This window comes from Dendrobates tinctorius, unplaced genomic scaffold (assembly GCF_039654945.1).
Source record: "Dendrobates tinctorius isolate UK_male_01 unplaced genomic scaffold, ASM3965494v1 ptg000063l, whole genome shotgun sequence".
NCBI classification, from domain to species: Eukaryota; Metazoa; Chordata; class Amphibia; order Anura; family Dendrobatidae; genus Dendrobates; species Dendrobates tinctorius.
In genome coordinates, this window is record NW_027361731.1 from 11714742 (window position 1) to 11786830 (window position 72089).

The 72089-nt window shown below is 45.7% G+C and overlaps 1 protein-coding gene across 1 annotated transcript; it reads left to right on the plus strand.

The window, feature by feature from the left end:
* Positions 1-12452: 12452 nt before the first annotated feature.
* On the plus strand, positions 12453-49392 carry LOC141093959 (uncharacterized). The gene is made up of 11 exons (XM_073579635.1): positions 12453-12467; positions 15002-15151; positions 15281-15460; positions 15544-15667; positions 15751-15848; positions 25179-25328; positions 25458-25637; positions 25711-25834; positions 25918-26015; positions 26214-26304; positions 44972-49392. The coding sequence occupies exons 1-11, from the start codon at positions 12453-12455 to the stop codon at positions 47083-47085; spliced, it is 3324 nt and encodes a 1107-aa protein (XP_073435736.1). The 3' UTR covers positions 47086-49392.
* The last annotated feature ends 22697 nt before the right edge of the window (positions 49393-72089 follow it).

A 72089-nucleotide genomic window follows, 5' to 3' on the forward strand; every position in this document is an offset into this window, starting at 1 on the left:
TGCTGTTGCTGCACAAGGGCCTTGATATCTTTATTGAGGGCATGCTGTTCTTTGTATGGGGCCGACTTGGCTATGTCTTTCAAAATGGTGATGACCTCACTTAAACAATTTTCAATCACATTTGTGCCTAATGTTATGATAGGTTGACACTCTGCTCTGTGCACCTCTACCACCACAAAACCTTGAGCTTTGAGCTCCACCTTCCCCACTTTAATAACAGCCTCCTTGTATCCCACCTGTGTCAGAGGTTGACCATTACTTGCTATTAATAACAAGTCACCATCAGGAAGTTGGGTAAAATTAGCATCAGTCCAATATCTCTGGTACAGTGTGTGAGGCATTGTGGTTACCTGTGATCCAGTGTCCATGAGGGCGGTGAAGGGGATATCATCCACTACCACAGGTATAAGTGGACATCCTCCAACTTACCTGTTTCTCCAGTTAGTTGGACCAGATTGTCTTACTCCTGGGGGTTGGTCCTCGGCCCCAGGGGTCACCCATTTAAAGGGAATCTGTCACCCATATTTAGTGATATCATGTAAAGATATCACCCATTTGTGTGTCCCATAAGGATTCTATTAGGATTTTTTATTCCCCCTGACCCCGGACCTTTGAGGCATAAATACCTTTTTTATCTTGTTGGGGACGTATTCAAATCGCCGCAGCCCAATCCGATGGGCGTGGCTTAGTCACCTTCTCCCCACCTCCTTGGCTTGCTGCACGTAATCTTCATCAGTGAATATCACAGATAACGTTGGTGTCTGCACTTGCGCATTGTAAAGGCCTCCGGCGCCTGCGCAGTATGCTTTGTGCGACTGTGGGCGAACCATATAATCGCTAACGCAGTCTTTGCCCCGGAAGTGTGTCCTGCATGTGAAGAATTCCGGGGCATAGACCGCACTGGAAAATACCGGCGCATGCGCAGTAGCGATTATATGCTTCGCCCACAGTTGGGCAAAGCATACTGCGCAGGCGCCAGAGACCTTTACAATGCGCAACCGTGGAAACCAACGTTATCTGTGATATTCACAGATGAAGATTACGTGCAGCAAGCCAAGGAGGGGGGGAGAAGGCTACTAAGCCACGCCCATCGGACCGGACCACAGCGATTTGCATGCATCCCCAACAAGATAAAAAAGGTATTTATGCCTCAAAGGTGCGGGGTCAGGGGGAATAAAAAATCCTAATAGAATCCTTATGGGATGCATAATTGGGTGATATCTTTACATGATATCAGTAAATGTGGGTGACAGTTTCCCTTTAAAGAACATTCCCTTTCAATATGATCAACCTTATGGCACCGTCTGCAGATGGGTCTCCCAGAAGAGTCAAATCGGTCCGTTGTTTTCCTGCCGGCGCGAGTCAGTCGTCACTGATGTTGCGGCACTCTTTAGCCGTCGCCATGGGAGATCATCTGGGCTTGATGCTAGTTTTCTATCCTCTCTGTGGTGCAACAAGTCTGGAGAGTCTGAACAGTTTTACATAGAGCAGCCATATTTTTAGTCAGTTCCTGTACTTGAAGTCGTAAATCTTCTGTAGAATCATCAACTGGAATCTGCACATGCTGTACTGCAGGCAACTGGGGTGAGGATACTGCCCCCTGGTGGTATGTAACTGCTGGATGTTTAACTGGCTCAGTGCAGACATAGGTAGATTCTATTAAGATACGGATGGATCTGTCTTTAAACTGAACAAAGTCCATGTCAGGGTTCTGCAATGACATCATGCGCAGTTGTGCCTTACTGGAATCAGACAAAAGACCTTCAATGAACTGCTCTTTCAGCATTTTGTTCTCATCTCTTACACTGTCTGGATCAATTTGTTTAATGGCCTGCAGCGCCTCCTGCAGGTTAAGAGCATAGTCTCTGACAGTGTCCTGTGATTTCTGTCTGCAGCTGAAAAATCACATCTTTATTTCTGAAGCAGTATGGGTGTCACAAGTATCCCTTAATTTAGCAAAAATGTCTTTTACAGTCTTTTTATCAGTCGCTGGCCAAGATTTAACTTCTCTCTGAGCAGCACCACTGAGCAGACTTGTAAGTATACTGACTTTGTGCTCCTCTGACATAGGGTAAATTTCAAACATGCTGCGCAGCTTCGCTTTGAAGTCACTTAAGGTGTGCGATTCGCCATTGTACTGTGGCAGCCATGTCGCACCCGGTAAATAAGGCATGGTGAGAGGCAATATGGGAGCTGCAGCTGCTGCACCCTAAGCATCACCGGGATTAGACATCTCCCCCCCCCTAGTTTGCTGGGGTGCGACTCACCGCTTCTGTTGCTGCAGGTCATTGCTCCTGTAGGAATTTAGGCACGCACGGTATCCTGTTCTTGATGCCAAAATGATGCGCCCCAGAGGCTGTGGGATACTCTGTACCGTGCCGGTCGTCTTAAAGGGATGTGTCACAGTGGCAGTGACCCGGTCCATGGCCCAAGGCGGTCATGTAAAAGGGGAGTATTGATTAGGGATAAAGTTTATGTAATGATTCGTGACGCCAGTTGGACTGTTCGACTGTAGTATAGCCGGCACTGCAGTTGATCCCTGGGGGAGTAGATGGTGATGGCAGTGCAGATGTTTAACCCTCTCCAACCAGGGCTGACCCCCAGAGATTGTGATGGAAGTAAAAGGCATGGAGTAATAAGGCAGGAGACAAGGAAAGTCACTTTATCATTTACTGTAGTTCAGACGCAGTTCAGAGGAGATATTATAACTCTCACCAGGTTACAGTCTGCGCTGCAGAATGGGAGTTATCCTTCTCTCTGCTGTGACTCGGTGTAAGCTTCCTGCTATTCTAATCCCTTCAGGAACCAAGGCTTATCTTTGTTTGATGGACTTTCTCAGGAATTTTGACATATCGTGCTTTGTTTGGTGTTTTTTTTCTTTTTCAAAAAGACTGCATATAAAACGTTTGAAACTTGGCATGTTTATCCGCTATCAGGTTTTATCCTGAGGAAGAGGTCCTGCATGACTTTGAAATTAGTTGACTTTGAAAACCTATTTAAATAAACATTTTTAAGGAAAATCTCCATATCTGATAGTCTTCATCAGCAGAGCAGGTACAAAGACATTATACGGTACCTGGATCAACTATTCTGTGTCCTGCAGCAGCTCTTTTATGGTTTGGACATGTTGCAACTCCATCAGATGAGCATTATGCTCCCCTATTTTCATTATATCTTGTTATCGGTTAAGACCCTGTTTTGCGCTTGTTTTTCCCCAGTATCTCGACCACAAGAAATCTCTGTAACGCTTTCAGGTTATTTGGTTAAAAACAATCAAGGACTGTTGGGACCTTAACGGGTCCATCTGAAACCCGAATGCAGAAGCCAAATGTCCTGAGAACTGGAGATGCTGTACCACAAATTGACATTTCTCCAGGTTAGCAAACAAATGGGTCACCCTCACACCCAGGGCAGTGGGGTACTCGGTACCAGGCCCGATGGTCCTCAATGGGAGATGTCACGGTAGCTGGAACCCGGCCCGTGGCCCTGGGCGCCCATTGTAAATGCTCAGTGTCAATGTGTAAGTCGTGACGCCACCTGTGGTGTTTGGCAAGGTAGATGTTAAGCCGACGCTGCAGAAAGGTCCTCTGGGACGGATGGTGTGGTGCAGCAGTGATGGTAAAGCCCTTCACAGGCAGGGCTGTAGTCCCAGGGCAGAGTGAATGAAGCGACCCTTAGATGGTGTCGGGCGCAAGGGATGTAGCAGTGCTGGGCAGTTGACGCAGGAATAAGTAGAGGACACCAGGGCATGTAGTTCCAAAGCTTTACTCACAGTCTGTGGTGGCTCAAGAGCCCGCATCGGTGCCGTGTCCTTCAGGTCAGGAGCTCAGTCAACCTCCAGGCAAGATGAAGCACTCCTTTCCAACACCCCGCCAACATATGTGCCTTTGCTGAACGTCTCCCTCTTAGCGCCTTGGAATGAAGTACTCCTAGTACTGAGTTACACTGGAGTTCCTCCTGTCAGATGTTCCTATGAACTCTACTTGTACGGCAGACAGCTGTAGCCTGCTTCGGGGACTCTCTGTTACCAAGTCCCGGCTCTTTCTCGTTGCTGTTGTGCCCCCAAGTCTGATGTGGGAATAAAGAGATCACAAACTTCTATTGTTCCGGTGTCTGTTGCGGGACCATAAGTATCCAAACAACCTCAGGGACCGGACCCCGGCCTTGCGCCCAGAACTTGAGAGGGGTTCTCTTCCAACCCTCAATCCTCTGTTCTCTTTCTCTCCTCATGTTTCATACTAATCCTTTCCTTCTTATGGAGAGTCAGGCTTTCTTTCAGTGTTCCTTTCCTGTGCCAGCGGACCCTGATCACTGAGGTCGGCTGCAGCACTGCAGCACTTTCCTCCATCCCTCTCAGGGGATCTTCTTACACAGGTACGACCGCGTCAGACTCCTGTGACCAACTCGCTATATCCTATCCTCTTCCCGCTCTTTAGTGCAAACTAAACTCCACCCGCCTCCCAGCATGCTTCGTGTTCCAAGCAGGGAGCCACCAAAGGGTGCTTTGCTACACTACTGTGTTGTGTGGGATACAGGTGTTGTAGCGTGGTCAGGGGTCTCCACCTTACCTGAATGGTGGGGTACCACACCTCAGGAGGAGGTGCAGTACCTCTGTGGCGACTGAACCCTCAGGTGCGCCACATAAATAGTTGTCATGTAGAACCTGGAGAACCTGTCTGACATTCTCACCATGCTCCTCCATAGTACGTGAGTATCTTAATATGTTGTCCAGGTCAATTACCATAAATCTACCCACCAGTGAGAAAAAAATACAATTTATGACATTTTCAAAGACTGCCGGAGCATTGCTTAATCCCGAATGGCGTCACCAAATTATATCTATGACCATTTACCTCCAGATAATTGGTCAAACAGGTCAGGTATAAGGGGTAAAGGATAGGGACTGTGAAACGTGATTTTATTAAAGGGAATCTGTCATCTATTTTTTGGCATATAAGATGCGGCCACAGCCATCAGGGGCTTATCTACAGCATTCTGTAATGCTGTAGATAAGCCCCCGATGTAACCTGAAGGAAAAGAAAAATGAGTTACTGTAGGTTATACACACCCAGGGGCGGTCTGGATCTGATGGGTGTCGCGGTCGTGTCCGGCGCCTCCCATCTTCTAGCGATGACGTCCTCTTCTTTGCTTCCCGTCACGGCTCCGGCGTACTGCTCTGCCCTGTTGAGGGCAGAGCAGAGTACTGCAGTGCGCAAGTGATGGACCTCTCTGATCTTTCCCAACAGGGCAGAGCAGTATGCCCGGGCCAGAGCCGCGACGGGAAGCAAAGATGACGTCATGGCTAGAAGATGGGAGGCACCGGACCGCGACACCCATCGGACCCGGACCGCCCCTGGATGAGTGTAATATTTCTCATTTTTCTTATCTTTCAGGTTACATCGGGGCTTATCTACAGCATTACAGAATGCATTACAGAATGCTGTAGATAAGCCCCTGATGGCGGTGGCCGCAGCTTATAGGGCTAAAAATAGGTGACAGATTCCCTTTAATCTCTTTAAAATCCAAGAACAGACGCAGCCCTCCATCCTTTTACCAAAAACCCCCTCGGTGACTGGAGAGGTGGATGGCCGAATATGAGCCTCAGCCGGACTCTGGAAGGGGTTAAATAAACGAGATTTTGTCATTTTCGCTCCTGGAATGAAGTCGATAGCACAATCATATGCCGCCATATAGTAGCCGTCCGGTCACTGGTGATAATTCCCTCATGTGTGGGGTCTATTTGTCTCCAGAGAAATCACACGTTACATTCCACACACAACACTGTGTAGAAAAGGCGGCGCGGGGTAATTGTGCCAGTAGTGAGGGGAAATAATGGCGGGAAGGTCACTGACAGAGGAGAAGTCTCCATGTAGCATCTGCACTCCGGAGATCATGTGACCCCTGACTCCTCCCCTCCTGTGACCTCATCACAGGTCCTGTGCGCACAGAGCAGCCATATATGTGGAGTGCGGCTCTGCGGGTGGAGGTCGGTGCTGGAGATTCCCCATTACTGGGGGGGGGGGCACATTAACCCCTTCAGCACAGAGACTTTTTTGGGGGGTTTTGTTGCCACTTTATAAGAATCACTAGCTGAAGAGCCCGGCGTTGCCCGGACATAGTAACTTACTGTGGTTAGTTATAACAAATTATAACAATTATCCTCCATCCCATAGTCCAGTGCCCATATACCCATCATACATATCCTCCATCCCAGTAGCGTAGCTACCAGGGGGGCAGAGGGTGCAGTTTCCCCGGCCCCTTGCTGTAGGGGTCCACCCAGAGCTACTGCCACTGGCTGTACCACCTGAGTTGTAATCAGGGTTACCAGTTATGTGCCCGCTCAGATTTTTGCCCCTCTCCCTGAGCTGAACCCCTAGCTATGCCTCTGCTCCATCCCATAGTCTTGTGCCCATATACCCACCACACATCCTCCATCCTATAGTCCAGTGCCCATATACCTATCACACATCCTCCTCCCCATAGTCCCGTGCCCACATACCCACCACACATCCTCCATCCCATAGTCCTGTGCCATATACCCATGATACATATCCTCCATCCAATAGTCCCGTGCCCATATACCCATCACACATCCTCCATCCCATAGTCCAGTGTCCATATACCATCATACATTTCCTCCATCATATAGTCCAGTGTCCATATACCATCATACATATCCGCCATCTCATAGTCCCGTGCCCATATACCCATCATACATATCCTCCATCCCATAGTCCCATGCCCATATACCCATCACACCTCCTCCATCCCTTAGTCCTGTGCCCATATACCCATCATACATATCCTCCATCCCATAGTCCAGTGCCCATATACCCATCACACATCCTCCATCCCTTAGTCCTGTGCCCATATACCCATCACACATATCCTCTATCCCATAGTCCAGTGCCCATATACCCATCACACATATCCTCTATCCCATAGTCCAGTGCCCATATACCATTATACATATCCTCCATCCCATAGTCCCGTGCCTACATACCCATCATACATATCCTCCATCCCATAGTCCAGTGTCCATATACCCATCACACATCCTTCATCCCATAATCCTCATCTGGGTGGCGCTAAGCAGGGAGTTCCTGGAGATGTGCTGTAATGTAACCTGGCAGTGCGGCTCTGTGTGCGGCCGCTGATGATGCGATTTTTCTATGCTGGTAACAATAGAGCGTGGCAAGAATAGAGGAGGGGGTGATTCATTTCTATCATGTGCTCTCTGCTCCTTTCTGGGGGGCAGACAATGGCTGGGAGCTTATGTTCCCGGGAATGCTAGATTTCTCTCACCCGGTCAGTGTCTGCTGAGGTGCTGTGGAGTGGGAAAACTGTTGTTCATAGCAACCAATCACATAAACATGCCAAGTACGGCAGACAGCTGTAGCCTGCTTCGGGGACTCTCTGTTACCAAGTCCCGGCTCTTTCTCGTTGCTGTTGTGCCCCCAAGTCTGATGTGGGAATAAAGAGATCACAAACTTCTATTGTTCCGGTGTCTGTTGCGGGACCATAAGTATCCAAACAACCTCAGGGACCGGACCCCGGCCTTGCGCCCAGAACTTGAGGGGTTCTCTTCCAACCCTCAATCCTCTGTTCTCTTTCTCTCCTCATGTTTCGTACTAATCCTTTCCTTCTTATGGAGAGTCAGGCTTTCTTTCAGTGTTCCTTTCCTGTGCCAGCGGACCCTGATCACTGAGGTCGGCTGCAGCACTGCAGCACTTTCCTCCATCCCTCTCAGGGGATCTTCTTGCACAGGTACGACCGCGTCAGACTCCTGTGACCAACTCGCTATATCCTATCCTCTTCCCGCTCTTTAGTGCAAACTAAACTCCACCCGCCTCCCAGCATGCTTCGTGTTCCAAGCAGGGAGCCACCAAAGGGTGCTTTGCTACACTACTGTGTTGTGTGGGATACAGGTGTTGTAGCGTGGTCAGGGGTCTCCACCTTACCTGAATGGTGGGGTACCACACCTCAGGAGGAGGTGCAGTACCTCTGTGGCGACTGAACCCTCAGGTGCGCCACATAAATAGTTGTCATGTAGAACCTGGAGAACCTGTCTGACATTCTCACCATGCTCCTCCATAGTACGTGAGTATCTTAATATGTTGTCCAGGTCAATTACCATAAATCTACTCACCAGTGAGAAAAAATATAATTTATAACATTTTCAAAGACTGCCGGAGCATTGCTTAATCCCGAATGGCGTCACCAAATTATATCTATGACCATTTACCTCCAGATAATTGGTGAAACAGGTCAGGTATAAGGGGTAAAGGATAGGGACTGTGAAACGTGATTTTATTAAAGGGAATCTGTCATCTATTTTTTGGCATATAAGATGCGGCCACAGCCATCAGGGGGTTATCTACAGCATTCTGTAATGCTGTAGATAAGCCCCCGATGTAACCTGAAGGAAAAGAAAAATGAGTTACTGTAGGTTATACACACCCAGGGGCGGTCTGGATCTGATGGGTGTCGCGGTCGTGTCCGGCGCCTCCCATCTTCTAGCGATGACGTCCTCTTCTTTGATTCCTGTCACGGCTCCGGCGTACTGCTCTGCCCTGTTGAGGGCAGAGCAGAGTACTGCAGTGCGCAAGTGATGGACCTCTCTGATCTTTCCCAACAGGGCAGAGCAGTATGCCCGGGCCAGAGCCGCGACGGGAAGCAAAGAAGATGACGTCATGGCTAGAAGATGGGAGGCACCGGACCGCGACACCCATCGGACCCGGACAGCCCCTGGATGAGTGTAATATTTCTCGTTTTTCTTATCTTTCAGGTTACATCGGGGCTTATCTACAGCATTACAGAATGCATTTACAGAATGCTGTAGATAAGCCCCTGATGGCGGTGGCCGCAGCTTATAGGGCTACAAATAGGTGACAGATTCCCTTTAATCTCTTTAAAATCCAAGAACAGATGCAGCCCTCCATCCTTTTACCAAAAACCCCCTCGGTGACTGGAGAGGTGGATGGCCGAATATGAGCCTCAGCCGGACTCTGGAAGGGGTTAAATAAACGAGATTTTGTCATTTTCGCTCCTGGAATGAAGTCGATAGCACAATCATATGCCGCCATATAGTAGCCGTCCGGTAACTGGTGATAATTCCCTCATGTGTGGGGTCTATTTGTCTCCAGAGAAATCACACGTTACATTCCACACACAACACTGTGTAGAAAAGGCGGCGCGGGGTAATTGTGCCAGTAGTGAGGGGGATAATGGCGGGAAGGTCACTGACTGAGGAGAAGTCTCCATGTAGCATCTGCACTCCGGAGATCATGTGACCCCTGACTCCTCCCCTCCTGTGACCTCATCACAGGTCCTGTGCGCACAGAGCAGCCATATATGTGGAGTGCGGCTCTGCGGGTGGAGGTAGGTCCTGGAGATTCCCCATTACTGGGGGGGGGCACATTAACCCCTTCAGCACAGAGACTTTTTTGGGGGGTTTTGTTGCCACTTTATAAGAATCACTAGCTGAAGAGCCCGGCGTTGCCCGGACATAGTAACTTACTGTGGTTAGTTATAACAAATTATAACAATTATCCTCCATCCCATAGTCCAGTGCCCATATACCCATCATACATATCCTCCATCCCATAGTCCAGTGCCCATATACCCATCATACATATCCTCCATCCCAGTAGCGTAGCTACCAGGGGGGCAGAGGGTGCAGTTTCCCCGGCCCCTTGCTGTAGGGGTCCACCCAGAGCTACTGCCACTGGGTGTACCACCTGAGTTGTAATCAGGGTTACCAGTTATGTGCCCGCTCAGATTTTTGCCCCTCTCCCTGAGCTGAACCCCTAGCTATGCCTCTGCTCCATCCCATAGTCTTGTGCCCATATACCCACCACACATCCTCCATCCTATAGTCCAGTGCCCATATACCTATCACACATCCTCCTCCCCATAGTCCCGTGCCCACATACCCACCACACATCCTCCATCCCATAGTCCTGTGCCATATACCCATGATACATATCCTCCATCCAATAGTCCCGTGCCCATATACCCATCACACATCCTCCATCCCATAGTCCAGTGTCCATATACCATCATACATTTCCTCCATCATATAGTCCAGTGTCCATATACCATCATACATATCCGCCATCTCATAGTCCCGTGCCCATATACCCATCATACATATCCTCCATCCCATAGTCCCATGCCCATATACCCATCACACCTCCTCCATCCCTTAGTCCTGTGCCCATATACCCATCATACATATCCTCCATCCCATAGTCCAGTGCCCATATACCCATCACACATCCTCCATCCCTTAGTCCTGTGCCCATATACCCATCACACATATCCTCTATCCCATAGTCCAGTGCCCATATACCATTATACATATCCTCTATCCCATAGTCCCGTGCCCATATACCCATCACACATATCCTCTATCCCATAGTCCAGTGCCCATATACCCATCACACATATCCTCTATCCCATAGTCCAGTGCCCATATACCATTATACATATCCTCCATCCCATAGTCCCGTGCCTACATACCCATCATACATATCCTCCATCCCATAGTCCAGTGTCCATATACCCATCACACATCCTTCATCCCATAATCCTCATCTGGGTGGCGCTAAGCAGGGAGTTCCTGGAGATGTGCTGTAATGTAACCTGGCAGTGCGGCTCTGTGTGCGGCCGCTGATGATGCGATTTTCTATGCTGGTAACAATAGAGCGTGGCAAGAATAGAGGAGGGGGGATTCATTTCTATCATGTTCTCTCTGCTCCTTTCTGGGGGGCAGACAATGGCTGGGAGCTTATGTTCCCGGGAATGCTAGATTTCTCTCACCCGGTCAGTGTCTGCTGAGGTGCTGTGGAGTGGGAAAACTGTTGTTCATAGCAACCAATCACAGCTCAGCTTCTTTTAAACAGCTCTGGTGAAATGAAAGATGCTTAGAGATTAGGTGGGGCTATGTGGAGTGGGCGTGGCTGATAAACACATACATTCATATAGATATATATACACACGTTTTTGTTTGTTCTGTAATAGATACATACGACCCAACTATGGAAGACAGGAAGTGAAGAAACTGATTGCTCTTATAGTACAGGGCCCCTTTCTTGGACCCCACACAGTGTAATGCCCTCACTTTGTCCCTGTAAGCAGGGTTCTGCTGCCACAACCAGCTGCCTTGGGCACTTTTCCATGGCTTGGTACTGCAGATTTTTATCTGTCACCCCATACCTTTGCTTGGCACCAAATCTGTTCTGCCTTTGGGGCTATGGTCTTTATAATATTAGGAAACTGCATCATCACGGTCATCTGACCTGGTGTACCATCTATACTCTTCCCATTGGTTCCACAGGGTCCCATGTAGACGGCATATGGCAGTCTTTTTGTAAAAATGTAGCACAGCCCTGAGGATTCTTTTTTATGACACACCTTTTTACACCCCTTGTGCAGTATATATGATGCCCCTCACAGAGTATAAAGTTTCCACAGTATTGGCATCTCTCACACAAAAGATATCTCCACAGTATCGCGATGCCCCCCACACATAGTATAATCTTCTCACAGTACCACCATCCCACCACACATAGTATAATCTTCTCACAGTACCACCATCCCACCACACACAGTATAATGTTCCCACAGTACCACCATCTCTCCACACACAGTATAATGTTCCCACAGTACCACCATCCCCCCACACACAGTATAATCTTCTCACAGTACCACCATCCCACCACACACAGTATAATGTTCCCACAGTACCACCATCTCACCACACACAGTATAATGTTCCCACAGTACCACCATCCCCCCACACACTGTATAATCTTCTCACAGTACCACCATCCCACCACACACTATAATGTTCCCATAGTACCACCAGTTCACCAAACACAGTATAATCTTCTTATAGTATCGCCATACCCCCACACGCAGTACAAAGTTTCCACAGTACCATCCCACCACACACAGTGTAATCTCATACTACCGTCATTCCCTCCACACTATAATGTTCCCACAATATCAGCTTCCCACACACACAGGATAATGTTTCCACAGTACTACAATCCCCCACTTTCTAATGTTCCCACAGTACTGCTCCCTACATACACAATATTGTACCGACCACCAACAATTAATAAATACTCAGCCTCATTCTTGATGCAAATACTAATGAACCCAAGATCTATTGGAGCACCCCCAGGGTAGTGGGTTTACTCGGTCCCGGGCTGGTGTCTTAAAAGGATGTGTCACGGTGACAGTGACCCGGTCCGTGGCCCTGAGTGTCCATGTAAAATAAGAGGATAGATGCTGAAGTTTATGTGCAGATAAGTTTGTGATGCCACCTGTGGTATCTGGTCAGAGGTGACCAGCGCTGCAGTGCAGATCCTCTGGGACAGATGGTATGATGCAGTAGAGGTGTAATAGCTCTCCACAGGCAGAGCTGTAGTCCCAGGGCAGTGATGGTAGATGTTGAGGTAGATGGTGCAGAAAGAAGGCAGTTCCAAAGCTTTTCTCATTGTTTTCTGATGCTCATAGATGCCCGCTTCAGTGCTATGTCCTCCAGGTGAGGGGCTCAGCCAACTCCCAGGCAAGTAAAGTACACCTTTCCAGCACTCCTGTCCGTATGTGCCTTTTCTAGACGTCTCCTTACTAGCGCTAATCTGAAGTACTTTTAGTTATGAATTACACTCTAGTTCCTCTTTCTTGCTGTTACTTAGAACTCCCTCGCATGACAGGTAGCTGTAGCCTACTTCAGGGACTCCTTACAATCATGTCCTGGCTCACACATGTTGCTACAGTGTCATCGAGTCTTAGTTGGGAATAAAGCGTTCACAGCTTCTATTCCTCCGGCTTCTGCTGTAGGATCATTAGCATCCACGCAGCCTCGGATTCCGGCACCCGGCCTTTGGCGCATAAGCTTGGAGAAGGGCTCCGGAGAAGCTTGGAGAAGGGCTCTGATCTAGCCCCAGTCCCCAGCTCTCCTCCACACATCCCATTCTTTCCTTTCCTTCTGGAGAACGCTTTCTGCTCCTTTCCTTCCCAGCAGCTCCAGCTCACAGGGAGCTGCTGCATATATGTCCTCTCACTCCATCCCTCTCTGGGGAACTGATCCTGACTTCCTATCAGTTCTCCCGCTCTCTAGTGCAACCTAAGCTCCACCCACCTCCCAGCACCCTTCATGAACCAAGCAGGGGTCATAGAGGGTGCTCTGCTGTTCTAAGGTGTATGTGCTGGATGCAGGTGCTGGAGTCTGGTCAGGTGTCTCCATCTTACCTGGGTAGTGGGATACTACACCTCAGGAGGAGGTGCAGTACCTCTGTGGTGACTGAACCCTCAGGGGCGTCACACTAAGAGATATTTACCACATGATAGTTGGATAGGCAGGAGTGTAGAATCCAAAACAGAAGCCCACTTGGTTGCTATGGTGCCTATGAATTGATAGGGCTCAGTGGGGTTTGGTATTAGTCACCCTCTTCTTCCCATCATCACAATTTCAGGGATATCCACACTCTCATGACGGTGATACCACTGAATAGAATAGTGAATCAGGGAGTCAGAAGCTCTTGATCCACCATTCAGCCCTTCGCTTGTGAGTCTGAGACTTCGTGCACTGCAGGTACAATGGCGTCACTACATCAGACCTGTAGTATGGAGCCTCAGTACTCACAGTGCACAGACTGGAGCAGTTCTCCTTGGGAACCTACATCTAACTATCTACCTCCTGATGATCCTGTTAGGAGAAACGCGTTGAGGTTTTGCCTATCCATCCTCAAAACAATCTTTGATTATATTTTGTTGATTTTGTCATGAATTATGCCTTCCAGATATATTATTATGTCACCCTTATGTTTTACTATCAGTTATATCAGGGCCTATTGAGGGTGAGCCGTCGTGGAGCGGGGGCACCATTCCGCTGACCAGTAGGGTGCCAACCTCCGCTGATAGGAAGGTACACAGTTACAGGGAACAGGTAGTTAGGCACTCATTTGTTCTGCACACGTCACTTTATTGTCTTTGTCAATTGCACTGTTTCTGCAATTTTTTTCTATTGTTGCCTACCCAACTACTACTTTTTTGGCAATTCCTACACATTCCTTTCCTGGTTATTTGAGTGACCGCGTGCTGCACTTATCCAGGGTCATCTAGGAGATTTAGGGTACAGCTGTCGTTGAGCGGGGGCGCCAATCTCGATTATGTTTAGGGTGCCAACCCCTGCTGGTAGGCAGTTTGATATCAGGACCCCCCATTAGGGTTCAGTAGGTGACACGGTTGTTTGTGTTTTTGTGTGGTTGTTTTGTCTGTGTGGTTGTTTTGTCTTTTATCTAGACTGTAATAAAGGTTGTTTTTTATATTCTATATCTATACTTTTGTAAGGCTCCTTGTAAATACAATTGAAGTTTTTTTACCTTACCGGTTCATATACTTACGCAAGCCGCATGCAGAAATAGGTGGAGCTGACCGGAGGGGGCGGGGCTTCACGAGGGAAGTCTGCAGCCCTCCGTCCGCAAATGCGAAACAAGCCTAAATGAGACGAGAATTAGCGTTATGGAAGATGAGTCTATGAGAAAAATATTCAGCTGCTGATTCCGAGGGAGAAACTGCTTGTTGTCTGTGGCCTAAAATATAATAATAATCTTTAATTTTTATATAGCACTAACATATTCCGCAGCACTCTACAGTTTGCACACATTATCATCACTGTTCCCGATGGGGCTCACAATCTAAATCCCCTATCAGTATGTCTTTGGAGTGTGGGAGGAAACTGGAGAACCCGGAGCAAACCCACGCAAACACAGGGAGAACATACACCTCCTTGCAGATGTTGTCCTTGGTGCGATTCGAACCCAGGACTCCAACGCTATATAGGTTTTATTAGTAGATGTAAAGAAGAAAACTAAATACTGTAAAATAATAAATCTCCTCATATGTTTCCCTTATTATCTCCAGTAATTGTATTATTACACAGGATTTTTATGATGTTACATCGGCTCATCTTCTTCTCATTCAGATCTCTACAATATCGGATCCTCTCAGTGAAGATCTTCTACATAAGAGAATTTTCCTGATTTACCCATCAAGGAAGGATACGGACAGAGACAAGATGGCAGAGAGGATATTACACCTCACCCTAGAGATGCTCTTCCGGCTTACTGGAGAGGTGAGAGATTCTGATGACGTCACATTACATCATTCTTATCTATGGGAATAACAGATGGACAGAACTGGAGAGGTGAGGACTCTGGAGATGTCTGTAGTGAGATTTATTAATGTGTCTCTCCATAACCAGGATTACACAGTAGTGAAGAAGACCTCTAGTGAACACTGTCAGGACCCTGTGTCTGAGGGATGGGGAAGACCCCTGAGCCCAATCACGGGGCCTCCACCTTATACCCTGATACATGAGGACATCAATGACCAGAAGATCCTAGAACTCATCTACAAGATGATTGAGCTGCTGACTGGAGAGGTGACACTGCTGGGAATGCTGGGACATTATACAGTAACACTATGAAGGGATCGGGGGGATGATGGTATCATTGTATGTGTCAGGTTCCTATAAGGTGTCAGGATGTCGCTGTCTATTTCTCCATGGAGGAGTGGGAGTATTTAGAAGGACACAAAGATCTGTACAAGGACATCATGATGGAGGTTCCCCAGCTCCTCACATCACCAGGTAATAGACAGGACTAAATACACACGGCCTATAATTATCTGTATGTAAACAATGAATTCAGACCCTGTATGTGTTTCCTCCAGTTCTATCCAGTAAGAGGACAACACCAGAGAGATGTCCCCGTCCTCCTCTTCCACAGGACTGTAAACAAGAAGATCCCAATGCTCCTCAGGATCATCAGGTAGATGGAGAGAAGGTGTAATGAAATCTCACCTATGATGTGTAGACGACTGTGAAGGTCTTGTGCTCAGTCTTCTTTTATCCACCAGTATTATATGTTTTATACTTGTGTAATGAGAGCGGTGGAGATGGCATGACAATGGGTATTCGCGATTCCTATAGAACTCCTCCCCATCCACTTTAAGCTTGCCATACCCATTAAATTACGACTTGCACACCTTTATTGGATAAATTGGCCACAGCAGCCATTTATTAACATTTTAACAAAACATTTATAAACAATGTTGCCAAAGGAGGGGTGGTCCTCGAGGCCCAAGAATTGTAACTGCCACAGGTCAATGACCCCATAAACCTTGTCCCCAGAACGAGTCCTGCCTCTAGCCGCTAAGCACCAACTCAGAGACACTAATAGACCCGACCGGACAATATCCGCCCGAAATACCAGCGTATTTCCGCTTCTGTTCCTCGGTGTGACCATTATGTTCCGTTCCACATTAATCCGCCCAAGGGGGAGTCCAGGACCTTACAGATCCCCCCCCTCCAAACCGCCATTTCCTGGCACCACCAACCTCGAGGACCACTCCTGCCACGGCTGCCATGACAAATGTACATAAATGTAAACATTTCCTAGTGAATCGGAATTCTTAACCCTCTATACACCCCGTATCTATGGTTCCTGAAGACGATTCCACCATGACCCAAATAACAAAGGGCGGATGGGTGGGAGCTTGTTACTAGTGTGATGGGGCACCTAAAATGGTTGCCCCACTCAAATGGCTATGCCTTCTTATAGTTCTCCCCCTACTTCCCCCCTTGTGACCCCTCCTCCACCCTGAAGCCTCGTCCCCTTGCTATTATTCAAAACCTTTAACCCCTTCCTTACCAAAAACCCCTTACATGTAACTTTTCCTATAGTTCCCCTCAACCCTGTCATGTCGTCCTCCCTTCGATTGCCTGCGGCCCAGTACGGCCTCACTTGACAATGGGTATTCGCGATTCCTATAGAACTCCTCCCCATCCACTTTAAGCTTGCCATACCCATTAAATGACGACTCGCACACCTTTATTGGATAAATTGGCAACAGCAGCCATTTATTAACATTTTAACAAAACATTTATAAACAATGTTCCCAAAGGAGGGGCGGTCCTCGAGGCCCAAGAATTGTAACTGCCACAGGTCAATGACCCCACAAACCTTGTCCCCAGAACGAGTCCTGCCTCTAGCCGCTAAGCACCAACTCAGAGACACTAATAGACTCGACCGGACAATATCCGCCCGAAATACCCGCGTATTTCCGCTTCTTTTCCTCGGTGTGACCATTATGTTCCGTTCCATATTAATCTGCCCAAGGGGGAGTCCAGGACCTTACAGATCCCCCCCCCATCCAAACCGCCATTTCCTGGCACCACCAACCTCGAGGACCACTCCCGCCACGCCACCAACACAAATGTTCTGACCCCTCAAACATTTGTGTTCCGCCACACTTTTAAACGTTTCTCGATGCCCTCCTGAATTGCCAAACACCATAAATCCAGTCCGATCGCATTCAGATGGATACCATCCTTCCTCCAATAATCCCCTTTGCCCGCTTCCAAATCCATGTGACATACAACTATCGCCCCATTCCTTGCCATAAAACGGGACACTGTACGATTTACTTTTATCCTCGCCTTATTCACACCTCGGACCGATCGCGCCCCACACCACACTTTCCTGGGAATGATGTCCGACCAGACCACCAAAAGCTTGGGAAACATGGACCACAGCCTCAACATGTCAAACTCAATATCCCTTATTAAGTCCCTGCATAGTCGCCTTCCCAAATCGTTGCCCCCTAAATGGATCAACAGCACATCCAGTGTCCGATCTAGACGAATAAACCTATGAAATTCGGGTATCAGTTGTTTCCACACCATACCCCGTTTACCGATCCACCTCAAGATTGCTAAAGTCCTCGGCACATCAAGCTGCCTCCCATCCGGACGAACGTCAGCTCTCAACGCCGCCCAGAATACAAAAGAATGACCCATGATTCAAACGAGCAGCTCTCCTGACTCTGAAACAAATAAGAAACAAACACCATAACCACATTAAGTAGACAAACACTAGACCAAATTAGGGCGTACATATGAACGAAACCTCACTGATTCCCAATGACCAATCCTCCTTACCATGTCCTCCCCCAGTCCCCTCCTTGCAGCCTCCGTAGCCGCACCAATCCGAAATGAATGCCCGCTGTACTCCCTTGCTGGAATGCCCCCTCTTTCCAAACACCGCCTGAATATTGTTAGGAATTGAAAACGAGATAAGAATGAGCCATCCTCCTGAACTAACAACGGGTCCATAATCGATCCCCATCCTGCTCCGAAATTCCTCATACAACTCACTGGGCATAACGGAGACCCGCTCACCTCAAAAAGTACCATCTTACAACCCCTACCTTCCCTATCCGTCTTAGAAGAATGCAAAATTATTTCTAACTGATCCCCATACACATCCACATCCTGTCTAAGCAGCCCCCCTTTTTTAAAATGGGAAGGGCTCACCAATTCCCCCAACCGAAAGGCCCCAAAGAAAAGGCCAATTTAAACAGAACAACCTCGCCCAGCGAAGCACAAACATCACTCAAGTTCTCGCCTAAAATTAACAGTACCTCATAGGAGGTAAAACCCTTCAGTTTCTTATCCATCCCTTCACTGCTTGTAAAACCAAAAATTACTTAGTTAAATCCCACAACCCCTAAACTTAAAGCCGAAAGCCAATCCTGACAAAAAATTATTAAGCTTTGGCACTGACCAACCCGATTCCCAACTATGTCCCAATAACAATAGCAACCTGCTCTCATCCTCCAAGCCCTCCCCTAATTTTAGCTTCCAATCCTCCCAAACACGCCAAGTTTTTGAATAGTGAGACTATGTTCCCGCTACCAATGACCTGGAAAACAATTCTCTTACTGCCCTGACAGAAGGTTCCATAATTCCTCCGGGCATGCCAATCCCGTTGGTTCCGCTTGAGGCACCAGCTCCCGAAATTGATCCCACTGCGAACAGAAAAGAGCTTCAAGTATAGGATATTTTATTTTTGGCTGGCTCTCGGCCGTAACCCAGAGGTTGAAACTCAAGCCCACTCACACCAAGTGCTGCAAAACTTTGACCACGATTTGATCGGAGGATGACAACAAATTTATGGTCCTTACTGCTCCCAACAACTCGCAATTGAAACAAATTTTCCTGTCACGTACCAACTCTCCCCATAGCAATAGAGCCACCACTACCGGGAAAACCTCACGTACCACCTGGTTAGCCAACAACTCCGATGGCCACCGTTCCACCAACCACATACCGCGAAAAACATGCAAAAACCTCGATCACCGGTTGAAATAAGCATGCCCAGGGACTCAGCCAACACCACTGGCACAATCCAAATCGACTTCCCGTTGTAAGATTCCAAGAAAAGCGCCCAAACTCTCAGGTCACCTTTCAGCTCCTTTTTTAGACGTACAAAATGCGACGGCGACGTAATCCCAACTGTAGCCAAGGAAAGCCTCCTGCAAAAGGCTCTCCCCATCGGCATAATCCGACAAGCGAAATTAAGCTTGCCAAGTAATGATTGAACCTCTCTCAACGTTGCTTTCTTCAAGCCACATATCCGATTTACTGTCGCCCTCATATCCAACACTTTATCCTCTGGGATCCTACATTCCATTGCGACGTAATCAATCTCGATACCCAGAAAACTTAGTGACGTGACTGGGCCCACAGTTTTCTCTGCCGCCACTGGGACTCCAAATTTTTTTTGCCACAGTCTCCATTTTGTGAAGCAACCCGGAACAAGCATTCAACTGCGCAGAACCCATGAACAAAAAATCATCTAGGCAATAAATACAGGAGCTAAGCCCAGACACTTCCTTAACCGTCCATTCCAAAAATGTGCTAAACGATTCAAAATACGCACATGACAGCGAACACCCCATTGGCAAACAACGATCGACGTAAAACCCCCCATTCCAAAAACACCCCAGCAAATGCATGCTGTCCGGGTGAACCGGTAGCAGGTGAAAAGCCGCTTCAATGTCTGTCTTCGCCAACTGAGCTCCCTGACCGCACTCCCTGACCCAAGTCAATGCCAAATCAAATGATGTGTACGAAACTGAACACATTTGCGGGTCGATCCCATCGTTAACCGACAAACCCTTTGGGAATGAGAGGTGATGTATCAACCTGAATTTGTTAGGCTCTTTTTTTGGCACTACCCCCAATGGTGAAACTCTCAAATTATCTACTGGCGGGGATCCGAACAGTCCCGCCATTCGACCTAATGCCACTTCTTTATTCAACTTTTCCGTGACCACTTCAGGGAATTCTCTCGCCGACTTTAGGTTCTTGGTTGACAACTTCACCTCAACATTAACAAAGGGGATCCGAAACCAGTCCCTAAATCCATCGCTTAACAAGACCGCCGCCTCTTTATGTGGGTACTTATTTAGATAACGATCCATCTCTGACAGGCGTACCAGAGTCACCCCTTTTTTCAATTCCATCGGACCCTCTTTGTTTCCCTCCCCTAAAGCACTTTGCTGCCCCGTGACTACCTCCACATGAAGAACATTCATGTTTGAACTTACATTTTGTCCCGAATTTACATGCACCATCGTTAAAGGAAAAGCACAGTCCCTTCTGCAATGCCACCGAGTGCCCTGACTGTCCCGGACTCCCGGTGCCCCCGGAAAAAAGCTGCGATCCCTGTCCTGATTTGACCGGAGCTGTTACTCTCATCCATAGTGCTATGTCCTTGTGGTCCCAGCGGATGCTAGGTCTAACTGCCTTCCGCTGGCGGAATTGTTCATCGTACCTAAGCCAACCTTGACCCCCATAAACTCTATAAGCCTCCCCAATGACGTCCATATAACAAAAAAGGGATGAACAATTCTCCGGTGATTTTTCCCCAATCACGCTAGCTAGTATAGCAAATGCCTGTAACCAATTAGAAAATGTTCGGGGGATGAGCCGAAACCTCCTTTTCTCTTCATCCTCTTTTTTTAGTCATCCCTACGAACCCTGTCCAAATGAAAGCGATCCAGTGGGAGCAACGAAAAAATTTCCACGTACTCCCCCCCTCCATATTTTTTTTCCTAACCTCCTGTTTCAAGTGTGCCCCCAAAGGCCCCTCGAAACAAACGTACACTTCCCCTTTTGCAGCATCATCCAAGCGCACAGCTTCATCTTTCTCCTTCTCACCCCCCTCACCTATAACTCCTCTTCCCACTGACTCGTCCCCCACCAATGCTTCCCTCGTTGCTGTGCCTGGTACTGCACCTAATGAACCCGGCGGCCCATTATTCCCCGATAACGGTCCCAGCGGCACACTATTCACCAATGGTCCACTGTCCCCTGCTGACCCTGTCCAAGCTGACAGGGGTGACGCCTCCCCCTGACCTCTCCCCGCATCCCGTGACCTAACCAATTCTCTCAAACCCTGGAAAAACATCCCCATGCCAACATTAGCCCCCCCCGCAGACGACTCCCCACGCGCATTTACATCAGAGGCTAATGACTGCTGCAAGTAAGTTACGGAGTTCCTCTCACCTAGCTGCCTGGGTGCTGTGTTCCCAGCGGCCACCGGTCCGAGGTCCTGATGTCCTTGGTCCGTGCTTGATGTCCTCCTGTTCCTGGGAATAGCATTTGACGGAGTTCCATACAGCCTGCCAGGACTGACCGCTGCGTCCACCATGGGCATTATTCGCTGTAATGATGCGTCTTGCCCCCCTGACAGCCCTGGGGGTGTAGAGTGTTGTCAAGGGGCCATGTAACCCATTGCCCCCCTCCCAGCTGCTGCATCCCCCCCGTCGGGCAGAAAACCCCCCTGATAGCCAAAACCCCTACCCTCCCCCCCTGCCCTATCCCACGCAGGCATACCCCTTTGCCAGTCTCCCTGATTACTAGCAGCAGCAGAAGCAGCAGCAGCCATAGGGTGGGCGAGTGTATGACTCTGCCACTCACCAGCCGCTCTGCGTTGGGAAGTCTGCACCGCTGAAGTCCCCACGCTCAGCCATGCAGCATGATGCACGCTGGATGGTACTGCTGCTCCTGCGCTCCCGTCCCCGATTGCAGCCGCTGTGTGAGCGGATCCTCCTCTCCTGCTCCCGGGTGGAGGCACCGTGGAAACCAGCCCCCGTGCTCCCTGACGTTCCCAACGAGCTGGGCCCGTTCCTGGCTGGGCACCAGCCGCACCTGCTCCCGGCTCCCTGGGGGTCATAGACGCACGTGTTGAGGGGGAAGCCGACACCTCCCCCCGCTGCAGGTCCCACCTCGACACAGGATTCCTCCCAGCTCTCGGTCCCCGTGCCCTAGGCCTGCGGCACGAGGCCCCAGCTGGAGGGTCCCCGGAGGGGCTCCTAACGGCGCTGAACCCGGGGGGTTACCTCTGGGCTGAGGCTGAGTGGTCCCCCCTTCCTGCAACAGGCCTTGTAGGGAAGCCTGTAGCCATCCTGCGCCCCTGGAGCTCGCAGCCGCTCTCAGCTGCTGAAGGATCGCTTCAACGTCCATAATTTAAGGTAAGATCACAGCTTGTTACTAGTGTGATGGGGCACCTAAAATGGTTGCCCAACTCAAATGGCTACCCCTTCTTATAGTTCTCCCCCTACTTCCCCCCTTGTGACCCCCTCCTCCACCCCGAAGCCTCGTCCCCTTGCTATTATTCAAAACCTTTAATCCCTTCCTTACCAAAAACCCCTTACATGTAACTTTACCTATAGTTCCCCTCAACCCTGTCATGTCGTCCTCCCTTCGATGGCCTGCGTCCCAGTACAGCCTCACTGGATTAGAGCCGATCGTAGATGTGACTTCTCCACCTGACTGTGACTTTTACAATAATAAATGCCCCCGGGCCCGCACGTCAATAGTTAACAGATGCCAACCAATTGGAGGCTGGCAGCTGACGTCAGCCGCAGCGTACATGTCGCCGGCGTCTGACGTCACTGTCGTTCGCCACCGAGTGCGCGCTTCAGCTGCATGGAGGGAGATTCACTGCTGGAGTGTGGCCAGTTAAGGAGAACATGTTTTTTTTGTTTTTGTTTCTCATTTTTATTGAAAGCGGAGCCAGCAACCCGGGGCAGAATGGACGTGGGGGGCTGGGGCACAATGTGAGACACAGGGGCACAATGTGAGAAACAGGGGCAGAATGTGAGAGATGGGGGCAGAATGTGAGACATGGGGCAGAATGTGACAGTGAAACACAAGAGGGGGCAGAATGTGAGACACAGGAGGGGGCAGGATGGGAGAAACATGGTGCAGGATCATGGGGCAGGATGGATATAATGTAGACAGATGGGGCAGGATCGGGAGATCATATGGGGCAGAATGGATTCTCATGAGGGCAGGATGAGAGAACATATTACTGGAGCCAAGAATGAGACACACGGGGGGCCAGGGTGGGGGATATTATTACCATAGGGGCTAATTAAGGGATACTATTACTGCAGTAATGTATTTATTTTATTTTTTTGAGGATACTGTTTTAAATGGGGGGAGGTCCTGTTACTGTGCAGAGTGACACTATGTTGCCTTTTTTTCTTCATCTGGTATAGTGTAGAAGTTGGGGAAAAAACGAAGTAATGTGTTCTGCAAGTGGAGCTCTAGATAACTGTGCTATTTAGAGTTTAGTGTCATCTGCAAATATTGAAATTCTACTCTCTATGCCCCCTACAAGGTCATTATTAAAATGTTAAAAAGAAGCAGCCCAATACTGACCCCTGTGGTACCCCACTGCGAACCGCGACCCAGTCCGAGTGTGCTCCATTAAAAACCACCCTTTGTTTCCTATACCTGAGCCAGCTCTTAACCCACTTACACATATTTTCCCCTATCCCCATTATTCTCATTTTATGTATCAACCTTTTGTGTGGTACTGTATCAAAAGCTTTTGAAAAGTCCATGTACACCACGCCCACTGCATTTCCTTGGTCCAGTCCAGAACTTACCTCTTCATAAAAGCTTATCAGATTAGTCTGACAGGAACGGTCCTTCGTAAACCCATGTTGAATTTGGGTCATGAGGTTATTCTTCTTCAGATACTCCAGTATAGCATCTCTTAGAAAACCCTCCAGGATTTTACCCACAGTTGAGGTTAGGGGGTTAAACTGCCAGGATTTTTATTGCAGCCGCACCTGTGCCATCCCTGCGGTGTACATCTATGTTCTGGGGCCCAAAAGGGTTAATTTTTTTTAAACAATTGTTTATTGTGTGAAAAAATAAAATGTGTCTTCTGCTTTTTCCATGTTATTTTTCTTTTTACAAGAATTGTTGGAGCCAATTTTCTTTAGAAACATTTTTATATCTGCTTTATTTCTGGTGTTTTTCTCGTAATATAGGAAAGTCTAAGGCGAGAAATAAACCCCATAAATCGCTGTACATGGAGACTTTGGGATCAGATCATTTCTGTCCTTGGTGTTTGTGGGAACAAAAAATCTTTTATAAAAGCCTCAAACTTCTGTGTGTGAATCAGACATGAGATCTAACGTGATAGAAGATTACAGTGCAGGGAAGACGGGAAACATTCATATAGACGGCCGGTGGGGATGGAGGCAGTGACGGACTCTGGATAAATCTGTCTCTAGAGCCGTAGTAGAAGATGAAGATGTCGTCGTCGTACTCATCATGAAGTAGTTATTTCTTGTGTCACGTGTAATAAATAGCTCCTGCAGTATTGCTACTGCCGATTCCAGTGTCGGTAAGGCTAGTTTCACATTTGCGGGCGGAGGGCTGCGGACTTCCTTCGTGAAGCCCCGCCCCCTGCGGCGCCTCCTCCTGGTCAGCTCCGCTTATTTCTGCATGCGGCTTCATGTGGCCTGCGTAACCTATCTTTAACATTGGGTATGTAGGCAGTGCCGCAGTATGCGGAAGCCGCCCCCACATAAAATTCCAACATGATGCATTCTACGCGGGTCGCCGCGCCATCAAAACAACGCATGCGGCAGCATCCGCATACTGAGGCACGGCCTGCGTACCCAATGTTAAAGGTGGGGTACGCAAGAAGCATGCATAAGTAGGTGGAGCTGACTGGAGGAGGCGTGGCAGGGGCGGGGCTTCACAAGGGAAGTCCACAGCCCTCCATCCGCAAATGTGAAACCAGCTTAAATGAGACGAGATGTTGTCCTTGGTGGGATTCGAACCCAGGACTCCAGCGCTATATAGGGTTTACTAGTAGATGTAAAGAAGAAAACTAAATACTGTACAATAATAAATCTCCTCATATATTTCCCTTATTATCTCCAGTAATTGTATTATTACACAGGATTTTTATGATGTTACATCGGCTCATCTTCTCATTCAGGTCTCTACAATATCGGATCCTCTCAGTGAAGATCTTCTATATAAGAGAATTTTCCTGATTTACCCATCAAAGATGGATATGGACAGAGACAAGATGGCAGAGAGGATATTACACCTCACCCTAGAGATCCTCTTCCGGCTTACTGGAGAGGTGAGAGATTCTGATGGCGTCACATTACATCATTCTTATCTATGGGAATAACAGATGGACAGAACTGGAGAGGTGAGGACTCTGGAGATGTCTGTAGTGAGATTTATTAATGTGTCTCTCCATAACCAGGATTACACAGTTGTGAAGAAGACCTCTAGTGAGCACTGTCAGGACCCTGTGTCTGAGGGATGGGGAAGACCCCTGAGCCCAATCACGGGGCCTCCACCTCACCCCCTGATACATGAGGACAACAATGACCAGAAGATCCTAGAACTCATCTACAAGATGATTGAGCTGCTGACTGGAGAGGTGACAATGCTGGGACATTATACAGTAACACTATGAATGGATCGGGGGATGACGGTAACATTGTATGTGTCAGGTTCCTATACGGTGTCAGGATGTCTCCGTCTATTTCTCCATGGAGGAGTGGGAGTATTTAGAAGGACATAAAGATCTGTACAAGGACGTCATGATGGAGGTTCCCCAGCCCCTCACATCACCAGGTAATAGACAGGACTAAATACACACGGCCTATAATTATCTGTATGTAAAGAATGAATTCAGTCCCTGTATGTGTTTCCTCCAGATCTATCCAGTAAGAGGACAACACCAGAGAGATGTCCCCGTCCTCTTCTTCCACAGGACTGTAACCAAGAAGATCCCAATGTTCCTCAGGATCATCAGGTAGATGGAGAGAAGGTGTGATGAGATCTCCCCTATGATGTGTAGACGGCTGTGAAGGTCTTGTGCTCAGTCTTGTTTTATCCACCAGTATTATATGTTTTATACTTGTGTAATGAGAGCGGTGGAGATGGCAGGATTAGAGCTGATCATAGATGTGACTTCTCCATCTGTCTGTGACTTTTACAATATTTGTTTCAGAGTGAAGATCTGACCCATATTAATACTACAGAGACATATGTGAGGGGTGATGAGCGGAGTAAAGAGAAGATTCCTACATATGACTACCCAGGTGAGTAGTAACCACTAAATGCAGAGAAGTCACAGATTCTTCTCACAGGAAAGATATGTGTCTTTGTACCGTGTTAGCCAGTAGATACAAATATATTAGAAGATTGAGAGTCCTCAGCGGATGATTCCTTTTAATGGCTAACTGAAAAGATGGTAACAAATTGCAGCTTTTGAGACTACTCAGGTCTCTTCATCAGGCATAGACTAATACAAAATCTGAAGAATCACATATTTATACACAGCACAGAAAGAAATAATGCAATAGATAAGACAAGTGACATGAAGCACAGCTATCATTATGGGAGAGTGATAAACAGTTGTGGCCATAAATATTGGAACAGTTCATAGATAAGGAGTGTGAATGTTTTATTCTCCTCTGATTGGGGTCTGGTTCTGTGTTGTGATGCCCCAACAAGGTCTGGGGAACAAATTCCTTAACTGATGTAGAAAGACATGAATCCATGAAACACATTCATTCCTGCATTGAGATTCTTCTCAGTCACCGGCTGTGGCTGCTTTATCGGTGGTGTAGTCCGGCCGTATCACAATCGTGTGATCACCATTTTGCCTCTAGACCACAACATTCTCCCCCTCCCAAAACTGTTCAAATGACTTTGGGCATTAAAAGCCCTTTTCTATAGAACTTACAACCTGGAGGATCCATCTACCCCCTGGGAATAGAAGATGCTGACCGTTACCTGCCCAGGTCTGTAAACTACAAACCCAAATGAGACCGTACGTAGAATGTGCTGACAAGTTAGAAAATCACTTGAAAAAAAATATTAGCAATATTATTTTCTCTAATCTTCTGGTCAGGACCCATAGTAGCTCCAATGGTCCACCATAAATGAGTACAACTCCCGCTTACTGTTATCCCCTCATACATACAATGTTGTTGGGGATGTAACATAGAATAAAAAAATGTCTTTTTTTACCTGTTCATTCTGTATGATAGTCTGATTGTGGTGGGATTGTCCTGCGTCACTTATGTGAGTCTGTAACTCCCTGATAGTCTTAAAAAAAGCTCCATCGCCTCTTCCAAATGCCTAAGATCTAAATGTAAAGTGAACCTGTCAGCAGGATTGTGCACAGTAACCTACAGACACTGTCAGGTCGGCGCCGTTATACTGATTATATGATACCTGGTGATGAAATAATAGTGTTGATATATTATTGTTGATAATGCCTATAATGTTGAGGCTTAGAAAAAAAAATTACATTCAGCAAAATAACACCGGCGGCGCCTGTCCAGTATCATCTATCTCTTACTTATAGATACTTATAGATGCTACTGCGCAGGCGCCGCCATCGCCGGTGACATTTTGCTGGATGTAATTTTTTTCTAAGCCTCACATTAGCCACATTATTATAGGCATTATCGGCAATAATAGCAATGCTATTATATGCATTATATAAAAATGGGGGGCAGGTCAGTGAGGGGTCACTGACCTGTCATTAGCCAATACAGATGCATATGTAATCAGAGCACCACATAAATCCCCGCCCACAGGCCCACCCCGAAGCACGAGAATCTCATTAACTGAAAACTACAAATACAGATTAAACAACAACCACAAGACGGATTTCATCACCAGGTATCATTGTAATCAGTATAACGGCGCCGACCTGACAGTGTCTGTAGGTTACTGTGCACAATCCTGCTGACAGGTTCCCTTTAAGACATCTCAGCTCTGCACTATTATAGACAGTTCTCTTTAAATGGCTAATATTTCTTCTTGAAACTCATCTGACAGAAAATATTGGACCTTACGATAGTTTAGATTGTGAAATCACTGAGACCCATATGCTAATTACCCCAGAGAGGTTTCACCACTAGTTACTCATTTATTACTGATGAAGACTGTGGAGTTTGATCATTTCAGAAGATGTTATTGTCTATAGTCACAGTTTTCGACTACAGTAGTTACTGCCCAAAATACTCTGATTTATCCTCTTCCTGGAGCCAGTTTTGTGTTCCTAATCAGGCCCCATTTTTAAAATCTGCCGTGTGTCACTTTATGTGGTGATAACTTTGGAATTCTTCACAAAGGATAATAGAAAACAAATGGATCTTACAAATTATTTTCCAACTTCGCACAATACCCTATATACGATTGTACACTACTGTCTGGGCACATGGCAGTGTTCAGAAGGGAAGGAGCGCCATTTAGCTATTTGACTGCAGATCTTGCTGGAATAGTTTGCAGACAGGACCGCCATCAGGGCATTACTGCCTTGATTGGCGTATGGGGCCCGGTGGGCAGAGGGAGCTTGCATCGGGCCCCGTCTCATCTGCTCACTGGGCCCTACCGGCAGGCTAAACCGGGCTCTAGTGGCAGTTCAACACCATTGATGCCCGGGCTCGCACGTCAATAGTTAACAGCTGCCAGCCGCAGCACACACGTCGCCAGTATCTGACGTCACTGTCGTTTGCCGCCGAGTGCGTGCTGCAGGAGCGTGGCCAGGTAAGGAGAACGTGTTTTTTTTGTTTTTGTTTATTTTTATTGAAAGCGGCACCTGCAACCTGGGGGCAGAATGTGAGACACGGGGGGAGAATATGAGACAGGGGCAGAATGTGAGACACGAGCAGAATGGCATGGGGCAGAATGTGAGACACGGGCAGAATGGACATGAGGCAGAATGTGAGACACGGGGGCAGAATGTGATACACGGGGGCAGAATGGACATGGGGCTGGGGCAGAATCTGAGACACAGGGGCAGAATGTGAGACATGGGCAGATGGACACGGGGCAGAATGTGAGACACGGGGCTGAATGGACATGGGGCTGAATGGACATGGCAGAATATGAGACATGGGGGCATAATGTGAGACATATGGGCTGGGGCAGAATATGAGACATGGGGGCAGAATATGATACATGGGGTAGAATGTGAGACATGGGGGCAGAATGGATGTGGGGCAGAATGTGAGGCATGAGGGCAGAATGTGAGACATGGGCAGAATGGACATCAGGCAGAATGTGAGGCTTAGGGGCAGAATGTGAGATACGGGCACAATGGACATGGGGCAGAATGTGAGGCACGGGGGCAGAACCGACATGGGGCAGAATATGAGACATGGGGGGCATTATGTGAGACACGGGGGCTGTTGTGAATTCTCTTTCTGGGATCCCTCTGGTGGTTACTAAAGGTAGTGGAGCTGATCAGATTGACAGAGGCTTGCCACCTGATAATGATGATGACGATTGGAGATCTGGGGTTTCTGACTGGTGTATTTAAGACAGCTGACTTCCTTTAACCCCTTTCTGCCATATGACGTACTATCCCGTCCTTGTGCCCTGGGACTTAATCCCCAGGGACGGGATAGTACGTCATAGCGATCAGCAGCGCCCACGTGGTGAGCGCCGCTGATCGCGGCCGGGTGTCAGCTGATTATCACAGCTGACACCCGGCACAATGTGTCAGGGGCGGTCACGGACCGCCCCCGACACGTTAACCCCTTGTACACCGCGATCAAACGCGATCGCGGTGTACCGGGGGTTAAAGGGAAGCATCAGCAGGGAGGGGGCTCCCTCCGTGCTTCCCTGAGCCCCCCACGGCAGCGCAATGTGCAGCGCTGCTGTGGGGGGGCTCTTTCTCTACCTTCGGGGGCCTGTAGGGAGCTGACTTCCTCACTGCCTGCAAAGCGCAGGCATGAGGAAGTCTGCGTCTATGCCTGTGACAGATCAGTGATCTGTCACAAGATAGTGATGTCCCACCTGGGACAATATAATAAAGTTAAAAAGAAAAAAAAAAGTGTAAAAATAATTTTAAAAAATCGCTAAATATACAGTGGGGAAAAAAAGTATTTAGTCAGTCAACAATAGTGCAAGTTCCACCACTTAAAAAGATGAGAGGCATCTGTAATTTACATCATAGGTAGACCTCAACTATGGGAGACAAACTGAGAAAAAAAAATCCAGAAAATCACATTGTCTGTTTTTTTTTTCATTTTATTTGCATATTATGGTGGAAAATAAGTATTTGGTCAGAAACAAAATTTCATCTCAATACTTTGTGATATATCCTTTGTTGGCAATGACAGAGGTCAAACGTTTTCTGTAAGTCTTCACAAGGTTGCCACACACTGTTGTTGGTATGTTGGCCCATTCCTCCATGCAGATCTCCTCTAGAGCAGTGATGTTTTTGGCTTTTCGCTTGGCAACACGGACTTTCAACTCCCTCCAAAGGTTTTCTATAGGGTTGAGATCTGGAGACTGGCTAGGCCACACCAGGACCTTGAAATGCTTCTTACGAAGCCACTCCTTCGTTGCCCTGGCGGTGTGCTTTGGATCATTGTCATGTTGAAAGACCCAGCCACGTTTCATCTTCAATGCCCTTGCTGATGGAAGGAGGTTTGCACTCAAAATCTCACGATACATGGCCCCATTCATTCTTTCATGTACCCGGATCAGTCGTCCTGGCCCCTTTGCAGAGAAACAGCTCCAAAGCATGATGTTTCCACCACCATGCTTTACAGTAGGTATGGTGTTTGATGGATGCAACTCAGTATTCTTTTTCCTCCAAACACGACAAGTTGTGTTTCTACCAAACAGTTCCAGTTTGGTTTCATCAGACCATAGGACATTCTCCCAAAACTCCTCTGGATCATCCAAATGCTCTCTAGCAAACTTCAGACGGGCCCGGACATGTACAGGCTTAAGCAGTGGGACACGTCTGGCACTGCAGGATCTGAGTCCATGGTGGCGTAGTGTCTTACTTATGGTAGGCCTTGTTACATTGTTCCCAGCTCTCTGCAGTTCATTCACTAGGTCCCCCCGCGTGGTTCTGGGATTTTTGCTCAGCGTTCTTGTGATCATTCTGACCCCACGGGGTGGGATTTTGCGTGGAGCACCAGATCGAGGGAGAATATCAGTGGTCTTGTATGTCTTCCATTTTCTAATTATTGCTCCGACAGTTGATTTCTTCACTCCAAGCTGGTTGGCTATTGCAGATTCAGTCTTCCCAGCCTGGTGCAGGGCTACAATTTTGTTTCTGGTGTCCTTTGACAGCTCTTCGGTCTTCACCATAGTGGAGTTTGGAGTCAGACTGTTTGAGGGTGTGCACAGGTGTCTTTTTATACTGATAACAAGTTTAAACAGGTGCCATTACTACAGGTAATGAGTGGAGGAAAGAGGAGACTCTTAAAGAAGAAGTTACAGGTCTGTGAGAGCCAGAAATCTTGATTGCTTGTTTCTGACCAAATATTTATTTTCCACCATAATATGCAAATAAAATGAAAAAAAAACAGACAATGTGATTTTCTGGATTTTTTTTTTCTCAGTTTGTCTCCCATAGTTGAGGTCTACCTATGATGTAAATTACAGACGCCTCTCATCTTTTTAAGTGGTGGAACTTGCACTATTGCTGACTGACTAAATACTTTTTTGCCCCACTGTATTAGTAAAAAAAAAAAAATATATTCCCCAATAAATTAATTTTTTGAAAATAAAAAAAAAACAAAACAATAAAAGTACACATATTTGGTATCGCCGCGTCCGTAACGACCCACCCTATAAAACTGTCCCATTAGTTAACCCCTTTAGCGAACCCCTTAAAAAATAAAAATAAAAAACGAAGCAAAAAATAATGATTTATTATCATACCACCGAACAAAAAGTGCAATAACGTGCGATCAAAAAGACGGATATAAATATCCATGGTACCGCTGAAAACGACAGCTTGTCCCGCAAAAAACGAGCTGCCATACAGCATCATCCGCAAAAAAATAAAAAAGTTATAGCTCACAGAATAAAGCGATGCAGAAATAATTAATTTTTATATAAAATAGTTTTCATTGCATGAAACCGACAAAACATAAAAAAAGACCTAAATGAGGTATCGCTGTAACCGTACTGACCCGAAGAATAAAACCGCTTTATCAATTTTACCGCACGTGGAACGGTGTAAACGCACCCCCCCCCCAAAAGAAATTCATGAAACGCTGGTTTTTGTTCATTCTGCGTCCCAAAAATTGGAATAAAAAGCGAAGAAAAAATGTCACGTGCCTGAACATGGTACCAATAAAAACGGCAACTCGTCCCGCAAACAATAAGACCTCACATGACTCGGTGGGTCAAAATACGGAAAAATTATAGCTCTCAATATGTGGTGATGCAAAAACTATTTTTACAATAAAAAGCGTCTTTTAGCGTGCGACAGCTGCCAAATATAAAAACCGCCATAAATAGTAAATCAAACCCCCGTTATCACCCCCTTAGTTAGGGAAAAATAATAAAACTAAAAGAAAATGTACTTATTTCCATTTTCCCATTAGGGTCAGGGCTAGGGTTAGGGTTAGGGATAGGGCTAGGGCTAGAGTTAGGGCTGAGATTAGGGTTAGGGGTGTGTTGGGGTTAGGGTTGGAGTTAGAATTGGGGGTTTCCACTGTTTGGGCACATCAGGTGCTCTCCAAATGCAACATGGCGTCTGATCTCAATTCCAGCCAATTCTGAGTTGAAAAAGTCAAATGGTGCTCCTTCCCTTCCAAGCTCTGCCATGCGCCCAAACAGTGTTTTACCCCCACATATAGGGTATCAGCATACTCAGGACAAATTGCAAAACAACTTTTGGGGTCCAGTTTCTCCTGTTACCCTTAGGAAAATAAAAAATTGGGGGCAAAAATATCATTTTTGTGGAAAAAAATTATTTTTTTATTTTCACGCCCAGGCGTTATAAACTTCTGTTAAGCACTTGGGGGTTTAAAGTGCTCACCACACATCTAGATAAGTTCCGTGGGGGGACTAGTTTCCAAAATGGGGTCACTTGTGGGGAGTTTCAATATTTTAGGCACATCAGGGGCTCTCCAAACGCACATGACAACCGCAGACCATTCCGTCAAAGTCTGCATTCCAAAACGTCACTACTTCCCTGCCGAGCCCCGACGTGTGCCCATACAGTAGTTTTCTCCCACATATGAGGTATCAGCGTACTCAGGACAAATTGGACCACAACTTTTGTGGTCCAATTTCTCCTGTTACCCTTGGGAAAATAAAAAAATTGGAGACTAATTGATCATGTTTGTGGAAAAAATACGATTTTTTTATTTTCATGCCCGGGCATTATAAACTTCTGTGAAGCCCTTGGGGGTTCAAAGTGCTCACCTCACATCTAGATAAGTTCCTTAGGGGGTCTAGTTTCCAAAATGGGGTCAGTTGTGGGGGGTTTCCACTGTTTAGGTACATTAGGGGCTCTCCAAAGGCAGCATGACACCTGCAGACCATTCCATCATAGTCTGCATTCAAAAACATCCCTACTTCCCTTCCGAGCCCCGACGTGTGCCCATACAGTAGTTTTCTCCCACATATGGGGTGTCATCGTACTCAGGACAAATTGGACAACAACTTTTGGGGTCCAATTTCTCCTGTTACCCTTGGGAAAATAAAAAAAATGGGGACTAAAAGATCATGTTTGTTGAAAAAATACGATTTTTTTATTTTCACGCCCGGGCGTTATAAACTTCTGTGAAGCCCTTGGGGGTTCAAAGTTCTCACCACACATCTAGATAAGTTCTTTAGGGGGTCTAGTTTCCAAAATGGTGTCATTTGTGGGGGGTTTCCACTGTTTTGCTACATCAGGGGTTTTCCAATCGCGATATGGTGTCCGATCTCAATTTCAGCCAAAAACGTCAAATGGCGCTGCTTCCCTTCCGAGCTCTGTCATGCGCCCAAATAGTCATTTACACCAACATATGGGGTATCAGCGTACTCAGGACAAATTGCACAATAACTTTTAGGGTCCTGTTCCCCTTGGGAAAATAAAAATTGGGGGTGAAAAGATAATTTTTGTGGAAAAAATATGATTTTTTAATTGTACCACTGTACGTTATAAACTTCTGTGAAGCCCTTGTGGGTTCAAAGTTCTCACCACATATCTAGATAAGTTCCTTGGGGGGTCTAGTTTCCAAAATGTGGTCACTTGTGGGGGGTTTCCACTGTTTAGGTACATCAGGGGCTCTCCAAACACGACATGGTGTCCGATCTGAATTCCAACCAATTTTGCATTGAAAAAGTCAAATGGCGCTCCTTCCCTTCTGAGGTCTGCCATGCGCTGAAACAGCGGTTCCCCCCACATATCAGGTATCCGCGTACTCAGGACAAATTGCACAATAACTTTTGCAGTCCAATTTCTCCTGTTACCCTTGGTAAAATAAAAAAAATGAACCTGAAGTATTTTTTTTATTCATTTTTTTTAAATATTCAAAAAATTCCTGTACGCACCTAAAGGGTTAATAAACTTCTTGAATGTGGTTTTGAGCACCTTAAGGGGTGCAGTTTTTAGAATGGTGTCACTTTTGGGTATTTTCTATCATATAGACCCCTCAAAGTGGCTTCAAATGTGATGTGGTCCGTAAAAATAAAATGGTGTTGCAAAAATCAGAAATCGCTGGTCAATTTTTAACCCTTATAACTTCCTAACAAAAAAAAATTTTGGCTCCAAAATTGTGCTGATGTAAAGTAAACATGTGGGAAATGTTACGTATCAAGTTTTTTGTGTGCCATATCTCTGTGATATAAGGGCATAAAAATTCAAAGTTGGAAAATTGCGAAATTTTCAAAATTTCCGCCAAATTTCCATTTTTTTCACAAATAAACGCAAGCTATATGAATGAAATTTTACCACTAACATGAAGTACAATATGTCACGAGAAATCATTGTCAGAATCCCCGAGATCCATGGAAGCGTTTCAGAGTTATTACCTCATAAAGGGACAGTGGTCAGAATTGTAAAAATTGGCCCGGTCATGAACGTGCAAACCACCCTTGGGGCTTAAGGGGTTAATCCCTGCTGGTAATTGTCTCCCTGTGCCTTCTGATGTCTGATGTCTCCTGCTCTGTTCCTGCATGGTTCAGCTAAGTGGCTAATTTGCTAAACTTTTTGCATTTGATCTGGTTTTGTCTATCACTGCTTTGTGTGGGTCAGCTTGCTCCTGCTGGGGCCTGTGCTGGATCACTGCCCATATGTTACTGCTTGTGTCAGTTTGTTTTGTCCCCTGTCATATTGGTCTCTTTTTGCTTTGCTTTCAGTATGTACTAGAGTGCTGATATAGTGGGGGTGAAGTCGTGTGACTTCAGTGTTTTTTGGGCATCAGACGTGTTGGATTTTTCAGGGTTTTTGCGTGATTGCAGACAGTGTCTTTCCTTTCCTGTCCTGTCTAGTCAGTTTGGGCCCCATCATTTGCTCAGTCTAATTTTCTGCCTGCGTATGTGTTTTCATCTTGTTTCACTGACAATATATGTTTGGGGTCTGCTCTGGAGCAGTTTAGATTTCACCTTTCTTGCTTTAGGCTGAGCTAGTTCTCCGGCGATGCTGAGGCATCTAGGGCATCATAAGTACGCTCCACGGCTACTGCTAGTTGTGTGGATAGGATCAGGGGTCAGCAATCCGCTTAGTTTCCAACCTCTCTGGTTTTCTGTGGCTTGGCCTGGTCCTGTTATCCTCCTCGGTGACCCATTCATAACAGGGGGCATTATGGTCATGGGGCAGAATGTGCGACATGGGCAGAATGTGAGACACGAGGGTAGAATGGACACGGGGCAGAATGTGACAGTGAAACACAGGAGGTGGCAGAATGTGAGACACAGGAGGGGGCAGGATGGGAGAAATATGATACAGGATCATGAGGCAGGATGGATACAATGTAGACAGATGGGGTAGAATGGATGAGGGCATGGCTGGAGCCAGGAATGAGACACACGGGGGCCAGGATGGGGGATATTATTACCATAGGGGCTAATTAAGGGATACTATTACTGCAGTAATGTATTTATTTTATTTTTTTGAGGATACTGTTTTAAATGGGGGGGAGGTCCTGTTACTGTGCAGAGTGACACTGTGTCGCCTTTATTTCTTCATCTGGTGTAGTATAGAGGTTGGGAAAAATTAAGTAATGTGTTCTGCAAGTGGAGCTCTAGATAACTGTGTAATTTCCTGCAGAGACGAGCCCTGGCTGGAAGATGTAATGGCGGTCTGTGCTGGATGAAAGATGAAAAGCAAAGATAAAGGACTTCACCTAGAGAAGTCACTGATGAGTCAGTGTGCTACCTGTACACTGACACTATATACAGAGGTCCTGTGTATAATGTCACCGGTGATCACTGTATTACCTGTACATTGACACTGCATACTAAGTACAGATCTCCTTTGTATAATGGCACTTATGGTGATAGTATTATGTTTTTTTATTAATGATCAGTATTGTAGTATTCAGTCACCATGTGGTGGTAATATGTGGTCTGGTGCGGTGGTATTTGTCCCAGGTATGTGCTATTATTCTGTCACTGTGGTGGTAATGTGGTCTGGCCATGGTGTGGCTTTATTTGTCCCTTGTATGTGCTATTATTCTGTCACTGTTGTGGTTGTTGTGAGTTCATTTTCGCCTTCGTCACTGAGGTCTGGTGAACTCCCTATTCTGGTGAGGGAAGGTAGTGAGCCTGATTATCAGGCACCTGAGCCTAATGATGATGACTGGCTGAGTGGAGTCACTGACTGGATATAAGGCTGCCGACGCCCTTCTGCCCTGCGGGTGATTTCTCTGTGGACTTCTAGGACACCAGTCTGATTCCTGCTCCTCTAAAGCTAAGTTTTCTGCTTTGCCTTTTTGCATTTGTGTTTTGTTTTTTGCCTTGCTTTTTGGATTCTGCCATTCCCTGCTGGGGTGAGCTGAATCTCCTTTTGCCGGCTGCTCTGTCTTCAGAATATTCCTGAGTACTGACATAGTCTTTTTGAAGCCTAGCGTCTTCAGGGCCTTTTTTACTGTCAGTCTGTTGGCTCTTATTTTCATAGGGTTTTTCACGGATTGCAGACAGCAGACTTCCTGTCCTTTCCTATCTAGTTAGCTTGGGCCCCGTCTTTGCTCAGTCTATCTTTCTGTCTGTGTTGTGTTCTTTCTTCTTGCTTCACCGTCATTATATGTGGGGGGCTGCCTTTTGCTTTGGGGTCTGCTCTGGGGCAGTTTAGATTTCCCTTTCTGTCTTTAGGCTATCTAGTCCTCCGGCTGTGATCGAGGGGTCTAGGGCATCATAGGAACCCTTCACGGCTACTGCTAGTTGTGTTGATAGGTTCAGGGGTCTGCAATCCGATAGCTGCCAACCTCTCTGGTTTTCTGGACTTAGCTTGCATTTCCGTTTTTGCCTCCTGCGGTGACTTAATCATAACAGAATCACCCGCCATACCGCAGATCCTAGGGTACTCAATAGCAGGAAAGAATTGTGTTTAAAAAAAAAGTGTGTATATTCTTTCCTCTATATCTCTGAGGCCGTAGGGGGAATTTTTTTTCTCTCAATGGAGATAAAGCAATTATCTGATCATGTGGAGCAGCTCGCTGCGGAAGTGCGGGGAATTTCCGCCTATCTTGCTCGTTCGCATGCTGTTGAACCAAAGATCCCTACACCTGATGTATTTTTTGGGGATCGATCTAAATTTTTGAGTTTCAAAAATAATTGTAAATTATTTTTTGTCTTGAAGCCTAACTCGTCAGGGAGCTCCGCGCAGCAGGTTAAAATTGTCAACTCTTTGCTGTGTGGCGATCCCCAGGATTGGGCGTTTTCTTTGAAACCAGATGATCCTCTTCTGACTAATGTGAATGCATTCTTTCAAGCTTTGGGGTTGTTGTATGACGAACCTAATGCTATTGATCAGGCTGAAAAGACCCTGTTGGCATTGAACCAGGGTCGAGATTCTGCAGAGTTGTACTGTCAAAAGTTCCGAAAGTGGGCGGTCCTTACTACCTGGAATGATAATGCCTTGGCTGCTCTCTTTCGGAAGGGTTTGTCAGAAGCTGTAAAAGATACTATGGTGGGATTTCCTGTTCCCTCTGGTCTGGACGATTCTATGTCATTAGCCATTCAGGTTGATCGGCGTTTACGTGAACACAGGATTGCACGAGAGGTGTTGCCACCGGTTGAACAGACGTCTGAACCTATGCAATGTGATAGAGTTTTGTCTAAGGCGCAACGTCAGGAGTTCAGAAGGCGTAATAAGCTGTGTTTTTTCTGTGGAGATGCCTCGCATATTATTTCTGTTTGTCCTAAACGAGAGAAACGCTTTGCACACACGTTTTCTGTTGGTGGTGTTCAACCTAAGTTTCTTCTGGCAATTACTCTGATCTGCTCCCTGTCCACATTTTCCGCCAAGGCTTTTGTGGATTCGGGAGCAGCGCTAAACCTAATGGACTTGGATTTTGCTAAACGTTGTGGTTTTCCGATGACACCTCTGCAGACGCCTATCCCTTTGAGGGGGATTGATGCTACTCCTTTGGCGAAAAATAAACCTCAGTTTTGGACCCAGGTGGTCTTGCGGGTCGCCCCAGACCATCAAGAAAATTGCAGATTTTTGGTGTTGCATGGTCTGCATGATGCCGTTGTTCTGGGGTTTCCCTGGTTGCAAATTCATAATCCAGTTTTTGATTGGAAATCTGTGTCTGTGGGGAGTTGGGGTTGTCGGTGTGCCTTTAGTGAGGCTCCGGTTTTTTCCACCTCTCCTCAGTCGCATGATGTTCCTGAATATTTGGCGGACTTTTATGATGTATTTAGTGAGAATGAGTCTGCGTCCTTGCCTCCTCATAGGAGTTATGACTGTGCAATTGAACTGAGCCTGGGGTGTAAATTTCCCAAGGGTCGGCTCTTCAATTTATCTGTACCCGAGCACGAGGCTATGCGGTCCTTTATTAAGGAGGCATTGGAGAAGGGTCATATTAGACCATCCTCTTCACCCTTAGGTGCCGGTTTTTTTTTTGTGGCCAAAAAGGATGGTTCTTTAAGGCCTTGTATTGATTATTGTGCCCTCAGCAAAATTACTATTAAATATCAGTGTCCGTTACCCCTGATTTTGAATCTATTCTCAGGGGGGCGTATAATCTTATCCGCATTAAGCAGGGGGATGAATGGAAGACGGCGTTTAATACTCCGGAGGGACATTTTGAGTACCTGGTGATGCCTTTTGGGCTCACTAATGCCCCTTCTGTCTTCCAGTGCTTCATGAACGATATTTTCCGAGACTTTGTCGATAAATATTTGATTATCTATCTGGATGATATTTTGATCTTCTCCAAGGATTGGGATTCTCTTGTGGAACATATTCGGACTGTGTTCCGGATCTTGAGGGAGAATTCCCTGTATGTCAAAGGATCGAAATGCCTTTTTGGAGTACAGAGGATTTCATTTTTGGGATTTATTTTGTCTCCGTCAACTATTGAAATGGATCCGGCCAAGGTACAGGCCATTTATGATTGGGTTCAGCCCACTTCTTTGAAGGCCCTCCAGAAGTTTTTGGGTTTTGCTAATTTTTATCGGAAATTTATAGCAAAATTTTCTAGTATTGCCAAGCCATTGACTGATCTGACTAAGAAGGGTGCTGATGTGTTGAATTGGTCTCCGGAGGCTGTTGCTTCCTTTCAGGAGCTGAAGCGGAGATTTACCTCCGCCCCGGTTTTGCGGCAACCTGATGTCTCACTCCCGTTCCAGGTAGAGGTGGATGCTTCTGAGATTGGTGCAGGAGCTGTTTTGTCCCAAAAGGATCCTGTAACATCTAAAATGAATCCCTGTGCTTTCTTTTCCCGAAAGTTCTCTCCATCTGAACCTAACTATGATGTGGGGAATCGGGAACTGTTGGCCATGAAATGGGCATTTGAGGAGTGGAGACATTGGTTGGAGGGAGCTAAACATCAAGTTGTGGTCCTCACTGACCACAAGAATTTGATTTACCTAGAGTCGGCTAAATGCTTGAACCCTAGACAGGCTACGTGGGCCTTGTTTTTTACACGTTTTGATTTTGTGGTCTCTTTTCTTCCTGGAACAAAGAATGTCAAGGCAGATGGCCTCTCTAGGAGCTTCTTTGCTGATTCTCCTGTGGTGACCAAGCCTGCTACCATCTTAGGCGAAGGGGTAGTTCTTTCTGCCATCTCGCCCGATTTGAGACTTGCTCTGCAAGAGTTCCAGGAGGACAAACCTGAGCGTTGTCCCAGTGGAAAGTTGTATGTTCCTGACCAGTGGAAGAAGAGAGTGATGTCTGAAGTTCATTGCTCTGCATTGGCTGGTCATCCAGGTATTTTTGGTACTAGAGACCTGGTGAGTCACTCTTTTTGGTGGCCCACCTTGTCTCATGATGTCAGGAATTTTGTGCAGTCCTGTGGGACTTGCTCCCGGTCTAAATCTTGTTCTCGCTCTAGTGGGTTGTTGATGCCTTTGCCGGTCCCCAGGAGGCCATGGACCCATATTTCTATGGATTTCATCTCTGATATGCCGGTCTCTCAAAGAATGACTGTTATTTGGGTGATTTGTGATAGGTTCTCTAAGATGGTTCATCTTGTACCACTCCCTAAGTTGCCGTCTTCCTCTGAGTTGGTGCCCCTGTTTTTGCAACAGGTGGTTCGCTTGCATGGGATTCCTGAGAACATTGTATCTGACAGAGGAGTTCCATTTGTGTCTAGATTTTGGAGGACTTTCTGTTCCAAGCTGGGAATTCAGTTGTCCTTCTCCTCTGCTTTTCACCCTCAGACCAATGGGCAGACAGAGAGAACAAACCAGACCTTGGAGTCGTATTTGAGATGTTTTATTTCCGCTGATCAGGATGATTGGGTTTCATTTTTGCTTTATTTGCTTTAAATAATAGAGCTAGTTCTGCCACTTTGATGTCACCTTTTTTTTGTAACTTTGGGTTTCATCCTCGATTTTCTTCAGGGCAGGTGGAGCCTTCTGCCTGCCCAGTTGTTGACACTGTGGTGGAGAGAATGCACCAGATCTGGGACCAAGTGGTGGATAAGTTATCTCTCTCCCAGGAAAAGGCCCAGCGGTTTTCCAATCGACATAGGACCATTGGTCCCCAGTTTAAGATTGGTGATATGGTGTGGTTATCATCAAAAAATATTGCTATGAAGGTGGCTTCTCCTAAGTTTAAGCCTAGATTTATTGGACCTTACAAGACTTTGGAGATTATTAATCCGGTCTCTTTTCGTTTAGCTCTTCCTGTCACATTTAAAATCCATAATGTGTTCCATAAGTCCTTGTTGAAGAGGTTTGTTGAACCAGTTGTTCCTGGGGTGGCACCTCCGGACCCTGTATTGGTTGAAGGTAACATGGAATATGAGGTAGAGAAAATACTGGATTCCCGTCTGGCTAGACGGAGACTCCAGTATTTGGTTAAGTGGAAGGGTTATGGTCAGGAGGATAATTCCTGGGTCTCTGCCTCCGATATTCATGCCAAAAGATTGGTGCGTGCCTTTCATCGGGCTCACCCTGATCGCCCTGTGTAAAATAATGCTTATCCAGTAAAATACTCAGGACTAGTTACCAGATAAAAATATAGTGGTTTATTTGGATTCTTCCATCAAAGAAAGGTTATTACAAAAAAACAGGTGAATAAAAATAGGTGAGAGATTGTCCATCAGTTCATAGCAAAGCAACGTGTATTCTTCTTTCTCTCCGGGATCTCACATGGCAAATGGCGTCTGTCTCTCAGTTCGGCTTCTTCGTAGTAAAGTAACATACCAGCTGTTATGTCATGGCCCAGAACAGATGACATCTTCGTGTCTGTCTCTCATGATGGTGAGGGAAGAAGAGCGACCTCTACAGTTAGCCATGAATTATATACGTCTCCTAAAGCACGTGGTCTCTACATATATGGAGCTGTCTTTCTACCATGAGCCAAGCTTAAAAATAGCCTATGTCGTGTAAGCTAAAGCAATGTACAGAACTAAGTCTTATAAGAAATTAACGGATTATTAATATTTAACACCCTGGTGGCATGGTTGAGGGTTCGGTGACCCCTCCTCAAGGGGGAGGTACTGTTGCGAGTTCATTTTCCCCTTCGTCACTGAGGTCTGGTGAACTCCCTATTCTGTTGAGGGAAGGTAGTGAGCCTGATTATCAGGCACCTGAGCCTAATGATGATGACTGGCTGAGTAGAGTCACTGACTGGATATAAGGCTGCCGACGCCCTTCTGCCCTGCGGGTGATTTCTCTGTGGACTTCTAGGACACCAGTCTGATTCCTGCTCCTCTAAAGCTAAGTTTTCTGCTTTGCATTTTTGCATTTGTGTTTTGTTTTTTGCCTTGCTTTTTGGATTCTGCCATTCCCTGCTGGGGTGAGCTGAATCTCCTTTTGCCGGCTGCTCTGTCTTCAGAATATTCCTGAGTACTGACATAGTCTTTTTGAAGCCTAGCGTCTTCAGCGCCTTTTCTACTGTCAGTCTGTTGGCTCTTATTTTCATAGGGTTTTTCATGGATTGCAGACAGCAGCCTTCCTGTCCTTTCCTATCTAGTTAGCTTGGGCCCCGTCTTTGCTCAGTCTATCTTTCTGTCTGTGTTGTGTTCTTTCTTCTTGCTTCACCGTCATTATATGTGGGGGGCTGCCTTTTGCTTTGGGGTCTGCTCTGGGGCAGTTTAGATTTCCCTTTCTGTCTTTAGGCTATCTAGTCCTCCGGCTGTGATCGAGGGGTCTAGGGCATCGTAGGAACCCCCCACGGCTACTGCTAGTTGTGTTGATAGGTTCAGGGGTCTGCAATCCGATAGCTGCCAACCTCTCTGGTTTTCTGGACTTAGCTTGCATTTCTGTTTTTGCCTCCTGCGGTGACTCAATCATAACATGTGGTAATATGTGGTCTGGCCATGGTGTGACTGTATTTGTTCCGTGTATGTGGTATTATTGGTCACCATGTGGTGGTAATATGGTGTCTGGTCATGGTGCGGTGGTATTTGTACTCAAACAAAAAAGTTCCAGCAACAAACCTCCAAATCAGATTGTTGAATAGACGTTAAAACTTCATCTTTATTGCAATGCCTTTAAAAACATACTGTTAAAATTGTAAATCCATGGGATTACGCTTTCGAGCAAAAATGTTCTTGGTCATAGCCATGTCTGTGATCAGTACAAAAATTGTAATCCCCTGGATTTGCAATTTTAACAGTGTGTTTTTAAAGGCATTGCAATAAAGATGAAGTTTTAACGTCTATTCAACAATCTGATTTGGATGTTTGTTGCTGGAACTTTTTTGTTTGATTACCACAGCCCCTTTTTCCGAGCACCATCCTGAAGTCCACACCCAAAGCTACAGAAATTCATCTAATGGTGAGCTGAATACTTTTTTTTTTTTCTATATTGATATGCAGTGGTATTTGTCCCTTTTGGATGTGATATTATTGGTCATTGAAAAAAAAATATACGTAAATTTTATTGGATATTTTAACCAGTGTTTAATAGGTTAGAGTAGAGTAGGGCCTGGCCAAAAGAGTCTACCTTGTCGTGGTGGCAGATTTAAAAAATCTTGTGGCCAAAACAGTAGCTGCTGGCTATGTGTGTGATCTGGAGATGGGAACTGTTAATGTGTGATTGGTGAGAAGTGGAGTTTTTCCAAGAGAGAGCGGTGGGGCTGTGGACAGTTTGAGGTGGGGAGGGCGGGACTGGGGTGGAGCCTGGGCAGAGTCTCAAGCAGGCCCCGAACATTTTGCCAGTATGGGACTCCAAAATTCCTAGTGGCAGCCCTGTTTGTGGACACAATGTATTGGGAGCACTGTTCGTGGTCACCTGGCAGCTTAGAAGATGCCCACCATGAGCATGCTTGGCACTATCTTTTCTGCTTTCCATATCCCAAGAATTGCCTTGCTCATCGCACTTTTAACACCCTTACATGGAATCTGGACTTATGCAGGGCCCCTTAGGCTTGAACCTTGGTGTTACCTTCTAATCTGTGGTGATAGATGAGAAGAAGAAGAATACTCATGTAGCTGAGTCAGAATCAGAAGGACAGGATACAGAATCAGAAGACACAAGAGTAGTCAGTAAACGCGCCATGGTCACAACAGGAAACAAATACACAAGCCGCGAGTGGAGCACAGAGGACTGAACCAGAGAAGAACAATGCTGTATCTGGCAGAATCCGGCCATATGCTTTGAGCTTTAGTAGGGTGTGGTACTTTTCAATTGGCTGACATAGGGAGCAGATTACTCCAGCTGGACAGCAGAAACAGATCCCAGATGAGATTGGACACACCATATGCAGAAGCCCTAATATAACTAAATTACAGAAAACCAGAACAGTCAAAATGCTTAGGAGGAGTGAATATTTTTTCTCCAGAGCCACTTTCCAGAAATTAACACGCAGTGGATGTTGTAGAGTGAAAATTACACATTTGCCATTTTATTACTCCACATATAGTTTCCAGATTCTGCTCCAGGAGACACACACCATGAATTAAGTGGATTCTTCTCACTATAATATTGCTAAATACAGGGATCCTAAATGTTGTATGAGCACACTGCAAGACTCAGAAGTGAGAGCGGATTTTGCAGGATTGGTTTATGGAAACCTTATTCCTTTTCAACAGCCTTTGAGCCACTAATAGTGTGAGAACCTTTGTTTTTCTATTGACAGATGATGGACCTGAGTGGGGAATTTTTTGTGAGATGAGAATTGGTATTATTTTTGCCTAATTAACATTAGTTTCGTTTTATTCAATATTTGGGAGGCAGAATGAAGAAACAGTTGAACAACACACACTACTGGTTAATCCTATAAGGTTTTCTATTAGACTGTGAACTGTCATTGTGTTGGTAAATAATTAAATATTTTTACTTAGCTTGCCATTTTTATGGATAATTTAAGCAGAAATGTGCAAAAATATAAAATTCAAGGATATTTTATTAAAAAGAAAATAATTGTTTTTGTCTTAGTAGATGACTGTACCAGGAGATCAGAGGGACAGCTGATACCTTCAATTTTTAAATCTGATGCTCTTGAGATCCTACAAGATACAACTGAAGTGAATGCTATTACTCTAGATATACCATCATCCCTTCACAGCAAAGATCTCTCATCTGACCCTATGAAACAGGTCCCATCTTCTGACTCATTACCGAGTACTAAGGAAATTCAAAGTCACAAAAGAGACATTAAAAAACAAATTGCTCCTAAAGCAAAGAAGTCATTTTCATGTTCAGAATGTGGGAAATGTTTTACACAGAAATCATATTTTATTACCCACCAGAGAATTCACACAGGGGAGAAGCCATTTTCCTGTTCAGAATGTGGGAAATATTTTAACCATAAATCGAAGCTTTATAGACACCAGATAATTCACACAGGGGAGAAACCTTTTTCATGTTCAGAATGTGGGAAATGTTTTAACCAGAAATCGGTTCTTGTTAGACATCAGAGTGGTCACACAGGGGAGAAGCCTTTTTCATGTTCAGAATGTGGGAAATGTTTTAACCAGAAAGGTCATCTTGATAACCACTGGAGAACTCACACAGGGGAGAAGCCTTTTTCATGTTCAGAATGTGGGAACTGTTTTAACCAGAAAGGAGATTTGGTTAAGCACCAGAGAATTCACACAGTGGAGAAGCCTTTTTCCTGTTCAGAATGTGGGAAATGCTTTAACCATAAATCGATTCTTTATAGACACCAGATAATTCACACAAGGGAGAAACCTTTTTCATGTTCAGAATGTGGGAAATGTTTTAAATGGAAAATAAGTCTTGATCTCCATCAGAGAACTCACACAGGGGAGAAGCTTTTTTTCTGTTCAGAATGTGGGAAATGTTTTAACCAGAAATGTGTTCTTGATAGCCACTGGAGAACTCATACAGGGGAGAAGCCTTTTTCTTGTTCAGAATGTGGGAAATGTTTTAACCTGAAATCAGTTCTTGTTAAACATCAGAGTGGTCACACAGGGGAGAAGCCTTTTTCATGTTCAGAATGTGGGAAATGTTTCAACCAGAAATATCATCTTGATAACCACTGGAAAACTCACACAGGGGAGAAGCCTTTTTCCTGTTCAGAATGTGGGAAATGTTTTAACCTGAAATGGGATCTTGCTAAACACCAGAGAATTCACACAGGGGAGAAGCCTTTTTCCTGTTCAGAATGTGGGAAATGTTTTAACCGGAAATCGGTTCTTGATAGCCACTGGAGAACTCATACAGGGGAGAAGCCTTTTTCCTGTTCAGAATGTGGGAAATGTTTTAAGCAGAAAAGTCATCTTGATAACCACTGGAGAACTCACACAGGGGAGAAGCGTTTTTCTTGTTCAGAATGTGGGAAATGTTTTAATAAGAAATGTAATCTTGATGACCACTGGAGAACTCACACAGGGGAGAAGCGGTTTTCCTGTTCAGAATGTGGGAAATGTTTTAACCAGAAATCGGCTCTTGATAGCCACTGGAGAACTCATACAGGGGAGAAGCCTTTTTCCTGTTCAGAATGTGGGCAATGTTTTAACCGGAAAGCGCTTCTTGATAGCCACGGGAGAACTCATACAGGGGAGAAGCCTTTTTCCTGTTCAGAATGTGGGAAATGTTTTAACCTGAAATCGGTTCTTGTTAGACATCAGAGTGGTCACACAGGGGTGAAGCCTTTTTCATGTTCAGAATGTGGGAAATGTTTTAACCAGAAATCGGTTCTTGTTAGCCACTGGAGAACTCATACAAGGGAGAAGCCTTTTTCCTGTTCAGAATGTGGGCAATGTTTTAACCAGAAAGCGCTTCTTGACAGCCATGGGAGAACTCATACAGGGGAGAAGCGTTTTTCCTGTTCAGAATGTGGAAAATGTTTTAACTGGAAAACGCATCTTGATAACCACTGGAGAACTCACACAGGGGAGAAGCCTTTTTCCTGTTCAGAATGTGGGAAATGTTTTAACCAGAAAGAGCATCTTGATAACCACTGGAGAACTCACACAGGAGAGAAGCCTTTTTCCTGTTCAGAATGTGGGAAATGTTTTAACCGGAAAGCGAATCTTGTTAGACATCAGAGCAGTCACACAAAGGAGAAGCCTTTTTCATTTTCTTAATGTGGAAAATATTTTACTTGGAAATCAACTGTTAATAAACATCAGAGATGTCACATGGGGAGAAGCCTTTTTATGATCAGATTGTTGGAATTGTTTTAACCAAAATTGGATCGTCTAAAAGGGGTTGTCTCTTGTCATTCCTCATGTTTGCTGACAAAAGGATAAAGCTTAAACTTTATTAATTCCAAATGTAAAACTATACCAATAATTCACCCCCTGAAGGTTACTCAGAAAGTGACTAATAGAAAAACATATACCCCACGTTTCAGTATATAGGGTGAGGTGATGTATACACACTCACTCTCCAAGCCTCTCATGTCTACGGGTTTCATCATCCTCACCAAAGGTGACTCATTAAGAGACTATTTAATATTGACCTATATGCAAGTGAGACTAGACAAAAAAAACACGTATCATGTTATCCAAAGCAGTCAGAAAACTAGCCTTATCTAGCAGTATGTGAAAATACAGAATAATTATTGTGTTTTTTCTCCTATAGGGACTGCCCTAGTTTGGTATTGTAAGAGCAGTCAATTAGTAGTACGGACAAATTGTCCTAGACTAAACTCAGTTTTCAGACGGCCCAATATATACCACTCAGGGAAAACTTACCTGCTCCAAAGATCATTAGCAGCTTTTAACTAATGGCCATGCTGCAGTCTGTCAGGGAGTTAGTGCAATATAATTATAAAGACTAGGGATATGAGAAATCATTATGTCTGGGAGACAGGGCCAGTTTTAGGCAAAGTGGGGCCCTAGGTAGGGATGAGCGAGCACAGTCGTGGGTGTTCGGTACTCGGCGAGTAATGAAGTACTCGCGGTACTCGGTTCATAGCGAGTATTTCACTACTCACCTCGCACTATTTGGATGTCCCACCCAGCATTTGCCATTCACAGTAACGCCGCACCCTTCTTGCTTGTGGGCGGCATTACTATGATTGGCTGGCCGTCCAGCGTCATACATGACTCATAGCCTGGCTCTATCTAAGCCCTGCTGCCGCCATTTTCTGCACATTGCATGGAGAATACAGCTAGTAAACCCACAAAAAGCCTCAGTTTTTTGTGCAAGAAAATGTATAAATATTTTTATTATTATAAAATCACATAAAAGTGCAAAACCAGTGAGTATATATAAGGTGGAAGACTGAGCAGCATAGCCACTTGACACAATCAAATTACAACCAAACACTGCATGGTTTTCGTGTTTTTGAACTTGTTTTTGTGTGGTTTATAAAAAGAGTAATTTTTGACTGATGGGCATTGTTGTGAACTCATGTGGCTTTTTTGCAGGTTTGCTTGTATTAAGGAGTTGCCCGATTACATATTTTCTGAATTTAATGTGATGATCAATTAAAGGTATGAAACCTGGTGCTAGAATACAGCTAGTGTAGGGAGTGTGAGCAGCTGCTAGGGAGAGTTGTGTTTGTTTGTGCAAATCATCCAGAAATCCTCTGTAAAACCCAATAGCTGTTCTGGGCTGAAAGCAGAAGGTCAGGGACTGAGTAGTGATGGTTTTCCCAGCTATTTTTGGAGTCTCATCAACCCCTGCAGGGCAGTTTTTTTATTTGTTTTTTTTTTGTGCTGTTTCGGTGCTGTGTTCATAGTGAATAGGATGCACAATACTGCACAACTGACACGCAGCCAGCACCACTGTCTTGTGTGGTGATTGGGGTGTGTAATCTCGCCTTGAACCTCAGGGCAATATTCTTATGCTGTTTGTAAAACACAAAGCAGTACTAGGCTGTAATGCTACCTTCCACAAAGTACTAACAGCTCCTTGTTCCCCAATATCTGCATCTGAACATCTGCAACTATGGCAGAAAAATCACAAAATCCTACAAAGGCTGTTGTGAAGGGACAGGGACGTGGATGTGGGGGTTGTCATTTGTACCCAACAAGGCACAGAGTCTGGGAGACCTGTTAAGGATATGAAATCAATATTTAGTTGTGAAGATATCCAATATATATAAATGCATAGATGCTATATTTGAGTCATGGACCCTTTAAGTATATACTGAGAATTAGATCTTAAAAGCTATTTCTGCTAACACGTTATGATTCAGTAATTCTTGGTGTATTGTTTGCTACGCTTGCCAATAACTTGACCTGTAATGGATATTTGCATAACCAGCTTGCAGCTGCTAAGAACAAATAACGAAAGTTCTAGGCATTATCTTGTGACCAAAAGCCATTGTTCCTGTACCGATAAGCCATGAGGCAATAACTTGGCAAGCACCTTGCTTTTTCTCTTTAAAAACCAACTGTATCTTCCTGTAATAAAGGAGAGGAATCCATTTTAGACACTAACACGTCTGGTGTATTTATTTCTTAATTGCATGTACATGCTCTCACATATAATTTGGCCACAGACAATTAAGAAGGGTCTTACAATAGTGGGACAACCATAACAGAATGAAGAAGGTTGATGCATCTAGGTTCCTGACGAAATTTCCCAGTCTGGAACGTAAACGGGTCTGGAAGCCAGAAGAACAAGAGCAGATACTGTCTTGGATGGCTGATAAGGCCTCAACGCAATTTTCTAGCAGCACCCAATCGTCCATGACAAAACAGTCTCCTGTCCATACAGCGAACGCTGGGACAGCCTATTCTCAACCTGTTTCTAGTTCATCACCCCATCAACAGTCGCAGGAAACATTTGACCCCAACCTTGGCCACTCCGAGGATCTGTTTTGGTCCATTTCCTTTTGTTGTCTCTGGCCTCTCACCGCGCGACATTGAAGAGGAACGTGAGGTATCATCTGCTGATGATGGCCAAATATTTGAAACCCCACGGCCAGAAGAATGCCACTTTCTTCCACATGATATACCGGGTGAAGAGATGGAGGATGATGGTGATGACACACAGTTGCCATCTGGGCAGTCGCCAATATCAACACGTAAGGAGGATGACATGAACTACGAGGTGGTTGATAATGAGACCACCGATCTGATCTGAACCGTTGGCACGCATAGCCATCACAGCAGCACAGAGGAAGAAGGTGGATACGTAGCACCAAGGGCTACTGGTTTGAGCAGAGTGCGAAGTGTGTCAACTGTTGCAAAAAGCAATCCCTCTGTGCCCCAAGTCAAGGCAAGGGTGCGTTCAGCCGCTATCAGAAATTTTTTTTCCATAGTCTTTCTGAACCAAACGTTGTCATCTGTAGCATCTGCCATAGGAAGCTGAGCAGAGGCCAAGGCAAAGGCAAGCAAAGCACCACCAGTATGTGGAAACACATGGCAGCCAAGCACCCTAGTCTGTGGACTGAACAACAGGGTACCAAATCGATGTCTGCAGGTCAAATCACAGCCATGTCGCCTGTGATCCGTCCTTCCCAATCTGCTGGCCAGGAAGCAGGTGATCATCATACCTCTTGCTCACAAGGTGTGGTTGCACAGACACAGGACACAAAAAGCTCATCCACTTGTTTGTGACAGGAAAGCGTCCAATTGTCTTGCCCCAGATGTATGAAAGGAGGTGTAAATACCAAGCCACGCAGCCACAAGCACAAATACTCAATGCGCACATTGCCAAGTTGCTAGCCGTGGAGATGTTGCCATTTAGGCTGGTGGGGACACAGTCTTTCCGTGATGTGTTGGCTGTGGCTGCCCCACGATACTCGGTTCCCAGCTGGCACTATTTTCCCCTGTGTGCCGTCCCTGCGTTACACCAGCACGTCTTAGTTTCAACGTTTTTATTGAAAAGAAAACATCATTTAACATGAAATACATTCACATTAGAGTACAAGGATCCCCTCGCAGGGGGAAATATTAAAGAAAAAGCATAGGAAACCTATATAGTATCCTTGACTTCATCGTCTTAGTTTGAAAGAATTGCTAAACAACAGTTTTAACATAACCAAATTAGGTTAAAAGAGGGGGGGAAGGGGGGAGGGGGGTATACATTGAGTGTAATATAAGATGAGTCGACGTGAAATACTAGCATAAGCGGTTCAGAGTATATAAATATAGACAGTAACCACCTTGTCGATAAACTATATAGATAAAGATATCATCCTAGAGAGGTCCTCACCATTGAATGCCTGGATCCAAGGTTCCCATACACCTTGGAAAGCATCGAAAGTATCGGATCTAATGGCTTCTATTTTTTCATAAAGCATTATCAAATTAACCCTTCTTTTCCCCTGCGTTATTGAAAGCGTCTTAGTTTTCCAACTGCTAGCTACAGTTGTGGCCAAAAGTATTGACACCCCTGCAATTCTGTCAGATAATACTCAGTTTCTTCCTGAAAATGATTGCAAACACAAATTCTTTGGTATTATTATCTTCATTTAATTTGTCTTAAATGAAAAAACACAAAAGAGATTGAAGCAAAAAGCAAAATATTGATCATTTCACACAAAACTCCAAAAATGGGCCATACAAAAGTATTGGCACCCTCAGCATAATACTTGGTTGCACAACCTTTAGCCAAAATAACTGCGACCAACCGCTTCCAGTAACCATCAATGAGTTTCTTACAATGCTCTGCTGGAATTTTAGACCATTCTTCTTTGGCAAACTGCTCCAGGTCCCTGATATTTGAAGGGTGCCTTCTCCAAACTGCCATTTTTAGATCTCTCCACAGGTGCTCTATGGGATTCAGGTCTGGACTCATTGCTGGCCACCTTAGAAGTCTCCAGTGCTTTCTCTCAAACCATTTTCTAGTGCTTTTTGAAATGTGTTTTGGGTCATTGTCCTGCTGGAAGACCCATGACGTCTGAGGGAGACCCAGCTTTCTCACACTAGGCCCTACATTATGCTGCAAAATTTGTTGGTAGTCTTCAGACTTCATAATGCCATGCACACGGTCAAGCAGTCCAGTGCCAGAGGCAGCAAAGCAACCCCAAAACATCAGGGAACCTCCGCCATGCTTGACTGTAGGGACCGTGTTCTTTTCTTTGAATGCCTCTTTTTTTCTCCTGTAAACTCTATATTGATGCCTTTGCCCAAAAAGCTCTACTTTTGTCTCATCTGACCAGAGAACATTCTTCCAAAATGTTTTAGGCTTTTTCAGGTAAGTTTTGGCAAACTCCAGCCTGGCTTTTTTATGTCACGGGGTAAGAAGTGGGGTCTTCCTGGGTCTCCTACCATACAGTCCCTTTTCATTCAGTTGCCGACGGATAGTACGGGTTGACACTGTTGTACCCTCGGACTGCAGGGCAGCTTGAACTTGTTTGGATGTTAGTCGAGGTTCTTTATCCAACATCCGCACAATCTTGCGTTGAAATCTCTTGTCAATTTTTCTTTTCCGTCCACATCTAGGGAGGTTAGCCACAGTGCCATGGGCTTTAAAATTCTTGATGACACTGCGCACGGTAGACACAGGAACATTTAGGTCTTTGGAGATGGACTTGTAGCCTTGAGATTGCTCATACTTCCTCACAATTTGGTTTCTCAAGTCCTCAGATAGTTCTTTGGTCTTCTTTCTTTTCTCCATGCTCAATGTGGTACACACAAGGACACAGGACAGAGGTTGAGTCAACTTTAATCCATGTCAACTGGCTGCAAGTCTGATTTAGTTATTGCCAACACCTGTTAGGTGCCACAGGTAAGTTACAGGTGCTGTTAATTACACAAATTAGAGAAGCATCACATGATTTTTCGAACAGTGCCAATACTTTTGTCCACCCTCTTTTTTATGTTTGGTGTGGAATTATATCCAATTTGGCTTTAGGACAATTCTTTTTGTGTTTTTTCATTTAAGACAAATTAAATGAAGATAATAATACTAAAGAATTTGTGTTTGCAATCATTTTCAGGAAGAAACTGAGTATTATCTGACAGAATTGCAGGGGTGTCGATACTTTTGGCCACAACTGTATGTGGTTACACCAGCACGTCTTAAACAATCTAAAGCGTGCTCTCACCAACGCCGTAACCGGGAAGGTCCACCTTACAACAGACATGTGGACAAGTACTTGTGGCCAGGGACGGATACATCTCTGTCACAGCACACTGGCTCAACCTGGTGGAGGGTGGAACAAAGTCTCAAACTGGACCATCACATATCCTACCCATGCCACGAATAGAGGGCCCAACCTCAATCAGGGTTTCCGCCTCATCATATACGTCCTGTCTCCCCTCTTCCTCCTCCACCTCATCATCCTATGCTGAATTACCCTCCACATCACTCCCAAGTTGGGAGCTGTGCAGCAGCGCATCGGCAAAGCGGCAACATGCTCTGCTCAAGCTGATCTGCTTAGGTGAAACACCACACACTGCAGCAGAGCTGTGGCTAGGACTAAAACAACAGACCGATCAGTGGCTCTCCCCACTGCAACTCCAACCTGGTCTGGTTGTGACAAAGGGCGTAACCTGGTGGCGGCTTTAAAGCTCGGGAAGCTGGTCCACGTGCCATGCATGGCTCACATGCTGAACCTAGTGGTGCAGAAATTTATAAAAACATACCAAGACTTGCTGTACCTACATAAGAAGGTGCGCTGTATTTGCGCCCATTTCTGCCATTCCTCAAACGCTGTTGTCGGTCTTGCAGCGCTTCAAAAGCAATTTAATTTGCCTAACCACTGACTCATTTGTGACCTGCCAACATGGCGGAACTCAACATATCATATGTTGGCAAGGATAAGTGAGCAGCAGAAGGCACTTGTTGAATACCAGCTTAAACATGCCCGTCACACTGAGATTCAGCCAAGACACAAAGCAACTGTCGAGTGGGTGTGGATCGCTGATATTTGTGTGGTGCTTGATAACTTTGAGTACTGCACCAAGCTTGTGAGCTATCATCGTAACCATCCTTATGCTATGTCTGCTGAAAAAATCACTGCAGAATCTAAAAATGGAATCTTTGTGTGCCCAACAGCTGGGTATGGAGCAAGATTTCACAATGGGTGATCCTATCCAGCCAATATCATCAGACAACATTGGGGGATGAAGATGATAAAAACGAGGAGGGAGAGGACTTATTTTACACTGGAACCGAGGGGACACCTCATGCTACAGAGGGGAATCCCAACCCCAGCTTCATGTCTGTCCAGCATGGGTGGGCTGGAGAGGAGGAGGAGAGTCAATGTGAGGAGAGGATGGGTATTGTTCCTCCTTCTGGGGTCACAGAAGATTTGCCTCTTTGCATCTTAGCACTCATGGCACACTTCATATCTGACTGTCTGTGCCAAGATCCTCATGTAATCCACATTTTCAATAGCAACCTATACTGGTTGGCCACCTTTCTAGACCCACTGTACAAGGACAAATTTCCTTCGCTACTATTGCAGTCTCCAAGGGGTTTCACAATTGAATCCGTCAAAAGGGCCGTTGTCGATCATTTGACGGCAGCAGCACCCTCAGACACCACTGCTAGCAGAGGTACCAGCTCTGTGCAATAGCATGCATTGATGAGGAGAGACACGCCCAGCAAGTCTAAAAGAAGTGGTGGTAAAATGTCTACAAACTGGGCCATCTTCAATAAACCGGCTCATCACCAAGGACTAGCTGGAACAGTAACAATGTCAAGGAGGGAGAAGTTTAACAAGATGGTCAACGACTATCTAAGTCGGAACGCTTCTGTTCCGTTTAATTACTGGGTATCCAAGCTGCATAGTTGGCCAGACCTCTCCTTATATGCCTTGGAGGTGCTGGCCTGCCCTGCTGCTAGTGTGATGTCAGAGCGTGTTTTCAGTGCCGCTGCGGCAATCATCACAGAAGCACACAAACGGTTGCAGACTGGTTGACTCTGATAAAATTTAACAAGGACTGGATTTCACAACAGTATTTAAGCCCTCCAGATGACAGTATCGCAACCTAAAGTCACCCAAAACATTATTTTTTTGCAATTGCTGATCACATCCATCACTTCCCATACAAGCCCCTTTTCTTCTTATACAAGTTTTGAAATCCTGCTTCTGCCACATGTACCTCATGGTGAATAAGCTAAAAACAATGTTCCGTTAATTAATATTTCCCATCGGAGCCACTGGTGATGAGACCCTTCTTTCATCAAATATGATACAGCCCCTTGGGCTAATTTTTGGAGACAGTATGGCTATGCCTGGATACTGGGCACTGCAACTACTGTGCTAGTAGTCCTAGCTTCATAATTGTTTGTCCCTTCAGACCTGCCCTGCTTCCTTCATCAAACATGATACAGCCCCTTGGGCTAATGTTTTGAAAACACCATGTCTATGCCTGCACATCGGGCACTGGAACTACCATGCTAGTACTTTCATAATTGTCTGGCTCTTGAGGCTTCCTTCCTGCGTCAACCATGAGACAGCCCCTAGGGATAATGTTTTGAAGATACTATGTCTATGCCTATACATTGGGCAGTGGCAGTAGAACAACAAGGACAGTAGTCCAAGATTTATATTTGTGAATCCCTTGTGATGATGATGATGGGTGGCTTCTTCCTAGTCCCCCTAGTTCCCTAATAACCTTGGTCGCTCTTCTCTGCACCCGCTCCAGTTCAGCTATGTCTTTCTTATACACCGGAGACCAGAACTGTACACAGTATTCTAAGTGTGGTCGCACTAGTGACTTATATAGAGGTAAAATTATGTTCTCCTCATGAGCATCTATGCCTCTTTTAATGCATCTCGTTATTTTATTTGCCTTTGCAGCAGCTGCCTGACACTGGCCGCTAAATGTGAGTTTGTCGTCCACCCATACACCCAGGTCTTTTTCAGTGACTGTTTTGCCCAGTGTTTTACAATTAAGCACATAATTATACATCTTGTTCGTTCTACCCAAGTGCATGACCTTACATTTATCCCCATTAAAGTTCATTTGCCATTTATCAACCCAAGCTTCTAGTTTACATAAATCCCTCTGTAATATAAAATTGTCCTCCTCTGTATTGATTACCCTGCAGAATTTAGTGTCATCTGCAAATATTGAAATTCTACTCTCTATGCCCCCTACAAGGTCATTAATAAATATGTTAAAAAGAAGCGGGCCCAAAACTGACCCCTGTGGTACCCCACTGCTAACTGTGACCCAGTCCGAGTGTGCTCCATTAATAACCACCCTTTGTTTCCTATCCCTGAGCCAGCTCTTAACCCACCTACACATATTTTCCCCTATCCCCATTGTTCTCATTTTATGTATCAACCTTTTGTGTGGCACCGTATCAAAAGCTTTTGAAAAGTCCATGTACACCACGTCCACTGCATTCCCTTGGTCCGGTCCGAAACTTACCTCTTCATAAAAGCTTATCAGATTAGTCTGACAGGAACGGTCCCTTGTAAACCCATGTTGATATTGGGTCATAAGGTTATTCTTCTCCAGATACTCCAGTATAGTATCTCTTAGAAAACCCTCCAGGATTTTACCCACAGTTGAGGTTAAACTTACTGGCCTATAATTTCCAAGTTCAGTTTTTGTCCCCTTTTTGAATATTGGCACCACATTTGCTATACGCCAGTCCTGTGGTACAGACCCTGTTATTATGGAATCTTTAAAGATTAAAAATATGACGTATTATGAGTCCATATAAACTGACCAAATCAGCTATTTAGAAAGTTAACATCAGAATGTTTGCACAAAAGGGGCAGTGTTTGGAGAGGGTACATCAGTTTAGCCATACTAATTATCTTAATAAGATGAGCCCTTCCCATAAATGAAATTGGGAGATTTTGCCACGCTTTCAATTGGTTTGAAATTTTGGTTAGTAAGGGAGGATAATTTAGATCGTATAAAGACGAATGAGTTCTACCAATTTTGATACCTAGATAGGTGATATAAGATGAAGTAACAGAAATGCCTCCCAAACGGATTCTCCGTAACATATAATCCCCCTTCTTAGTTAGCGGCAGAAGCTCGCATTTGTCTATATTGATCTTAACTCGAGTATACACCAAATTCCCCCAGCAGGGTCAATACTTTTGATAAATGATCCTTAGGATTAGCCATAAACAGAATAACATCGTCTGCAAAAAAGCTGACTGTAACACCTTTTCATTGATCCGTGTACCCTTCAAAATAGGTGCGGACCAATGGCTCGATTGCTATATCGAACAAAAGTGGGGAAAGCGGACATCCTTGTCTGGTGCCTTTTTTTAGAGAGAAGGAGCCTGAGAGAAAGCTTGGGATATAAACCTGTGCACTAGGGAAGTGATATAAAGGGTGTAAGTAATCAAGGAAGGGACTCGATAAAGACATTTTGTTCCAGACATTAAACAACCATTCCCACTTTACGTTATCAATCGCTTTTTCCGCATCTATGGTAACCAGTGCCGCAGCGTCGTTTCCATCAGGACAGGTCTTGCCAGAATATGCCTTATCGAGTGCCAGTAGGACCTTGCTTACATTTAAAGTTACCAATCTACCTTTTACAAATCCCGCCTGGAACTGAGAGATAATGTCTGAAAGGATCGTGGCCACCAATATTTTGGAAATTAACTTGATATCTGTATTAATTAACGATATAGGTCTATAGGAGGATGGCAAAGTGGGGTCCTTTCCTGACTTTAAGATCAACTTGATATAAGCCCTATTAGCTGAAGGAAATAAGGGGTCCCCCTCAAGAACTCTATTGTCTGGCTGTGTCAGTATTGGTGTAACTTCAGGGGACAAAAGCTTAGCAAACTCAGCAGAGTACCCATCTGGACCGGGGGCTTTACAATTTTTGGAACTTTTTATGGCCAAAAGTATCTCCTCCTTAGAAATTGGTTTGTTTAAAAAAGAGTTATGTTCTCTTATGTTCATGTTGGCATGAACGTCTCATCTAGTAAGGTCTGGTGGGTCATTCTCGGGGTGATAGATTCATTGTATAGTCCCCCATAATATGTTCCCAAGATTTTGGTTATTGTCAGGAGATCTGATTGAATTAATCCCGAGGGGTCCCTAAGTTGATAAATCCCTTGTTGAGGTCTGACACCCCTTGCCAGGTTAGCCAGGATTCTGCCAGACTTGTTCCTGTATCTAAAGAAATATGCCTCCCTCTGTGTCAAAAACAACTTCTCCCTTCATCTCTGTAAAGTGCGCTTTTCCGGAGAGAAGACATAAGCCATAATTTTCCCTCTAAGTACAGCTTTCGCTGTTTCCCACAGGAGCGAGGGGTCATTTTGATGCAGTGCATTATCAGTTAAAATTCCTGCAATCAGATCTTGAGAGAAAAAGCAAAAGGAGTCGTCTGCGTATAAGAAATTGGGGAATCTCCAGAGGAAGTCAGTGCCTTTCTGATAGGTTTCTCTCAGGTCTAGTGGAACAGGGGAGTGGTCCAAAATAATCAAATCCCCTATTGTTGCGTCTATTAGTTTGGGAATCAGAGGGAGAGAAATTATGAAGTAATCGATCCGGGACCATGAGTTTTTAGCGTGAGAGAAGAAAGTGTACTCTGTCATCCGGATGTAAGAACCTCCATGCATCTTTTAGAGAACACTGCGTCAAGAGAGGGACCAAAACCTTATCCCGTGATGTCTCCGAGCTGCTAGTTGGAGTCACATGCTTTCTGTCTTCTAAGGTAGATAACACCGAATTAAAGTCGCCCCCGATTATTTTGTTAAGATTCTGTTCTGTATTAATTGTATTCTCCAAATAGTTTAAGAAGGATTTATTACTGTCATTTGGGCCATATACATTGAAAATCGAAACATCACCCATTTGTGTTGACAAAGTCAAATGCGATAATCTTCCCTCCTCGTCAGTTTGGTGAGAGATCAGGTGATGAATAAAGTGTTTACTAATAAGAGTCAACACTCCAGCCTTCTTACGGATCGATGAGGACCCATATACACTCCCCACCCACAGCCTACGCATCCTAATAAAGTCAGTCTCAGGCAAATGTGTTTCCTGTAAGAGAGCTATATCAGGTTTAAGTCGTTTCAGATGTCTCAGGACCATCATCCGTTTTTGCAGGGAGCGCAGGCCTTTAACATTCCAACAGATTATTCTCATAATAAAAATATGATATATAGGTCTGTGAATCAAGCCTGTAACTTTAACTGTAACTGTAGAGGCAAGGAAAGGGAAGGGACAGTGGGAATTAAGTGAACAACAGAGTGGATTTCAACAAGCAACAACATTAACTGCAGTGGCAAAGACATTAGATAAAAGATAGTAATAAGTTGTCGTGTAAAAAAAGAATACAGTCTCACCACCAGCATTTCATCCAAACAGCGAGGGAAAACGTGGCACTCACCACCTGGAGAAATGGAAAACATTAAACCAATGGACTACACTTCTACCCGACCCTGTGAGACAAGGGTCCTTCTGGCCTTCCGCTATATCATAATAGGCTTAACTAGAATCAAGAGAATCATATCAATTAGGAAATGAAAATTGCTTTGTCATGGAGCTCCACTTGCTCTGTTGTCCTCCGAGGTCCATGGTGACCGTCGAGCTTCGGAGCCGCTTGGAGAATGGTTGTTCTCGGGGGTGTTTTTTGACTCGAGAAGTTCTCTAGTGAAAGTTTCTGCTTTAACAGGAGAAACAAAGGTATGAGATACTCCTGAGCCTTCTCTGATCAACAAAGTTGCAGGGTATTTAAGTTGAAATCTGATGCCTTCCTGGTACAGTTTCGTGCAGATAGGGCTAAAAGCCTTGCGTTTCCTTGTGACTTCAGCTGAAAAATCATCAAAGATGAGAGTCCTGTGACCACAGATCATTAAAGGTTGGTTGTGCCTCCGGTAAGCTTGCAATATTTCGATCTTGTCATTATAACCCAAAAAGCACATGATCGTCTGACGTGGGCGTTTCGGGGCTTTTCCCTCAGTTGTAGTCGAGGGTGTCATAGGTCCCACCCTGTGGCCCTCTCCACCCTTTGTCCAGTAGAAAGATGCAAGGCCTTGGGAAGATCAATTTCGCAGATAGACTGTAAATCTTTAGGTAGGAAAGATTCTGGCAATCCCACCAGGCGCAGATTATTTTGTTGCGAACGATTTTCCAGAATATCAACTCTGTCCCAAAGCAGAGCGTTTTCTTTAGCAAGCGCCATGAGCTTATTGTGGTCACTATTGGTATCAACTTCGAGACTCGACAGTCTTTTTTTCCATTTCAGAGATACTTTCGGCTTGTTCATCTTGTCTGTCTTGCAATCCCTTTAAGGCTGAGTTCACTGAATAGATTTGATTTCTGGCAAAATTTTAGTCATAATGCGGTTAACTATAGAGGGAATATTTAATTGCAAGTCTGAGTTGCCAGGTGAAGGCAATGAGGTGGAAGCGGGCATCGCCACATCCCCGAGTGATGTCATTTCGGAAGAGATCGTATTGGCGGAATCCCCTGAAGGCTGCCGCTGTTTCTTCCCACTGCGTAAAAGGTATTGGTCCATATAAAAAACATTATAAATGCCAAATATTAGATGTTTTCAATTTTAAGCTGGTCACCAGATCATATTTGCAAGTAGAGCAAGATGTAGATAATACATGAAGTTAATGAGGGCCAAGGACACCATCTAAGAAAAGCTCACATGGTCGGTGCACGACCCGGAAGCCACATAATCAGAGTGGTCTGTTTCTAGTTCCATAAGGCAGAAACAAACTTTTGTAGGAATTAGATTTGTGAGGTTGTAGATATTCTTGCTGACCACAAGAGGGGGACAGACATCTGTAGAAAAGCAGTGAAGTCTCATACAATGCTAAGGCAGTAGAGAAATATAAGCTCTTCAATGTAGTGCACTTTCCTCTATATACTGGAGGAAAGGGAATATCATCCTTTTCCAAAGCCGGTTGCTGGTATTATCATCACAGAGAGGGGCGTATCTAGGAGGGGGGCCGCCAGGGCAGTTGCCCCAGGCGCAGCCGGCAGGGGGCACAGTCCGGGCCGCCTAATGCAGCGGTCCACAGTGTCCTACCTGGCGGCTGCGTTCTGCCACCCCCCCCCGGCCTGAGAGTCGGCGGTTCTCTGTGTCAGTTGTCAAGCTGACAGCTGGCGCAGAGAAGGTGCATGTGCCGGCTCCCAGGGAACAATTGCAGCTCTGACCGCCGGGCCACAGCGACGTCAGCAGTGTGACATGTCATATGATCACGCTGCTGACGTCACTCTCCGGCGCCCAGAGCGAACACTCAGCGCTGGTGGTAAGTGTGCTCCAACGTGGAGCTGAAGAAACCGACGAAGATGGGAGATGGGGTGGTGTTAATGTGTGGCGATGGGGGTTAATGAGTGGGGGGTTAATGAGTGGAGATGGGGTTAATGTATGTGGGGGGTTAATGTGTAGTGGGGTTAATGAGTGGGGATGGGGGTTAATGTGTGGGGGGATTTGGAGTGGGGGGTACATAATGTGTTGGGGGATTTGGGAGTAGGGACGGGGGTTAATGAGTGGGGATGGAATTAATGAGTGGCGATGGGGATTATTGTTTGGGGGGGTTAATGAGTGGGGATGGGGTTAATGTGTGGGGAATTTGAAGTGGGGGGTACATAATGTGTGGGGGGGATTTGGGAGTGGGGATGGGGGTTAATGAGTGGGGATGGGGTTAATGTGTGGGGGATTTGGAGTGGGGGGTACATAATGTGTGGGGGGGATTTAGGAGTGGGGATGGGGGTTATTTAATGTGTGGGGGATTTGGAGTGTGGATGGGGGGTTACTTAATGTGTGTGAGGGATTTGGAGTGTGGATGGGGGGTATTTAATGTGTCTGAGGGATTTGGAATGTGGATGGGGGGTTATTTAATGTGTGTGAGGAATTTGGAGTAGGGATGGGGGGATTTAATGTGTGTGGGGAGATTTGAGGACACAGAGTATGTATGAGGAAACAGTATGGGGGTTGGGTGCAGACAGTATGGGGAGCGAACGGGTTAATGTATGTAGACACAGTATGGGGAGTCGGGTATGTGTGAGCAGACAGTATAGAGAGTGAGGGGGTAAATATATGATGAGACAGTATGGTGAACAGAGGGATGTTAGAGGAGGGAGGGGAATAGTGTGAGGTGACAGTATATTGCAGATATTTTTATGTAGGAGCATTATAATGACACTTCTATCTTTAAGGGCATTGTGTGGAGATTTGCTGCAGAAGACCGGAGAAGATGGAAGTCTGCAGAGACGAGATGTGGATGAGAAAACTCATCATGGGGTCAGGACAAGAAGAAGAAAAGGAGAAAGACTCCAGAGACGTCATCTATAAGGTACCTGGATGTAAATATTATTTGTGCTACTGACTTATTCTCATGTTTTTATTTGTTAGGAACATTAAAGGGGTTGTCCAGGTTTGTACGGAGTCTGCAGTCATTCTATGTGACTGTAGACTTCTGAATTCTCACTGAACGCTGTCAGGATTCTCTCGTGCCGGCAATTACATACATGCGGTCACATGCTGACTAGACGTGTGTGGCCTCACTCAATGAAAATGAACGGAGCGAGGCCGGGCACGTCTAGTCGGAATGTGGCCAGAAGTATATAAATCACATACTTGTGCTGACATGACTGCACATCGGCAAGGGAGAATCCTAAATGTGTGCAGTGCATTAGTTGTGAGAATTCAGAAGCTGCAATGTCAGGATTCAGCTCTGCAGGTTCCAGTAGTCATCACACGGACACTTCACTCATATGCGATTTTCATACTTGACAACGAGCTTCTCTTCCTGCTTTCAGTTTTTTACTGAACATTGAGAGCATTAGGGAGAGCAGCTCCTGGGTACATGGCTAAGTGTGCAAGTCACATATGTACTTGGTGTGGGGGGGGGGGGGGCGCCAAACCAAATTCTTGCCCCGGGTGCCAGGAAGCCTAGATACGCCTCTGATCACAGATTAGGGACTTTGATCCTTACAATTATCACTTTGTCTCCTTATAGACACTCAAGTTGGTCACAGGCGCTTTGAGCACACTGGAGCTCTCTGCCAAACTGCGCCGACTGTCCTGCACTCCATAGGGCAGTGGCACACCTGGGAAATGCTAGGCATCTCTTCGTACAGCCCTGATCCATACCCAGGGCACCCTGCAGCCGTGTTACCTTCGATCTGTGTTTTTCTGGTCACCTCAGGCTGCAGCCAGCCGCCCCAGTACCTCCTACCGCACCGCAGGGACGACACTGGTGGGTCCCGACTACAGGAACAATTGATCCAGACCCCTCCAATGGGATCACAGGCAAGGACAAGGCTTTAGGCCTTGAGTAGGCCTCATCCAGAGAAGGCTGTATAAAGTCTCTTTTAGTGTCCTAAATGGCTTAGAAGAATCCTCTCCTTCTTAGTGCAGCGCTCTGAGGTGGAATTTGTACTGGATGGCCCCAAAAAACAGTGGATTGCAGGGATTTGAATCTCTGGGAAGCCATCACTCGCTCTTATGGCACTTCTGATATATCACTGGCACTGCGTAGTGTTGTGAGTTCATTTTCCCCTTCACTACTGAGGCCCGAGGAACTCCCTCTTCTGGTAAAGAAAGGTAGTGAGCCTGATTATCAAGTACCTGAGCCTAATGATGATGACTGGTTAAGTGGAGTTACTGACTGGATATAAGGCTGCCAACGCCCTTCTGCCCTGCGGGTGATTTCTCTGTGGGATGCTTGGAGACCAGTCTGAATTCCTGCTCTTCTAAAGCTAAGTTTTCTGCTCGGCTTTTTGCATTTGTGCTTTGACTTTGTTTTGCTTTGTTTTTCTGGATTTCTGCCATTCCCTGCTGGGGTGAGCTGAATTCCTTTAGCTCTATCTTCTCAAAATACCTGAGTGCTGATTTAGTTTTTGAAGCCTAGCTGCTTCAGGGTCTTTTTCCATATCAGCTTGATGGCTTATGTCTTTGATAGGGTTTTGGCAGATTGCAGACAGCAACCTTCCTTTCCTGTTCTGTTTAGTTAGCTTGGGCCCCATCGTTTGCTCAGCCTATCTTTCTATCTGTGTGAGTGTTTTTTCATCTTGCTTCACCATCATTATATGTTGGGGGCTGCCTTTTACTTTGAGGTCTGCTCTGGGGCAGTTTAGATTTCCTTTTCTGTCTTTAGGCTATTTAGCTCTCCGGCTGTGATCGAGGGGTCTAGGGCACCGTAGGAACCCCCCACGGCTACTGCTAGTTGTGTTGATAGGTTCAGGGGTCTGCAATCTGATAGTTGCCATCTTCTCTGGTTTTCTGGACGTAGCTTCTATTTTTGTGTCTGCCTCCTACGGTGACTCAATTATAACAGAATCACCCGCCATACCGCAGATCCTAGGGTACTCAATAGCAGGAAAGAATTGTAAAAAAAAAAAAAAAAAAGAAGTGTGTATATTTTTTCCTCTATATCTCTGAGGCCGTAGGGGGAATTTTTTTTTCTCTCAATGGAGATAAAGCAATTGTCTGATCCTGTGGAGCAGCTCGCTGCAGAAGTGCGGGGAATTTCCGCCTACCTTGCTCATTCACATGCTGCTGAACCAAAGATTCCTACACCTGATGTATTTTTTGGGGATCGGTCTAAATTTTTGAATTTCAAAAATAATTGTAAATTATTTTTTGCCTTGAAGCCTAACTCGTTAGGGAGCTCCGCGCAGCAGGTTAAAATTGTCATCTCTTTGCTGCGTTGCGATCCCCAGGATTGGGCGTTTTCTTTGAAACCAGATGATCCTATTCTGACTAATGTGAACGCATTTTTTCAGGCCTTGGGGTTGTTGTATGACGAACCTAATGCCATTGATCAGGCTGAAAAGACCCTGCTGGCATTAAACCAGGGTCGAGATTCTGCAGAATTGTACTGTCAAAAATTCCGAAAGTGGGCAGTACTTACTACCTGGAATGATAATGCCTTGGCAGCTCTCTTTCGGAAGGGGTTGTCAGAAGCCGTAAAAGATACTATGGTGGGATTTCCTGTTCCCTCTGGTCTTGACGATTCTATGTCATTAGCCATTCAGGTTGATCGGCGTTTGCGCGAAAGCAAAGCTGCACGAGAGGTGTTGCCACCTGTTGAACAAATGTCTGAACCTATGCAATGTGATAGAGTTTTGTCCAGAGAGCAGCGTCAGGAGTTCAGAAGGCGTAATAATTTGTGTTTTTTCTGTGGAGATGCCTCACATATTATTTCTGTCTGTCCTAAACGAGAGAAACGCTGTGCACACACATTTTCTGTTGGTGGTGTTCAACCTAAGTTTCTTCTGGCTATTACGCTGATCTGCTCCCTGTCCACATTTTCCGCCAAGGCTTTTGTGGATTCGGGAGCAGCCCTAAACCTAATGGACTTGGATTTTGCTAAACGTTGTGGATTTCCGATGACACCTCTGCAGACGCCTATCCCTTTGAGGGGGATTGATGCTACTCCTTTGGCTAAAAATAAACCTCAGTTTTGGACCCAGGTGGTAATGCAGGTCGCCCCAGACCATCAAGAAAATTGCAGATTTTTGGTGTTGCATAATCTGCATGATACTATTGTTCTGGGGTTTCCCTGGTTACAAATTCATAATCCAGTTTTGGATTGGAAATCTGTGTCTGTGGTGAGTTGGGGTTGTCGGTGTGCCTTTAGTGAGGCTCCGGTGTTTTCCACATCTCCTCAGTCGCATGATGTTCCTGATTATTTGGCGGACTTTTATGATGTATTTAGTGAGAATGAGTCTGCGTCTCTGCCTCCTCATAGGAGTTATGACTGTGCAATTGAACTGAGCCCGGGGTGTAAATTTCCCAAGGGTCGGCTCTTCAATTTATCTGTACCCGAGCATGAGGCTATGCAATCCTATATTAAGGAGGCGTTGGAGAAGGGTCATATTAGACCATCCTCGTCACCCTTAGGTGCCGGGTTTTTTTTTGTAGCCAAACAGGATGGATCATTAAGACCTTGTATTGATTATCGTGCCCTCAACAAAATTACTGTTAAATATCAGTATCCGTTACCCCTGATTTCTGATCTATTCTCCAGAGTTAAAGGTGCTTGCTGGTTTACCAAGCTTGACCTCAGGGGGGCGTATGAATGGAAGACAGCGTTTAATACTCCGGAGGGACATTTTGAGTACCTGGTGATGCCTTTTGGGCTCACTAATGCCCCTTCTGTCTTCCAGTGCTTCATGAACGATATTTTCCGAGATTTTGTCGATAAATTTTTGATTATCTATCTGGATGATATTTTGATCTTCTCCAAGGATTGGGATTCTCTTGTGGAACATATTCGGACTGTGTTCCGTATCTTGAGGGAGAATTCCCTGTATGTCAAAGGATCTAAATGCCTTTTTGGAGTACAGAGGGTTTCTTTTTTGGGATTTATTTTGTCCCCGTCAACTATTGAAAGGGACCCGACCAAGGTACAGGCCATTTACGATTGGGTTCAGCCCACTTCTTTGAAGGCTCTCCAGAAGTTTTTGGGTTTTGCTAATTTTTATCGGAAATTTATAGCAAAATTTTCTAGTATTGCCAAGCCATTGACTGATTTGACTAAGAAGGGTGCTGATGTGTTAAATTGGTCTCCAGACGCTGTTTCTTCCTTTCAGGAGCTGAAGCGAAGATTCACCTCCGCCCCGGTTTTGCGGCAACCTGATGTCTCACTTCCGTTCCAGGTAGAGGTGGATGCTTCTGAGATTGGTGCAGGAGCTGTTTTGTCCCAAAAGGATCCTGTAACATCTAAAATGAATCCCTGTGCTTTCTTTTCCCGTAAGTTTTCTCCATCTGAACGTAACTATGATGTGGGGAATCGGGAACTGTTGGCCATGAAATGGGCATTTGAGGAGTGGAGACATTGGTTGGAGGGAGCTAAGCATCAAGTCGTGGTCCTCACTGACCACAAGAATTTGATTTACCTAGAGTCGGCTAAGCGCTTGAACCCTAGACAGGCTAGGTGGGCCTTGTTTTTTACACGTTTTGATTTTGTGGTTTCTTTTCTTCCTGGAACTAAGAATGTCAAGGCAGACGCCCTCTCTAGGAGCTTCTTTGCTGATTCTCCTGTGGTGACCAAGCCTGCTACCATCTTAGGCGAAGGGGTAGTTCTTTCTGCCATCTCGCCCGATTTGAGATGTGCTCTGGAAGAGTTCCAGGAGGACAAACCTGAGCGTTGTCCCAGTGGAAAGTTGTATGTTCCTGACCAGTGGAAGAAGAGAGGGATGTCTGAAGTTCATTGCTCTGCATTGGCTGGTCATCCAGGTATTTTTGGTACTAGAGATCTGGTGAGTCGCTCTTTTTGGTGGCCCTCCTTGTCTCGTGATGTCAGGAATTTTGTGCAATCCTGTGGGACGTGCTCCCGGTCTAAATCGTGTTCTCGCTCTAGTGGGTTGTTGATGTCTTTGCCTGTCCCCAAGAGGCCATGGACCCATATTTCAATGGATTTCATCTCTGATATGCCTGTCTCTCAAAGGATGACTGTTATTTGAGTGATTTGTGATAGGTTCTCTAAGATGGTTCATCTTGTACCACTCCCTAAGTTGCCATCTTCCTCTGAGTTGGTGCCCCTGTTTTTGCAACAGGTGGTTCGCTTGCACGGGATTCCTGAGAACATTGTATCTGACAGAGGAGTTCAGTTTGTGTCATGATTAAGGGTGCGAAGTCACCAGAACCGCGATGAACGCAAGCCTTGCTCTTCTATGCTGGCCTTTTAACCTCACCTTGGAATGGACTAAGTGAATAAAAGGATTTATATTTTCACTACATCGTGGAGCTGGACATTCCTTTCTTCATTGTTCTAAATCAAACGCCCTGACACAGCGGTCTCGTGCTCCGATGTTAGGATGCTGTTTCTGGTGAGCTGGATCTTTTCATTGAATTTACTATCCCTGATTACCCCTGCTTGTTTCATTTCTCTTAGCATACCTTTTACACACTGATAATGAGCTAGAGGTACAGGACGATACCTTTGATAGTTGGGTGATCTCCTGTGGGGATGTTATGTTGAAACCCTTTTACCTGCCCAAAATCCAAGGGATGCTTACTGAAAACCCTTTCGTATTCTTGTACCACTCGTTGCACTCTATTTTTCTCATGTACAGGAGTAAAATTGGTGCCAACATGTATCTTTTGGAACCATTCCTCCCTCTGAACAGAAGAGTCATTGCCATCCATCGCTTCTGACGGATCCAAGGGTTCTACAGCCTGGATATCATTGTTGCTGACCATGAATAGTTTGGCTATGGTTGCATAACGGGGCAAGCGAGCTTCCTACTCTCCACAGTTCAGAACATGTACCGGAACCCTGCCTCTTTTAAAATCAACAATTCCCCTGGCTGTCAGCACAGTGTGTCTGCTATCTGAGTAGACTGGTTCAAGGAGAGCTTGGTAGTCCCATCCTCTGATGCCTATTGCTGCTTTGCACCAGATGAGAGTCTCACTCCTGGGGGAAGCATAATGGAGTGGGGATCACTCACCCTTGTGCTACCAATCTCTCCACCAGTTAACACCATCTGCTGTTGCTGCACAAGGGACTTGATATCTTTATTGAGGGCATGCTGTTCTTTGTATGGGGCAGACTTGGCTATGTCTTTCAAAATGGTGATGACCTCACTTAAACAATTTTCAGTCACATTTGTGCCTAATGTTATGATAGGTTGACACTCTGCTCTGTGCACCTCTACCACCACAAAACCTTGAGCTTTGAGCTCCACCTTCCCCACTTTAATAACAGCCTCCTTGTATCCCACCTGTGTCAGAGGTTGACCATTACTTGCTATTAATAACAAGTCACCATCAGGAAGTTGGGTAAAATTAGCATCAGTCCAATATCTCTGGTACAGTGTGTGAGGCATTGTGGTTACCTGTGATCCAGTGTCCATGAGGGCGGTGAAGGGGATATCATCCACTACCACAGGTATAAGTGGACATCCTCCAACTTACCTGTTTCTCCAGTTAGTTGGACCAGATTGTCTTACTCCTGGGGGTTGGTCCTCGGCCCCAGGGGTCACCCATTTAAAGGGAATCTGTCACCCATATTTAGTGATATCATGTAAAGATATCACCCATTTGTGTGTCCCATAAGGATTCTATTAGGATTTTTTATTCCCCCTGACCCCGGACCTTTGAGGCATAAATACCTTTATCTTGTTGGGGACGTATTCAAATCGCCGCAGCCCAATCCGTTGGGCGTGGCTTAGTCACCTTCTCCCCACCTCCTTGGCTTGCTGCACGTAATCTTCATCAGTGAATATCACAGATAACGTTGGTGTCTGCACTTGCGCATTGTAAAGGCCTCCGGCGCCTGCGCAGTATGCTTTATGCGACTGTGGGCGAACCATATAATCGCTAACGCAGTCTTTGCCCCGGAAGTGTGTCCTGTATATGAAGAATTCCGGGGCATAGACCGCACTGGAAAAACCGGCGCATGCGCAGTAGCGATTATATGCTTCGCCCACAGTTGGGCAAAGCATACTGCGCAGGCGCCAGAGACCTTTACAATGCGCAACCGTGGAAACCAACGTTATCTGTGATATTCACAGATGAAGATTACGTGCAGCAAGCCAAGGAGGGGGGGGAGAAGGCTACTAAGCCACATCCATCGGACCGGACCACAGCGATTTGCATGCATCCCCAACAAGATAAAAAAGGTATTTATGCCTCAAAGGTGCGGGGTCAGGGGGAATAAAAAATCCTAATAGAATCCTTATGGGATGCATAATTGGGTGATATCTTTACATGATATCAGTAAATATGGGTGACAGTTTCCCTTTAAAGAACATTCCCTTTCAAAATGATCAACCTTATGGCACCGTCTGCAGATGGGTCTCCCAGAAGAGTCAAATCGGTCCGTTGTTTTCCTGCCGGCGCGAGTCAGTCGTCACTGATGTTGCGGCACTCTTTAGCCGTCGCCATGGGAGATCATCTGGGCTTGATGCTAGTTTTCTATCCTCTCTGTGGTGGAACAAGTCTGGAGAGTCTAAACAGTTTTACATAGAGCAGCCATATTTTTAGTCAGTTCCTGTACTTGAAGTTGTAAATCTTCTGTAGAATCATCAACTGGAATCTGCACATGCTGTACTGCAGGCACCTGGGGTGAGGATACTGCCCCCAGGTGGTATGTAACTGCTGGATGTTTAACTGGCTCAGTGCAGACATAGGTAGATTCTATTAAGATAAGGATGGATCTGTCTTTAATCTGAACAAAGTCCATGTCAGGGTTCTGCAATGACATCATGCGCAGTTGTGCCTTACTGGAATCAGACAAAAGACCTTCAATGAACTGCTCTTTCAGCATTTTGTTCTCATCTCTTACACTGTCTGGATCAATTTGTTTAATGGCCTGCAGCGCCTCCTGCAGGTTAAGAGCATAGTCTCTGACAGTGTCCTGTGATTTCTGTCTGCAGCTGAAAAATCACATCTTTATTTCTGAAGCAGTACGGGTGTCACAAGTATCCCTTAATTTAGCAAAAATGTCTTTTACAGTCTTTTTATCAGTCGCTGGCCAAGATTTAACTTCTCTCTGAGCAGCGCCACTGAGCAGACTTGTAAGTATACTGACTTTGTGCTCCTCTGACATAGGGTAAATTTCAAACATGCTGCGCAGCTTCGCTTTGAAGTCACTTAAGGTGTGCGATTCGCCATTGTACTGTGGCAGCCATGTCGCACCCGGTAAATAAGGCATGGTGAGAGGCAATATGGGAGCTGCAGCTGCTGCACCCTGAGCATCGCCGGGATTAGACATCTTCCCCCCCCTAGTTTGCTGGCGTGCGACTCACCGCTTCTGTTGCTGCAGGTCATTGCTCCTGTAGGAATTTAGGCACGCACGGTATCCTGTTCTTGATGCCAAAATGATGCGCCCCAGAGGCTGTGGGATACTCTGTACCGGGCCGGTTGTCTTAAAGGGATGTGTCACAGTGGCAGTGACCCGGTCCATGGCCCAAGGCGGTCATGTAAAAGGGGAGTATTGATTAGGGATAAAGTTTATGTAATGATTCGTGACGCCAGTTGGACTGTTCGACTGTAGTATAGCCGGCACTGCAGATGATCCCTGGGGGAGTAGATGGTGATGGCAGTGCAGATGTTTAACCCTCTCCAACCAGGGCTGACCCCCAGAGATTGTGATGGAAGTAAAAGGCACGGAGTAATAAGGCAGGAGACAAGGAAAGTCACTTTATCATTTACTGTAGTTCAGATGCAGTTCAGAGGAGATATTATAACTCTCACCAGGTTACAGTCTGCGCTGCAGAATGGGAGTTATCCTTCTCTCTGCTGTGACTCGGTGTAAACTTCCTGCTATTCTAATCCCTTCAGGAACCAAGGCTTATCTTTGTTTGATGGACTTTCTCAGGAATTTTGACATATCGTGCTTTGTTTGGTGTTTTTTTTCTTTTTCAAAAAGACTGCATATAAAACGTTTGAAGCTTGGCATGTTTATCCGCTATCAGGTTTTATCCTGAGGAAGAGGTCCTGCATGACTTTGAAATTAGTTGACTTTGAAAACCTATTTAAATAAACATTTTTAAGGAAAATCTCCATATCTGATAGTCTTCATCAGCAGAGCAGGTACAAAGACATTATACGGTACCTGGATCAACTATTCTGTGTCCTGCAGCAGCTCTTTTATGGTTTGGACATGTTGCAACTCCATCAGATGAGCATTATGCTCCCCTATTTTCATTATATCTTGTTATCGGTTAAGACCCTGTTTTGCGCTTGTTTTTCCCCAGTATCTCGACCACAAGAAATCTCTGTAACGCTTTCAGGTTATTTGGTTAAAAACAATCAAGGACTGTTGGGACCTTAACGGGTCCATCTGAAACCCGAATGCAGAAGCCAAATGTCCTGAGAACTGGAGATGCTGTACCACAAATTGACATTTCTCCAGGTTAGCAAACAAATGGGTCACCCTCACACCCAGGGCAGTGGGGTACTCGGTACCAGGCCCGATGGTCCTCAATGGGAGATGTCACGGTAGCTGGAACCCGGCCCGTGGCCCTGGGCGCCCATTGTAAATGCTCAGTGTCAATGTGTAAGTCGTGACGCCACCTGTGGTGTTTGGCAAGGTAGATGTTAAGCCGACGCTGCAGAAAGGTCCTCTGGGACGGATGGTGTGGTGCAGCAGTGATGGTAAAGCCCTTCACAGGCAGGGCTGTAGTCCCAGGGCAGAGTGAATGAAGCGACCCTTAGATGGTGTCGGGCGCAAGGGATGTAGCAGTGCTGGGCAGTTGACGCAGGAATAAGTAGAGGACACCAGGGCATGTAGTTCCAAAGCTTTACTCACAGTCTGTGGTGGCTCAAGAGCCCGCATCGGTGCCGTGTCCTTCAGGTCAGGAGCTCAGTCAACCTCCAGGCAAGA

Coding starts and splice junctions, on each gene's coding strand:
- LOC141093959 (XM_073579635.1), top strand. Junction 15,668..15,750: donor CCAGCTCCTCACATCACCAG/GTAATAGACAGG, acceptor TGTTTCCTCCAG/TTCTATCCAGTAAGAGGACA. Junction 15,849..25,178: donor ATGCTCCTCAGGATCATCAG/GTAGATGGAGAG, acceptor CTTCTCATTCAG/GTCTCTACAATATCGGATCC.